At 42.7% G+C, this 72,089-nt stretch overlaps 2 protein-coding genes across 5 annotated transcripts; one reads left to right on the forward strand and one right to left on the reverse strand.

Annotated features, from left to right (window-relative positions):
- Window positions 1–39,080: 39,080 nt before the first annotated feature.
- Window positions 39,081–58,201, forward strand: LOC119647082 (tubulin polyglutamylase TTLL4-like). Of its 4 annotated transcripts, none has more exons than XM_038047842.1 (13): window positions 39,081–39,142; window positions 39,227–39,626; window positions 39,782–39,919; window positions 39,980–40,181; window positions 45,214–45,657; window positions 45,909–46,262; window positions 46,340–46,526; window positions 51,261–51,431; window positions 51,490–51,614; window positions 51,708–52,147; window positions 52,213–52,377; window positions 57,646–57,927; window positions 57,985–58,201. In XM_038047842.1, the coding sequence occupies exons 2-13, from the start codon at window positions 39,426–39,428 to the stop codon at window positions 58,027–58,029; spliced, it is 2,754 nt and encodes a 917-aa protein (XP_037903770.1). In that variant the 5' UTR covers window positions 39,081–39,142; window positions 39,227–39,425; the 3' UTR covers window positions 58,030–58,201. The 4 variants fall into 4 exon arrangements, with proteins under 4 accessions (XP_037903770.1, XP_037903769.1, XP_037903771.1 ...); XM_038047841.1 differs by having other exon boundaries at window positions 39,980–40,177; window positions 45,183–45,657; XM_038047843.1 differs by lacking the exons at window positions 39,782–39,919; window positions 39,980–40,181 and having other exon boundaries at window positions 45,183–45,657.
- Window positions 58,202–70,364: 12,163 nt separating this feature from the next.
- On the reverse strand, window positions 70,365–70,819 carry LOC119661359 (28S ribosomal protein S21, mitochondrial). Its single transcript, XM_038070668.1, has 2 exons — window positions 70,602–70,819; window positions 70,365–70,550 (listed from the first exon to the last, which is right to left on the reverse strand). Exons 1-2 carry the CDS (start codon window positions 70,746–70,748, stop codon window positions 70,434–70,436), a joined length of 264 nt encoding a protein of 87 aa, XP_037926596.1. The 5' UTR covers window positions 70,749–70,819; the 3' UTR covers window positions 70,365–70,433.
- Between the last annotated feature and the right edge of the window lie 1,270 nt (window positions 70,820–72,089).

Raw genomic sequence — 72,089 nt, forward strand, 5'->3', positions numbered from 1 at the left:
GACTTGGAGGCTATGTAGAGTCCTTGAAAGGGATAGGTCGGCCATGTTGTACTCTCTTAGAAAAGCGGGCGGAACTTTCACAAACTCGAGAGTTGAGTCTATGAAGACTCTATTGGAAGAGCACCATCCGGGACAACATAAGTAGAATGAGGGAAATTGGCGGTTTCTGCAAACCCTTCAACACGAAAATGTTACAAGTCAAGGTGAAGCCGTTGTTACTAATGAGAAAGTGCGAGTAGCCATACTGCCCTTTGAGCATTTCAAAACACCTGGCTTAGATTCCATCTATTCAGCGATGCTAACTGAAGAGCAACCACTAAGCAAAATTTTTCTAGCATGTCTTGCTTTGGGCTACGTGCATACCTCTTGGGATGGAGTTAATGTAATCTTTATACCGAAGCTGGGAAAAGATAACTATTCAAACTCCAGTTAGGTAATACTGTCATCGTTCTTGCTAAAATGTTTGGAGACGCTGGTTGAGCGTCACATTCGTGGGAATATGTTGGAAAATTTCAGGCATGAAAGGGTTGTTTCATTAGCGGGTTTGTTGTGTTGGAAGAAACGGATTTAAAGGAGCTCTTGACTGGCCTCCAACTCGCTCATCAAGGGTCTTCTTTACTTTTGAGCACGCTGCAAATCAAGGGCGTTTTTAGGGTATCCGAAATGTTTCTGAAATCGACGTTTGAACTATTGCTGTCGTTTTATTACAAATGCTGCGAATCGGCAAGCCCCACTCAACGATATGTTGTTTAGGCGGTCGAGAAATGACAACACGGCGATCCATTTGACTGCTTTTGACGACAGTCGCGAAAGCATAACCAGCACCACACTACTAGTCTACTATGCGAAGGCGAGCTTTCAGGGTTGTTCATCGCCATTCGCACACTGGAGCTCGTGCGACCCTTCGCCCAATTTCGAGGAGATTCATATGGTCTAGGATGCTAGTATGTGTGGTGCCAGCGTTCCAACATTGGAAAGCGCATTAAAGCCGACATCCAATAGCGTCGGGTGTCCAACAAAAGGTTCCAATAGGTCCATACTGATATCTTCAGGCTGCTTACGCTGTGGAGTGGTTTTTAGTGTTACCTCATCATACTTGACAGGTTCTCACGTTGAATTGAGGTTTGCATATGCACTACTCAACTTGGATTTCTCCCTATGGTGAGAAGAGCACTGTCTACACCAACCGAGGTACACAATTTGAATCCACCTTATTCAGCTCGCTAACGAATCTAACTGGCTCTACACGTACTCATTCTCACACATCTCAATCTGAGAGTTTGAACTTCCACTTCAAAGCTACAAAAACATCTCAACGACATGGTGTACGAATTACAAATCTTGGAACAAAAGTGTCTACCCTATATAAATAAATAATATAATTATTAAATCAAAAAATAAAATTATTAAATAATAAGAAAACTCACGATTGCACACTCAAAGCTCTGCGTGATTACCGGGTAGATTCCTACAAATGAAAATTCAGTTCACATGAAAATATCTTGAACTTCAGATTGGAATTGAGAAAATTGTTGCCAACTTTGCTATACACTTTGCATAATCCCAAAAGTGCCAAGTGCAAAGTCCCGTAAGTAAAGAGCTGATAAGTATTTCCGGATTGTATTGTAGACAAAAAGCAAAATCTGATTTCCCACAGAATGGGCATAATGTAGCGATAGATTGAGAACTTTGATGAACTACTGACCAACCAGAGCATCGGCGAGTTGGAGGTCCTGCCAACTGAAGACGGCAGAAAATACTGCCACCAGCAAGTAAAGAAGAAACAGTCCGAGGAATTCATCGGCTTAAAAATCATAAGTCGCCAGGAGCCGATTGAATTACAGCCGAATCGGTTAAATATGGAGGCAACCAATTACACCAAATGGTTAATCAACTTGTGCTCAAGGTGTGGGGCAGCGAATCAATGTCTGACGACTGGCAACGGGGCATTATCTCTCTCATACATGAAAAGGGAGATATGACGCAGTGCAGCAATTATAAAGGCATCACGTTGGTGAGTACTATCTATAAGATATTCTTCGCTATCTTGTTAAGTCTGATAGCCCCATATGCCCAGAACATCATTAGCTCATACCAAAGAGGCTTCACTCCAGGCAAATCAGCAACAGATCAGATTTTCTCTCTGCGGCAAGGGATGGAAAAACTGTTGGAATATGGACATCAGTTCCATCATCTCTTCATCGGTATATAGCCGCCTATGATAGTATAGCCAGGGTAAAACTGTGCACGACCATGAGACGAGGCCAGATGAAAGTAGCAGGATCACTCTGAAGACCATTCGACATCAACAACGGTCTACGACAAGGTATGCCCTATCATGTATCCTCTTTAACCTGGCCCTCGAGAAAGTGATCCGTGACGCGCAGGTAAATACAAGAAGTACGATCCTTTTCAACTCCACCCAATTACTGGCCTATGCTGACGATATCGATATCATGGGAAGAACCACCCGAGATGTACAAACTGCCTTCATCAAGATTGAGCAACCGGCAATCAGCGCGAGATCTTGGGCTGCACATCAATGAAGGCAAGGCAAAGTATATGGTGGCAATGTCGGCACCGAAATCCAACCAACCAACAACATCAAACCGCACTGGTCGAACGGGAAGAATAAAGATAGGAGACTACAACTTTGAGACCGTTGATAATTTCTTCTATCTAAAGTCGAAAATCAAAGTCGATAACAGCTACGATGACGAAATCCGCGCACGGTTGTTGTCAGCCAACAGGGCGTATTTCAGCTTACAAAAACTGTTCCGCTCGAAACGTCTCACCATAGGGTCAAAGCTCTTACTGTACAAGACAATGATCTTGCCAGTCCTCATGTATTCCTCGGAGGCTTGGGTTGTTAGCAAGAAGAATTGCGAAGTCTTGGCCGCGTTCGAGAGAAGAGTCATCTGAAGAATTTTCGGCCTCCTACATGAGGATGGACGATTCCGTAACCTACATAACGACGAAATCTATGAGCGATACCATTACCGTCCGGTCGTGGATAAAATTCGGCTCAATAGGTTACGGTGGGCGGGTCATTTAATCCGTATAGATGCGGATGATCCACCCCGGAAAGTCTATAAGGTCAATATCTATGGTAGAAAAAGAAGACGAGGCAGACCCTACCTAAGATGGAGCGATGGCGTAGGTCTATTATCTAAATAATAGGAATGTTCACAGGAAGAATTCGTTATTTATATCACAAGTCCTTTTATTTTTCATACCGCTAGATAGCAACCAACGTGAAATCCACTGTTTCTTTTTCCTCTAGGTGACTGGCCAAAGTTAAAATCCAAAGGACACAATCACTCCCTGGCTATCACTCCTTAAATAAGCCGTTCTACTTTTAACTTGCTACAGGTCTTGTTATTGTCAACGTCAGCACACATTTCTGCGGTATCGTTTTCGTCGCAGATTCTAGTATCTTTTACATTTATAAGCACCTGATTCAAGCATTGACATTAAATTTATTTGATTTCCTTTGCTCTTATTTCAATCCCCGAAATTTCCATGGGAAATAAAATCCCGGTTTCAACTTGAATTCAAACAACGCAACATTCCCGAACTTCCTTAAATACATAGAATCCTTCTTCCATCTCCTCAAACCACGTTCTTCTCCTTTATAGCCGGAATAAGTGATTCTATATCCACGAAGGCGGACTATTAAAAGAACTTTTATAACCTGACGACCCCTTGTCGGACAAAATATGAAACACTGCCATATTGCCTAAATTATTTTCTCAGAAACGAATAATATTATATAATTAACGCCAGAATTCACACGTTTGTGAGCTGTTCCATCCAATTTCCCCACGGACAACAATCTCAACATCTCGCGCTCGTTAGATGTCTCTCAGATCATCCGGTCCTACTAAACCTGGCCTTGAACTTCGAAGTTCATACCGGCTCAGTGACAACAACAACACCTCATGCCCCGTTCAGAACCTATGTTGGAACGTTGCGTTGGGAAAACAACCATGTTAATAGATTTACTCAAATGAGGGAAATGCACATTTATACGTTGTTCTCCCGCCCCTCCTGGCTTTTTATTAAATAAACAAGTCGGAATACCGGAAACACGGCGCTTCAGATAAAAGGTTTTGTATTCATCTTATGTGAGCAAGTCTCTGTTCACGTTTTTCCATTTGTACGTAGCTACGAATGCAAAATATTCCGTCGTATATTGGGAAAAAGAATATGCGTATGTACATACAAACTAAAGACATAAATATTGTTCGGAAAATTGATCTAAGGCATATTCCGCATTTCCATTTTACTCTGTTAAAATGGCGCCACTCATTGTATGTAAAGGGAGACGCAGACCACATATACTCACCCAATTTCGTAACAATCTGGCCAACAATTTCGGAGGTAATCGGATGTGACAGAAGACAAAGACAGACAGACAGACGGATAGACGGACAGACGGACGGGCGGACAGACAAACAAATGGACAGACGGGCAGACGCACAGACTGGCAGACGGGCAGATGGGCAGACGGGCAGACGGGAAGACGGGAAGACGGGCAGACGGACAGACGGGAAGACGGGCAGACGGACAGACGGACAGACGGACAGACGGACAGACGGACAGACGGACAGACAGACAAGCGGACAGACCGACAGACCGACAGACCGACAGACGGACAGACGGACAGACGGACAGACGGACAGACGGACAGACGGACAGACGGACAGACGGACAGACGGACAGGCGGACAAACGGATAAACGGACAGACGGAGAGCCGAATGATGATGATAATTCGCCATATTGCCCACAGTGTGCAAACATTCCAGAGGACGCAGAACACGCCTTTTTTTACTGCCCCAAATTCGAATCCCAAAGGGCTACATTAGAAGCTACAACCGGGGAGCACTTTACACCCGAAAATATCATGGAACTTATGGTGAAAGCCAAGGGGATATGGACCGAAGTTGAAAAAGTGATTACAGCCATCGGAAAGAAGCTTAGGGAGGAGGAAGTCATCCGAAAGAATGAACGCGAGAGGAACACGAATGTTGACATGAGCGCAGAATAAATTCTGATCCAGCCCCGCGAGGAGAGTGGAAGGAGAAGGAGATGGTTTTAGTGGTTAAGAGTCCCACATAACCGTGTGGCAGGAGCCCGCGGTAGCTTTTGAAACTTTCCACCTTTCATCGGGGGAAAAAAAAAGACGGAGAGATGGACAGACGGACAGACGGACGGGCGAACAGACGGACAGACGAACCGACCGATATTGAACCGATTTTAATAAAGTATAATACAAAACCTTAAAAAACATACTTAATTTAAGAGAAGCTAAAGTTACATGTTTAAGTTGAAAATTGAAATTGGATTGTAGGGATGGCAATGGTTAAATTGAAAGTAGTGAATTGGGAAAGACTATGGAGTACTAGGACGGGAGAAAACGAAAGAAAATTGCATATTATTAAAGGCATTGCCCTGTCAGATTGTCCCTAGGGAAGGCAAAGAAAATGTTGTCAATATCGCAAGACTTACTCCTCTTCAGACACGCATTGATTTGCGGTCACCAAAAGGGCCTCGTCCTGACAAACACAGCGGTATTGGTTTTTACTGAGTGCGGGCTCAGATTTCTTACCAGCGAATGTGAGGCCTATCTAAGATCTCTGCCATTATTAACGGTTATTGCGCCAGAGTTGTAGAGCAAAACTCTACGCTTGAACCCACAAGGAGCTTTGCCGGCGATATAAATGCAACCGCAACCACCATGAAAGTGCCACAAGGGGGCTAACCACAAACAACCAGGACCAGAGCACATCCTCCGAAATTCCCTGAGAAGGCCATCCCTGTTTCCATGGTAGTAGATAACTTCTGTTGAGACTTCTTTGCAAAAGTTACTTCTAATGAATCACTTGCAGACTCGGGTTTCCTCACCCTTCTTAGATGGGTGGGACTTCCCAATGAAAACGCAACGGCAATTGGTTCACTTCTTCCAGTGGATGGGCAAAATGCTAGAAAGTAGGCAAACAGAAGTACAAATTCTATTGACATGAATACTACTCAAGGGGCGGGGTACTATCGCCGCTTATGTGGAGTATGGTAGTGGACGAACTCCTGAACGTACTAACAAATATTGCAATTTAGGTCCAGGGATGCGGAGTGTGATGAAACCTCTATACATGTCCTGGGACAGTGTCCGCCACTTGCGTAAAGTAGGTCGAGGCATCTTGGAGAACACTGAATACCAGATGCAAAGTTGAAAGATCTGGAAGTAGGGAATATACTAAAGCTCCTGACGGTTATAGCCTTGCTTGAGATACTATGAATAATAGGTACACTATACCCAGCAAAAGGGGCAGAATAGTTCTTTAAGGACGCCGTGTGACTTTCCCTTAATAGAATAATAATAATACACCTAACAGAACCATGAGGAGATATTGGTCCAGAGAGGAAAAGATTTGTAGATGTGTATGATTGGACATTTTGTAACAACATCAAGACACCCAAATTGTAGCTTCGATTTTGCCAAAATGTTTTATTTGCAATATTTAATTAAATTTTGGTTCTAAACTCCACGAATGAACATGTAAGTCGCTTCCCTCAGAAATGATGACAACATCAAAACCAATTGACCAACTCACACAAAATAATATGTTTAGATACCATGTGCGTGATCTTTTGATGCCAAACATCCGTTTTAAAAAGTTTTCTGATTCGTTTTCCACTGAAAAATTCACGAAACTGTACGCATATTTATGTGAGCATTTCTAATTGCTTCCCTCCTATTCCAATTGTAGTTGAAGAATCAATTTATAATAAGGACAAAAGTTTGAATATAAAAGTTTGTTCTTTTTTAATCAGAGGAAATTCCAGAGAGCCATGCCGTCTGCGACTTACGGGCCCAAAGGACATCACCATAATAGTTACTATAATGACATGTTATTGTCTTATCTTTCGTACTCTTGTTCATATTCATGCTTTAAAATATTTACGAATTTCTGACTAAATTAGTTGCTTTCTCTGGTCTTCGCTTTCACATGTAATAAGTTAGGCCTGTAATTTATCCTTTGTGGAATAGTTGATGACCTATTAGGTGAGGGTCGCCTTCAATTGGGCTGCAGTACATTTTCCTGTAAAAGGTATATTGGACATACTGTTTATCAAATGGATCTAAACCATGGAATGCCAGCAGGCCATTCTTAAATTTTAAAGGGTGTACGCTTGAAAACCTTTCTTATCTACTACGCGATTTAATTAAATCCAAAATAAATAAGATATTAGAATACCCCTTAAACATAAGACTAAGTAGGTGCTTTTCCTCTACCTCGATTGCATCCTCTTCGTCTTTTCCTGATATTTCAAAACGCCGATGACCAGGTCAGGCTAACAATATGGGAACATTATTATTTCTGGTTTGCGATCAGATGGTCAAATTCTCATCGCGCATACACACAAGTCATGTGATTAAATACACTGCAGCTTTGAGCATTGTCCTTTGTGTATATGCTCCTTATATAATTTGTTGGTTATACAAAATTAAATGTTGTTGTCCACTTCAATTTCCAACATTGGTTACAGTTAATTATTCAAAAAAGGATGTGCAAGTCACTGGAATAAACGAAAAGAAAAAGGACGAACCACAAAGAAAACCACAATGAGGACAATTAATCGATAGGTGAGATTAGGTAAAGAGGGAAAGCTAACATTGTTACAAGATATTAGGTGTTAATAATATATTGGCTGTTAACGGAGTAACAGTTACACTCTATACATACTAGACACGATAAGTAGCCTCAAGGATGAATAATAGATGAGAATCGACTTTTGGAAATTTCTTATGTCTTTGAAAGTTTTATCAAAAATTGGTTTATTTCTCCTTTTAGTCGAATGTATACGCCGCATACGCCGCAGTTGAACTACACTGTTCAGGCAGGTTTACGCCAGAGAAAGTCGACACATTTTGCCAGTTGAAACAGCCCAACTGACTCATATGTACATCCCTTCTTATATTCGACCAACTAAATATTTGAATGTTATATTTTAGATAGTTTTATAGTCAATGAGCGTTGGAAAAATAACAATTTTTCACCTCAACAAAAAGAATTTCTTTATCTGCTTAACCAATGGTAAATCTTAGCTTCCCTTTTTAAAATGTTTAATAATAGCATAACATGGATATAATTACAACAATCTGAGATGCAGATCTTCTATGTAGACACAGATGTCGTAGCTCATTTTGCTCTGAATTCTCAGCCCTCGATTAGAGTAATCTGACCCATGTTTGCAACGGAATCAACCGAAATGGCTGTTACCAGGAAGCCTCATATAAAATATACGAATACAATGGAACCTGAGGTGGTTCTCTGAGAGTAAATACTCCAGAAGAATTCCTTGAAGATGTACTTTCGGCCCGATCGTTTTTGTTTGGCCCATTGGGGAATCTCACGGATTACACCCACATCACAGGCAGAACTCTTTATGGTTTTAATGCATACATTGGGGTTACAATTTGCGACGGTTGGTTGGGGCAATGGTGTTAGATAGGCCGCGTGTTCACTGCCATACTTACTTAGTTTGAAAACGAACAACTCATGGCGGAGCTCTGATTGTGCCTCTCAAACCAAATAGTGCCCGGAAAGACCATTGATCGCGCTACAGGTACCCGCGTTAAAGCGCCCCCCCCCCTCACACTTTATCTCTCTACATCTGAATAGTAGGAGTGGTGGCATTGTGTCAGTAAAACGTTTTCTGCAAACTCAAATCATGAGGTTGACGTCCCCACAAAAATAAATATAAAATTGACTCAAATGCATAGTTTTCTTATAAAAAAAATGTAGTAAATTAATTGCTCCAGTTCAGCTCCTTCATTGTTGCTTACCATGTGACATGTTTGCGCACCATATCATTGGATTGTTCTACAGGATAATAACGCTTTTGCCGAGGTTGATTGCAATGATCAGAGAAAGTCAATCAAAAATAATGCCTTCGAATTTAAAATCATAGTGGTAAAAGCTTTTGCCATAAGTAGCCGCATTTCGGGCTTTATTACTTTAGTGCCACTCTTTGCTGCTCATACGAAAGTGGACGTACGCACGTTCAAAAAGGGGCAAATTAAGATTTTTGTACGGCAGTGTGTGAAAAAGCCAGGACCCTCAAAAACCACCAGGACTCCAGAGAACGTCAAGAAGGTACGGAATCTAGTTTCGCAGTCCCCTAAGCGATCAGCACGCAGACATTCACGGTAAGACGAATTCTTCATGAAGACCTAAAATTTCATCCATACAAACTGGTAGCGGTGCTAAAACTTAATACACGCGATTGTTATTCTGCAGAAAGGCTTGCGAAACTTTTGTCGAAAACCTGCCCATAACACGCTTGTGATGAGGCATATTTCCATCTGTCATAAACAAAACATACGGCATTGGAGTGGCACGAACCCCCAATAACTTGCATGCGAAACGTATGACTGTTTGCTGTGCATTTTCGGGAGCGGCATTGTTGGACCCTGGTTTCATGAAGAAAACCTCAAGGCAATTACTGTTACTTCCAACCGTTATATTCAGATAATTGAAAAATTGTTCCTTCCCAAACTTGTAGAAATTAATCTGAGGGATGTGTGGTTCCAACAAGACGGCGCCACAGCTCACATGGCACGAGCATCAATAACTCTCTTCCGCGAACATTTTCCTGAACGTCTTTTATGGGAATATCTCAAATCCTTGGTTTATATTAATCATCTAAAAACCTTGGGCATGCAGAAGACCAATATTTATGCTGCTATTGCTAACATCGACACAGGCGCACTGGACAAAGTGGAACAAAACTTTCGATTTCGACTTTCTCAATGTATTGACCAGAGCGGAGGTCCTTCACGATATTATTTTCAAAAAGTAATTTAAAAAACTTTAAATGTATCTCTACGTAAAAGTAGAAAGATTAAAATAACATATACAATAATTATTGTTTTATGATCTTTTCAAATAAGGAAGTTCCCGCGCCGCACCCTCTATAATCAAAACTAGCTCTTTCAGCAAAATCAGTATATGGCTGAGAAATTCTGAACGCTGCTCAGAAAGTGAACTCAAAAATAATAATAAATTTCCAAATTGATGATTTCCGAATCCTGAAAACCGAGGAAACCATGGCACTCCCTCTGTCTCTTTCAACTTGCATTGAATCCGCATTATATATGCGCGTCAGAGCATATAGCATATAAGCGAACCTCCTACAAGACATACTGATTGTTTGAGCATTGCATGTGGTGTGATGTGCAGTTCTCCAAACTAGCAGTCCTAGAACAGTATAGAGCTCACGACTCTAATTATAAGTAGCCTTCTGATACATTGCGGTCCTGAACATTTGACATCATCATAGCCAATGCCATGCTGATATTGGGCGTCTTAATGTGAAAATATTGTAAATGCTGCTTAAAGTTCAACCTCGCATTTATCGTTATCATCATCAACGGCGCAACAACCGGTATCCGGTCTAGACCTGCCTTAGTAAGGAACTCCAGACATCCCGGTTTTGCGCCGAGGTGCACCAATTCGATATCCCTAAGAGTTGTCTGGCGTCCTGACCTAGACCATTGCTCCATCTCAGGCAGGGCCTGCCTCGTCTTCTTTTTCTACCATAGATATTGCCCCAATAGACTTTCCGGGCTGGATCATCCTCATCCATACGGATTAAGTGACCCGCCCACCCTAACCTATCGAGCCGGATTTTATCCACAACCTGACGGTCATGGTATCGCTCATAGATTTCGTTGCTATGAAAGCTACGGAATCGTCCATCCTCAGGTAGGAGGCCAACATTTCGTCGGAGGATGCTTCTCTCGAATGCGGCAATAGTTCGCGGTTTTTTTGTTAAGAACTCAAGCCGCTGAGGACTACATAAGACTTCAACTATAATTAATATAACACAATACATTAAATTAAAAAATAACATGTAAATTGTTGGAAAATGGTTGAAAATCCGACAAAGTTCACCGTGTCTTGTTAACGAAAAGAAAAGTAAAAAGGAATATCCTAACCTAATTCTGTACTTTGTATTTAAAAAAAAAAACTAGTTCTGATCTTATAGCTAATTTGATTAGAGTCAGTGTTTCTTAGAACTGTGTATATAAATTTAAACTTAAATCTGATAAACTCTGAGGGTTGATACAAAAAAAAAATATTCATCTTAAAGCTAATAAATTGAATAATATATGTATTTAAAGATAGTTTAATTTTGTCTTTCTTTCTTTCTTTTAATGAATGAACAGCGAAATGAACACCAACAATATAATGGAATATCCAATTTATAATGACCGGAGGTGAAAGCAACACCCGTATAATATTTACATTATTTACATAGTCTCACCATGAGACAAATTACAGAACTGAGCACCAGGATTTCTCCTTTTCATCCCGCACAACATCAATTGTTCTCGCTCTGGAGTATCTTCAGTCGACTCCCGGAGCCCCTGCAGTCAAGTTCTGGGGGTATTCTATTTTTTTGTCGGCGACTCGCCTATATATATGATACATAACCGGATCACCGGCAGAATCAAGAATTTGACCATTCCTGTCAAGAAACGCTTCGGGAGGAATGAAGCCTGTCGTGAGAGTTTTCTCGAAATACCCACCACTTGGGTAGAACGACTGCGAAACCCAAGGGCACTCACCATGGGAAACAGATGGCACTATATGATTCCGAATCAATCTAACGATAACTGTGTCGATTTCTGGCGCAGCAGTAGCTGCATACATCACCTCATTAATTACATAATATTCATAATTTTACGAAGCAGTCCTATTAGACCTCCTGCAAGCGCACAGACATTTCCTTTCAAAGATCCTTTATTTCTTCATTTGGCTAGCTCTCAAGTTAAACCAAATGGGGCACCCGTAGGTGAGTACTGGTCTAACCAGGGCAAGGTAGCAAATTATTTTAACCTTTCGGCTAAGATATGGAGTATAGAAGAGCCTTTGAAGAGACATGAGTGCCCTGCGAGCACTTTCTAGAGATGTTCGTCAAGACGCACACCTAGATATTTAACGCCCTTCTTATGATAGTGCGCTCAAAATCATTCTGGTTCGCGATAATGGAAGGAACTTCGAATCAGAATTGTTTCACACTTTCGCGGGTTGATTTTCATCCCCCAGCTGTTCGTAAAGAACTGAATGTCATTGAACATCTTCTGAAGTTTTACTTGCACCTCAGTTGCCTTCTTATGCGCCGTGTAGGCTATGAAATCCTCAGCGAAGGCAACCAACAACTTTTTGGGAGATTTATTAAACTCAAATAAGCTAAGTATCATAATTCACCCGCAAACACTTCAAAAATTGTAGGCGCAGTCACTGTTTCTTCCTGTAATCCATTCAGAACACATTAACAGTGAGATTTGTGTCGATCGCTACCTGACTGCAGAAACAACGGAGGACTGCCCCTAAGGAGGTGTGCTTTCTCCACTTCTGTGGAGTATGCTGATCGACTCACTACTATGCGAACTGCAAAATTTGCCAATACACGCTCAAACTTATGCTGATGACGTGGCTGTGCTTGCTGTTGATCGGGATCTTGTAACGGTATGTAGGAATATATAACGTGCCGTTGATTTGATAGACAGCTGGTGCCTCAGACATGCTCTGTCAGTTAATCCAAATAAAACCACAGTTGTTTTATTCACAAAAAGGAGAAAACTGAATGGACTTTGTCTCCCTGAGATGAGGGGTACTACCCTTCAACTCTCCGAAGAAGTGAAATATCTGGGAGTCACTCTAGATAAAAAACTTCTCTGGAACAAACATGTAGAGATATAGATGAAACGAGCTCTCACAGCTTATGGGCTGTGCAGACGGACCTTTGCCCCGACATGGGGACTCAGGCCTCATGTGGTAATGTGGATATACGTTGCCAACATTAGGCCGATGTTCGTGTATGCATCCGTAGTGTAGTGGTTAAGGAGAGACAAAAAGGTTTTCGCCGTAAACTGGCCGCACTGCAAATAACTGTGTGTCTGGGTATCACTGGTGCTATGAGCACGAAATCCGGCGCAGCTCTGAATGCACTACTCAATTTGCAGCCCCTGGATATATTGTATTTATTGAAAGTACTGCAACGAGAGCAGCTCGTAGACTAATTCGATTAGATCTATGGGGAAATAACGGATGTAGGGGGCACAGAGCATTGGAAAAGCTACTGGGAGGACTGAATCCAGTTCTTACAACGCCTTCCGATTCTCGTGTCCCCATACATCTGTTTGATAGAAGATATGAAGTTACCCTGAAGCGTAGAGCGGACTGGGAAGACCCAGAGGAATGCGTGGTGGGATATACGGAAATCTTCGACACCGATGGCTCAGAAACAGAAGAAATGAAATCTCGGATGCTTTAGCGAAAGAGGGGTCAATCTCCCCTATGCCAGGGTGCCAGCAATTGGAATATCAGTAGCATTGGCTAAGTCTGTTTTCAAAAACTGGCAACAAGTTTCCCACAATGACAGGTGGCAGAGCCTAAATGCTGCTCGACACAACAAACTTTTTCTGCCAGAACCGAACATGCGTACCGCAAAGTTTATCCTGTCGAAAAGTAGTAGGAGTTGCAAGTATATTGTCGGCATTCTGACAGGCCATAATTCACTAGCTGGGCATATGCTCAGAAAAGGAATTACTCAAGATGATACGTGTCCCTCCTGTAATGAGGAAGCGGAATCCACGGAGCATTTCCTATGTGAATGCCCCGCCTATGGACGCATCAGGGATCAGATCTTTGGTGCCGATGTTCTCCAGTTGCGACGGGCATCACATCCACCAACAGAAATCCTGCGATACGTTAACGAATCCGGAATATTCCATTAGACTGGAGTGCCGAGTTCAATGGGCCAACACGGCCTGAGTGCTCAGAAGCTGTAGCTTCTCCCCACCATACACACACACTTGACACCAAATTTGGTGGAAAAGTGGGATCTTTTTTTTTGTTTTAAGGAGGTGGAAATCTTCAAAAGACTCTGGCCGAGCACGCCAGAGTGTGGGATTTTTACCCATTAAAACCACCCCTACCCCGGGGGAACCACCTTTAGGTATTACATCACGGGGCGGAGTTAGCTTACTTCGGCTAGGTCTCCTTCCGTCTTCCCGCGGGGTTCGTAACCGCGCCTTCCTCACTTCTTCTGCTTTTCGCAGTTTCTCCTGGATTACTGGGTTCATGAAATTAATCGCATCCCAGCCTTCCTGGCAAGCTACCATTCTCTGGACGAAATTTTCCAGTGATAGCACTTCACCTAGAGTTTCCTCTAGGTTTCTCCTTTCTTCCACGAACCTAGGACACTGGAAGAAAACTTGCGCTGGGTCCTCTGGGACCTCGTCGCCGTTTGGACAATTAGGTGAGGTGTCCAATTTAAACCTGTACAGGTATTGACGGTATCCTTCATGGCCGGTGAGAAACTAAGTGAGATTATAATTGATCTCCCAATGCTTTCTCTCCAGACACTCCCTGATGGAAGGGATCAACCGGTAGGTCAAACGACCTTTTCTGACTGCTACCATCGTTGTTACCATCTACTTATGGAACTCTCTCTTTCGGCTTTTTTCACCTGCGATAAGGGAGAGATAGACGTGGTGTTATAAATGTTCATCATTTCGGTTGCCAGGATGTCAAGCGGCCACATTCCCGAGATGACGAACGCTGCATCGTCTGGGACGGCTTTGAACTTGCAGCGCGGTTCTCCAAACTGGGACTGCATACAGCGTGATAGAACTCACCACCCTGAGCAGCCTGCAAGTATGCCGCGGTCCTACTACGTTCGGCATCATCCTTGCGAGAGCCATACTCGTGGTGGATGCTTTTTTGCAAGTATGCTCTATGTGTTGCTTGAAATTGAGTTTTCCGTCTATCATCACCCCCAAGTATTTTATGGCCGGCTTGGAAGTGATGATACTATTCCTGATTCTAACGCAGGCGTAATTTCTTTTGCGGCGCTTAGTGATGGGGACCGCCTCCGTCTTTTCCTCAGCGAGTGTCAGTCCAGCACTCTCTATCCAAACCTTAACAATACTAATTCGCTTGAGTACAACTCAGCATCTTCGACATGCTTTGGGACCACAAGCAGTGCTATATCATCATCATAACCCACCACAGTGGCCTTCTCCGGAACCGGAAGGTTAAGCACATCATTATACATGATGTTCCACAGTAGTGGGCCCAGCACAAAGCCCTGTGGGACACCCGCGGAGACAACGTACTCCTTGGGTCCATCATCGGTATTATACCAGAGTGTTCGCTCATGCAAATAGCTATCTATAATAGCGGAAAGGTAGGTGGGAACACCAATCGTTGCCAGAGACTTTCGTATAAGGTTCCAATTGGCCGAGTTGAATGCATTCCTCACATCCAGGGTCACCACCACACAATATTTGCTGGTACAACCCCTTCCGTGAATTGCATTTTCGGCCAAGCCAGTAACCATTTTGATGGCATCAATGGTTGATCTGGCTTTACGGAACCCATACTGCCTATCTGAAAGGCCGCTTGGCTCTCGACGACTAGGAGTAGTCTATTATAAATAACCCATTCCAAAATTTTCCCTATAGTGTCTAGAAGACATATGAGTCTATAGGAGGACGGTTCCCCTGGCGGTTTACCAGCCTTATGCAACAGCACCAGCTTATGCCGCTTCCACGGTGCTGGAAAGATACCCTCGGGCATACATGTTTCGAATAGCTCCGCGAACATATCCGATCTACATTTGACGGCAAGTTTGAAGGCCTTGTTCGGTATGCCGTCCAGACTCGGGGCTTTGCTGTCGCCTATTCGATTGCAGATCTCCAGCAGCTCGTCCCTGGTGACTGGTGGAATCGGCGTCACATTCAGGGGACGCTAGAAAATGTTAGTACCCCGCTCTTGTTGGGGAAATAACCCCTAGATTATTTTCAACAAGAGCATAGGGCACGTGTTCTGCAGAGATGATCGACCTCTGAATCGCCCTGTCACGATTTTATAGGCGCTACCCCACGGATTTATGTCCGCTTCCGAACAGAGCTCTTTCAAACATTCCCTCTTACTCCGCTGGATGGCGTGCTTGAGGTTCTTGCGAGCTTCCCTATAGGCATGCTCCTTTTGCCCTTGATCGATCCTACCTATTGCCTTCTGAGCCGTTCGTCTGGCTTTGCGGCAAATCGATCGAAGGTTGGCAAGTTCACTATTCTACCAATAATTGGGTCTTCTGGTGGAGAATGAGCATCTCCTAGGCATCGACGCGTCACATGCCTTAGAGATGCTTTGTGTAACATGGAGAGCTCTATCCGTGGAGGTGCCTGCTTTGCTAGGCAGGTCTAGCCACACTTCCATGAATGTTTGCTCAACCATCGCGTTTGCAAACCATCTTGGTGTTCTTTTGGATTTCGGCTTCCTGGGTGCGGGTATCCTGCCTTGTGGCTTCGTCCTCAGTTCAAAGGTGATTGCCTGGTGGTCGCTGTACGTGAAGTCCTGGCTAACTTTCCAGGACATGTCACGTGCCAGCGCAGGGCTGACAAAAGTCAGATCTACAATTGAACCAGTTCCCCCTTTCCGATAAGTGCTTACATCGCCTTCGTTGGCCAGAACTACATCTAACTGGGCAAATGCTTTTAATAAGCGCCGCCCCCTTGCGTTAGTCTCTTTACTGCCCCACTCGATAGCCCACGCATTAAAGTCACCGGCTATCACCCTTGGACCGCGTCCCCTTGCGTCGTGAACAAGATCGTCTAACAGTTCTTCAAACTCAGGAAGTGTGAGGCTCGGTGGAGCGTAGCAACTGTATATGAATACACCGCTTATTTTTGCCCACACAAAGCCACTAGCTGTCTGACGCATGCTATATTGTATGGCTTGGCGACCGCACGCCTATATCGCCGCTCTACCAGTCGAATCTGTGACCCATACACCTCCGTAGAGATTTCTGTACGGTTCACTAATGACCTCCATCGCGGATTCGTAAGTGGTCTGCGCAAGCAAATCTTGTGCGACCCTGCAATGATTAAGGAAAGGTGGGAACTGTGAACGCTCACGCATACAGTGAGTTACATCCAGTTACGTTGAATTTATGGGGAGATCCCCATACATGCAAAAGGGGGGTGTAAATTTTTTTTTCATCAAATATAGTCATGTGTCAAATGAAAAGTCTCAGTTAGTACTAAACTCAATAAAAACTATTGTATGCATCGGAAAATATTTATTTATTTTTTATAATGTAGGTACATGTCTAAAGTTTTTATTTACATTGTTTTGAAGATCTAATCTGTTAGGTGACGTCCCCCATTCTCCATACATTGCGTAAGCCGATTTCTGGCGTTTGTCATGACTCTTGTTAGCATAGCAGGTGTTATGTTGGCAATTTCTTCTTGGATGTTGGTCTTCAAATCTTGTAGTGTTCTTGGACGGTTCACATAAACACGGGATTTCAAAAAACCCCATTGAAAAAAATCGCAAGGGGACAGATTGGGAGAGCGTGCCGACCATTCCAAATCGCCTCTAATTGAGATAAGGCGCTCTGGAAAGTGTTCCCTCAAAACAGCCATCGATGCTCTTGAAGTGTGTGCTGTTGCACCGTCTTGTTGAAACTAAGTGTCACTCAAATCCAAATGTTCTAGCCGTGGGAAAAAATAATACTGTAGCATGTTTACATACCGGTCCGAATTCACTGTCACTGTAACCTCATTTTCCTCAAAAAACCAGGGAGCAATAATTCCAGCTGAGGAAATTGCACACCACACTGTGACTTTGGGTGAATGCAAAGGCTTTTGATGCAATTCTCGAGGGTTGGTGTCAGCCCAGTAGCGCATGTTTTGTTTGTTAACTGACCCACACAAATAAAAATGGGCTTCATCGCTAAAAAAAACAATAGCACCCTCGCGAACGACATCAAGAAGAAGCTCACACGCGTTTATCCGAGAATTGAAGTCACGTTCTGAAAGTTCCTGCACTATCGCCATCTTATAGGGATAAAAATGAAGATCATCATGAAGAATTCTTCACACAGAACGATCGGATAGTCCAAGGGCAGATGCGTGTTTGCGCGCAGAACGCCGTGGCGATCGCAACATTGACGCTCTCACTGCTTCAATCTTCTCAGGTGATCTAACGGGCCAATGAACTCCAGTTCTTCCTTTTGTCGCACTTGCAGTTTGTCTGAATGTAGCCAACGGGGCTAAATTAAAGCGATTCCGAAATGCACGCTGTGTTGCAATAACCGAACATCCGCTTGAAAAGTAAACCTCAACGGCAAAGGCACGCTCCTCACTATTCCAACCCATGATGACGACTGAACCATGTCGGGACAAAACTTTACAGTATCCCCTCTTGAACGAGACCACTAGCACTCCGCTATGACATCAACTAACTGAGTGGCGCGCATTTTAAAAAAGGAAGTTATGCTGCCGCACCCTGTACTTTCCAAAGCTGGTCTTAGTTTTGACATTTGTTGGAAAGGCGGGGAGTGCGAGGGGTTGAAAGTGATCGTTTATTTAATGAGGCCATTCTAAGAAACTGCTCAACCGAAAAGTCGGAAAAAATTAAGGGGCTGCCACTTTATGGCCATACCGATATCCTTTCAAATTAAGTTAATCATAGTGTATTACTATAATTTTCAGTAATTGGCTGGAGAACCCCTCTTATGTTCATTCTAGCAATTTAGGCTATAATATAGAGCTTGATCCTACCAAGTTTGGTGGAAATCACACTATTACTAACAAAGTTACAATAGGCAAAGTTGTCACTTCTTTCGAAATACAAAATATTGAATGTCAATATCACCCGAAAGTGGATATTCTCAATGGGACAAATTCACAATCAAATGCCTTTATAAAAGAAATACTCAAAACCTTTCACACCTGAAGCGTCCAGCTTCCGGTTTCCCGACTTGTTTTGTTAGAATATAAGATTGTTTTTTATTCATTTTTCTCAATCTACATTATTGCTGTTCGATATTTGTTCTAAATAAAAATGATTTTGAAAACTAAAAACAAAAATAAACTTAATGCTAGAAATGTTTTCATTGAAATTTATCCTTTACCTCAGAATACAACGTAAGCTAGCCTTTTAATAATCAGAAATTCCAAACTCTGGGAAAGAATTTTGTTTTTTGTTTTTGTTTTTTAGTCAATAAAATTCGATTACATATTGTTAGTTCTGCAAAAAGTGGAAGATAAAAGACAAGAGAAAAAAATAAAGTTACAAAAAGAAACTTTCGACAAAACACTGGAATATGAACGAATGAAATGGAAAGTATTGACCACAGGCAGTTTCCGGGAAAACCCAATTTCTCTTTGGATATGATATTAACATCATTTTATCCTAATTACTCGATTAGTTGCATATAAATTAGGCAGAAGAAAAGTATTTCGACTTACGCCTTGTCGCTTCTCCTAGTCGATCCCATCACCATCTATGCGTAATTTACGAAAGCGCAAACAACTTATTTGTACAGTAAATGCAAGGCCACCCAGAAAAAAAGCTTCTTCTTCATACGGGTAGAAGGAGCCTAGGAAAATAAATTTCTTTTGTTCAACTTACATTCTCGAACCATCGTCATCATATTTCCAAAAAGAATCTTTTCAAACACTTTTGTTCAAAATTATTAATTAGAAGTCCTCAAAAAATTAGCTGATAAGCAAATACACACATCTTGATCAAGGTGTGTGTCAATACTAAATCATGCACGAATCGGTTGAGAATATCGCATGAGACTTGCATGAGATATGAATCATTGCCGTAGCCATCGGGAATGCGCTTGGGGAGTCGAATCTCCACCCTTGATTACCACTATGTTTCTACATTGAACAGAAATATTACTTTATTTTCATAATTTTTCAAGAAAATATTTTTTATTGGAATAATGCCAACGTGGTTGACTTGGTTACCTGTAATTTATAGTTATGGAGAGCAAACGGTATCTGCAGAAATGTTTATGATGGACCCCCACAACGCCCATCCGTTAATCATTAAAAAGCCATCATCATATAAATAAGTTATAGCTGTTGTCACTGAAAACATAAATCCTGAGAGCTCCTGATATTTTCACCTTCACAACAAAAGTATATTTCCCACGTCACTTTCCCTGAGTCATTAGTTGGGCTGATATTTTAATGATTTCACGATGTTTCAAATTCATGTCATCTCCCGTCGTCAGATCCTCATCTTACATGGGCTTTCCGGTCAATTAAGATCCAAGAGAAATTCCTAGGAAAAGAATATGTTGATGCTTTCACGGCCCACCATGTCTAAAAATAGCAACCCCGAAACAGGTGGATGCACAAATTTCGGTGGTGAAATGATACAGATTCGCGAAACTGCAATTCCAGACGCTAATAAGATACGAGTACAATTCATGCTCATTGTCAGATACGAAATTTCGTTTGTAAAGTTATTTTTAGAACTGGCGAATTCCACATTCGTAATGATCAAGGAGACAATGTCTGTGGAATGCTCGAACGATGATATTCAATTTGGGGTATTTAAGACGAGTGTGGTGCGCTTACATTCACGTTTGGCGTCTTTTCCGAAGTCATTTTCCGATGAATGTCAGAACATATAGGGATGGAGATGAAGCATCAACAAATGATCTTCACAACCACCTGAAGAACGTTATCATTGATACGGCCACAAACATACTTGGCCCCAGCTGCAAAAGGAGTCGGAACGGCTGGTTTGATGATGTGAGCTAGCAACGGAACGGAAGAATGCTAAATACCGAGTAATGTTGCATTCTCAAAGAACGCGGGCTCGCGCAGAAGCTTATCACGAACTCCGTCGAGCAGAAAAGCGACTTCACTGACGGAAAAAGGAAGCCTGGGAGAACCAACAAGTCTGTGAACTAGAAAAGTACAGGGAGCAACCGCACCAGGCGCGCAAGTTTTACCAACAAGTCAGCAGGATGAAGCCTTATACACCTCGATGCTCATCCTGCCAAGACAAAGAGGGAAATCTGATTTCCGACAGAATGGGCATGTTGGAGGGATGGCTTGAGTACTTTGATGAGATACTCCACAACCAGAACATCGGTGAGTTGGAGGTCCCACCAACTGAAGACGACGGACAAATACTGCCACCACCAAGTTTAGAAGAAACAGTCGGTGGAATTCATCGGCTAAAAAATCATAAGTCGCCTGGGGCCGATAGATTTACAGCCGAATTGGTTAAATATGGAGGCGACCAGTTACACCAAGTGGTTCATCAACTTGTGCTCAAGCTATGGGACAGCGAATCAATGCTTGACGATTGGTAACGAGGCATTATCTGTCTCATACATAAAAAGGGAGATCTCACACATTGCGGCAATTACAGAGGTATCACGTTGCTGAGTACCATCTATAAGATATTCTCCACTATCTTGCTAGGTCGGATAGCCCCATACGCCCAGAACGTCATTGGCCCATACCAAAGAGGCTTCATTCCAGGCAAATCAGCAACAGATCAGATTTTCTCTCTGCGGCAAGGGATGGAAAAACTGTTGGAATATGGACAACAGTTGTGCCATCTATTCATCAACTTTAAAGCCGCCTAGGATAGCATAGCCAGGGTAAAACTGTACACGGCCATGAGAGAAATCGGTATCCCGACGAAATTAATAAGACTGACTAGGCTGACCCTGACCAATGTGCGAGGCCAGATAAAAGCAGCAGGATCACTCTCAAGACCATCCGACATCAACAACGGTCTACGACAAGGGGATGCCCTATCATGCGTCGCCTTTAGCCTGGCCCTCGAGAAAGTGATCCGTGATGCTGAGGTAAATGCAACAGTTACGATTCTCTTTAAGTCCACCCAACTACTGGCCTATGCTGACGATATTGACATTATGGGAAGAACCACCCGAGACGTACAAACTGCCTTCATCTAAATTGAACAGGCGGCGCGAAATCTTGGGCTGTACATCAATGAAGGCAAGACAAAATATATGGTGGCAACGTCAGCACCGAAGACGAACCAACCAACAACATCAAACCGCACTGGTCAAACGGGAAGAATAAGGATAGGAGAATATAACTTTGAGAGCGTTGATAATTTCTCCTATCTAGGGTCGAAAATCACAACCAATAACAGCTACGATGATAAAATCCGCGCACGGTTGTTGTCAGCTAACAGAGCCTATTTCAGTTTACAAAAAATGTTCCGCTCGAAATGTCTCACCATAGGATCAAAGCTCTTACTGTACAAGACAATGATCTTGCCAGTTCTCATGTATTCCTCGGAGACTTGTGTTCTTCGCCGCGTTCGAGAGAAGAACCCTCAGAAGAATTTCTGGCCCCCTACATGAGGATGGACGATTCCGTAGCCTACATAACGACGAAATCTATGAGCGATACCATGACCGTCTGGTTGTAGATAAAATCCGGCTTAATAGGTTACGGTGGGCGGGTCACTTAATTCGTATGGATGAGGATGATCTAGCCCGGAAAGTCTATAGTAGGTAGGATCGTCCAAGCCTAAATGCTTGGAACATAGTGCCAGTATTAGGTAAAATCCGGCATCTGCCAAAATTGTGGGAACTCGGAAAAAATGCAAAATACTGATGTAGAAAACCCGAATTTCCTTAAGGCTCACTATTGGGCCCCGAAAGAACAAGGAGGTCCCAATAATAAGAGAGTAAAGAGCTCATAACGTAGATTCAGCGTGAATGTGTGTGTCCGGTTTAGAACTGTGTCAAATAGTAACTCGTCTCACCATGGTTTCGCATAGCCCATATGCTTATGTCTGGAATAAGCCTGTGTATTCACCGGCCATTCTCCGCTTGGTCTGATGGTGTTTGCCATGCAGCCAATGACCTCATACGCTCGCTTTGCTTGTTTAAGCTTGCTTCCTGATTAACGTCGACTAGAATATCTACTGGGATCGTCCCTACAATTACGCATAATAATAATAATCGTTGGCGCAACAATCCATATTGGATCAGAGCCTCGAAGTGTGCTAGAGCACTTCATTCAAGACCGTAATGGTACACTATAGTATATTGTAGGAGACAATGTGGTCAGCATTGCGCTCGCCCGAGATTATTACCCTTATTTGACTCAGGTACTCATTCACAGCTGAGTCGACTGGTATCCGACGTCAAATCACGATACAAATCCCACTGCCACCAGTGATATTTGAACCGCAACCTTCCGTGCGACAGCCTTGCGCTCTAACCACTCAGCTATCCGGACACAATTACGCATGCTGCCTCATAAGGTGTTGTTCGGAGCGTTGCAATGCAAATTTCAACAATTTTCTGTTTCAACCGCTTTGTAAGGAGGCTTTTGTATTCTCCACTCTGCGGGAAAGGACCCTTCTTTTAGGTGGCCTGTAAATACCTGTGCGAATATGCTTGATTCTCAATGTCAGTTTCAACACTTTGTTGAAGATTCGATCAATGCCGGAGGCTGCAGTATCCCGAACTCTTTTCACTGCGTCCAATACTTCGTCTGTAGTTATCGGAGGGATGTCTTCGGCGTTCAGTGGTATCATTGGGAAGATCGTTTTCGGATATTGGGGAAACAATGTCGAAACTATCTCCCACAATAATCTAGGGAACATAATAGGAGGGGACCTTGTGCCTTTTATTGCCGATATAACCGACTTGTACGCTCCTCCCAATGGATCGGAGTCTGTTTCATCACAGAATCGCTTGAAGCAATAATTTTCACTTTTCATGATGGCCCACCGCAACCTTTTGCGTGCCTGTTTATATTCGAGGTACCTTTGTTCATATTCTGGCTTATTTTTTGGCCTTCAGGCATTCCGTACGACACTCGCTATTTCAGTGTTCCACCAGTAGTTAGGGTTGCGTTTCAAAGAGTCGGTACGCTTTGGCATGAAAGTGCCATGTGCTCGGCATTTCTGTTGGTACAGCTGCGATGCTTTTTCTATGGCCATTCCAGTAAACTCGGTGTTCCACTGCAATACCTCCAGAAATGTATTCTCATCAAGTGCTCTTCATGACCGGCCCCTTTCTGGTTTCTTCAGGTGAGGATTTATTGTTCTGGGTCCCTTACCAACAGTAATATATATCGCCTATTAGTCGCGATACATGTATTCTTTGCTAATATACCAGTGTAGAAGCTTGACTAGCGAATCACTTACAAAAGTTAGATTCACGATTGAGCCTAGCTCTCCACGCCTAAAAGTGTTTACGCTCCCCATATTGGACAGAGTGATGTTTAGGCAGAAGAAAACTTCGAATAGGATTCTTCCCCTTTTATTTGTTTCCCGGCTTCTCCACTACACTGCCCAAGCGTTTGGCGTCTCTCGCTAGTCTATGTAGCATGCTGCAATACTGTGATATTGCCATATTTGGAGTGGCACAATAGCTGTAAATATAGAAGTCATCAATCTTCATCATCATCAACGGTCAAAGTCTGCCTTAATAAGGAACTCCTGACATCCCGGTTTTGCGCCAAGGTGCACCAATTCAATATCCCTAAAAGCTGTCTGGCGTTCTGGCCTACACATCGCTCCATCTCAGACAGGGTCTGCCTCGTCTTCTTTTTCTACCATAGATATTGCCCTTATAGACTTTTCTGGTGGGGTCATCCTCATCCATACGGATTAAGTGACCCGCCCACTGCAACCTAATCGCTAATAGATTTCGTCATTATGTAGGCGAATCGTCCATCCTCATATAGAGGGCCAAAAATTCTTTGGAGGATTCTTCTTTTGTACGCGGCCAAGAGTTCGCAATGTTTCTTGCTAAGAACCCAACTCTCCGATGAATACATGACGACTGGCAAGATCATTGTCTTGTACAGTAAGAGCTTTGATCCTATGGTGAGATGTTTTGAGTGGAACAGTTTTTGTAAGCTGAAATATGCTCTGTTGGTTGATAACAACCGTACGCGGATTTCATCATCGTAGTTGTTATCGGTTATGATTTTCGACCGTAGATAGGAGAAATGATGAACGGTCTCAAAGTTGTTGTCTCCTATGTTTATTATTCCCGTTTGACCAGTGCGGTTTGATGTCATCGATCTTAACCGTCACAAAATGGTGCTCGCGATGCTTCATTGTTTGCAGACAATAGCAATATCGACTTCCTCTCAATACACTTTCTGTGCTAGCAGGCCCTGTGTGTGATTTAGATTCAGCTGGATGACCCTCATTTACATAGGGTACCTCAAGTGTTCGTGTAGGCTGGACAACTGGTGCTTCCGGTATGTATTTGCAATCGCATGGGTAATGATTTCCCTGCATGGAGGGCTGTAAGGGTTCTTACTGCAGTCCTTCGCTAAATGATTTTCTCCTCCACATCTTCGACACAGTTTGGATTTATCAGTGGTGTTAGTTCAATCCTTCGTCATGTGTCCGAATCCGAGGCATTTGAAACACCTTTTTAGTGAAATTTGTTCACGTAGCCTGTACACGACCCAACTGATGCGGAATTCACCCGCAGACAGTGTTTTTGGTAGCTGAAGTAACAGACATAGCTAGGGTCGCTGTCTATGTTCCACCGTATGCTCTTCTTAGGCTCTTGATGTCCGATTACTGCACGTCCTTCAGTTTCAATTGGTTTTTGAGCGCTGAAGAAATTCCCTCCTTCGTAGTGACCTCTTCGAAATCTTTATACTCTATCGTAACTACTGGCTGACTTACGCGGACGGTCGCTTCTGTCCGGCTGTCTTTCTGCCTGTCACACCCAATTTATCCCGAAACTGCCGGACCGATTGTTAAGAAATTTGGTGGGAACATGGTGTCCGTGTGTAACCTTACATTCATCGCCATTTTATGTTGAGTTTCAAGGGGGCTTCCCATATATGCGAAAGGGGGGTGCAACATTTTTTTCACAGAATGTCTGCAGTACTACAGCCCAAATCAACCCATTAACGGAAGAGGAAAGCTCGCCAGAAGCAAGGTTCATCAATTAAGTTGGGGGGCTTTAGGCTGCATCCTGTCCGTCAGAACCCATACCCAACACCATTACTAGGAAGAGTGGAAAGAAGTGGGCGAAACGGAAGCTGGACGCTTCAAGTATGAAGTGTATTTATTATATTTAGGTGAACATTTGTTCTATTTTTACCCTAGCACGTAATGCATGTTATATGTCAGAATATTCACTCTAGCGTGATACTGACGTTCAAAGTCTTAGGCTGACCTTAGACGATCAGTATTTCGTCAGTCTGACGTCAGTTTGAATGTCGAAAATTATGGCAAACTGATCGTCTATTTATGGAATGACTGATGGACTAGTGAAAATTTAAATTTTTTAATAAAATCTTTCAAACTGGCTCGGCTGATGATAAGTTGCCACTGGGGTGTTAATCGAAACATGACTTCTAAATTATTCGGATCTTTAAAAACACGCAACAAAAGTGTTTTTTTTTTGTCGTTTTCTTTATACTTCCGTCCGGCCTTAGAATCCCCACTGCAGCGACAACTTTGACCAACTTTAACTTTGGGTGATTTCCACCAAACTTGGTAGGATCATGTTTTATGTAACAACCTATATTACTGTAAAATTTCATAATTCTAAGATGAACTTAAGCGGGCTTTTACAGTCAACGACTATCGGTTATAGTAATATACTATTATTAACTTTACCGGTATGGAAGATATTTCGGAGTCTAGGCACTGTACAATGGCAACTTCGTGACTTTTTTCAGATTTTTTGGTTGGGTAGGTTTTGAGAATGGGTCCGCAGAAGAAATGACCACTTTTCAGCCCCCGTTCTCCCCCCTTTTGTCTGAAAAGCCAGAACTGAAGCTGGCATTGGAAAGTACTAGTGAAAAACACATTTGGTGAAAAAAATGTGCACCCACCTTATGCATACATGACCCCCTCCCCCTTAAATAGACATGGAGAGATGTAACTCACTGCATGCATGAGCGTTCGTAGTTCCCACTTTCTTTACAAATTTGGTGACAGTCAGTACTACCGTGTCTAAGAAAAGTACGTGTGGCAGACAGACAAATAAGCAGTTAATAAACCCAATTTAATAAAGTTTTGTTTTACACAAAACCGTAAAAAGAGAAGCTACTGGTCTAATGCCGATATGAAAAATGAAGCAGATCCAACATCCTGAACCTAGTAAATCACCCAGCACAATAGGCGTGGGTATGAGGGGATGAACATGACTGCGCTGTGGTAATCTTCAGAGAAATTGGACACAAGGAAGCGATCTTCGGCGGTAGTTTAGGACAAATTGATAATCCAGGTGTGGGTATCACCTGGACCCGATAGACTCTTCGATCAGCGGTTATATGCGCATGAAGTTCAGTGTGCAAAGTTTTGCTTTGCTCCGCACTGGGTCTTACTTTCACCCTTTTTGCGAGGACTACCACAGGATAGCGGGAGAGGTTTTAATGGTGTTGGTCCTTCCCATAGCGATGCGAACACTGATGCGGGAAAGAGGAGGACGCGTGCGCAATAGTAACTTCATTTCCTCCAAGGATGTGCCTTGCCCTCTTCTAAAAAATCATGCGGGGGTTATTTCCTCAGCAAGACAAAGCTATGACACTTTCCAGAGATCTCTTAATGTGACGCCAACTTCGGCAGGAACCCCCGCTCAAACTTTTAACGTCCAATATACTAGTGGCAGCCCTTTTTTCGATTTAGTACATAAGTCAACCATATAGGTTGTGACACCCTCATCTATTCGTGAACATGTTGAAGAAAGAAGTATGTTGAGTTTATGACCAAATTTTAGCCGCTAGGAAAGTCTTGCTCTCTAAGTTGGGGCTTAAGAATACACTCAAACTTTTCCTTGCGTGTAAGAGGCGACTAAAAGGGATAGAAATTTGTGGACTAGCAGCCTGCAAATTTCGAAATTCTATTGTTAAGATACGCACTGGCCTCACGCTAACGTTATCGAAAAAGAACTAAGGTTGATTTCCGATATGTGCGCATGCTCCTCGACAATGGTAGCGAGGGTTTGCAGATTGCTCGCTTGCTCCAACTCGAGCGGGAATTCCAACGATATAGACGTGATATTCAGGGCCTAAGCGAAATAAGATGATGGGAGTTTGGAGGGTACTCCACCCCTTCTTGCGGTAATGTCCTTTATCGATGAGTATTGGTTCGCCATCAAATATGCTCTCTTCCCGAGTGCTACATGCTTTGTGATGACAAGTGTACCGCACCTGAACTCCGATACCGAGCTAGATTTCGAGAAGTTCAGTGCAGTGTGCCCCGTAACAAAAAAGGAATTTACTATTACGCTGGTCAGGGAAGTGGAAGATGTCGCAGAAGGTAACGATTTCAGAAGTATGATACCGCATCATGAACTTGCATTTGCTCGCAAATCTTTCCATGGTCCTGTGAAGAACACGAATGATCAGCTTCTCATTCACAATGACGAGCAACTGAAATGGTGAAAGAGCACATCACCATGGCTCTTAACCGTACCATATCCAGTGAGGTTACTCCTCCTGTGGATGAAATGGCTAGGGCCCGTAGCATCCGAAGAAGAGACATTTCGGCCTTCAATGCAATCAAATGAAGTAAAGCCACTGGACTTGACGGTCTCCCAGCAGAGCTTATTATCTCTGCACCTGGATTTACTGCAGACCTGCTACTTCCACTTGTACGGAAATCTTGGGAATCGGAGACCTTTCCAGTATTCCATTTGAGGGGATGGGTATCTGCGGGCTCCCTGCCGTCCCAAAGAAAATTACTAAAACACACCTAGAATGCATTGAAGAATATCTCAAAAGCTTGATCGACAGAGAGCAGGCTGATTTCCACTTAACACCCCACCATTCATTCTGGAACAGGATGCGGAGTTTAGATCTTTACTTCATCAGCTCTTTATAGATTTCGAGTTGCTTTAGACAGCGTTAACAGAGAGTCTATTGGGCATGCTCTACGCAGAAGGGGTCTTTCGGAGAAACTAATAACTATTATCAGAGCAACATATAATGGCGCGAAATGCCAAAACGCCAAGAAAAGCAGGGTTCTTAGTCTGACGGGTCATCCTACTCTCCATATCTGCATTAATTGGCAGAGCATGGAGGGCGTCGATCAATTAGTACATCTTGGGAACGTAGTTTTTGCCGAAGGGGGCACTAAACTGGATGCTGTCTGACTCTATAACAGTGTTAGATAAACTTCCGCTGCCTTCTATAATGCAATGCACTTATCTCAACAACAAGTTTAAGTTGAGACTGTTCTGTGCTAGTATTCTTTCTGTATTGCTATATGGGAATAGGGCATGGAAAATGACCCCTACTGTTACTCATAGACTTCAAGCCTTCGTCAACACATGCCTGCGTTGCATCACCGGTGTACGCTGGCCTGATTCTATAACAAACGAAGAATTTGGTTGGCGCATAGACCTGGCACCCGTACGCGATGGGATCGGAAGGCGAACCTAGTAGACACCCAACACTAAAGAAGAGAACAAGTTGTTCCCGAAATATCGATAGTTTTAAAATAAAAACTGCCATTAGCGACGGAGGCGTTTTTTTGTTCCAATTATTTATACAATTTGATGGTGTGCAATTTCATTATATCAAATCCGCTTTGGTTATTTCATTCTTGTCCTTAGTTGGGGCATGACAATTAGTCAGTCACACATTGAGGAAATCGATTCAATGTCTGTCTGTCTGTCACACGCATTTTCCCCAAAACAGCTAAGCCGATCCAAATGAAATTTGGTGGACAGATGGGACCTATGAAATCCCACGCATACAACGAGTGGCATAAATTTAGGTGAAGTTTAAAGGGGCTCCCCATATATGCAAAGGGGGATTAAAAAAATTTTTTTACCGGATATAGTTGTGTTGGGTATCAAATGAAAGGTCTCGATTTGTACTTTCCGATGAAGCGTCAAGCTTCCGGTTTCTCGACTTGTTTATATATGATGTAGAATACATTCTTGGCATTTGCTAATAATATTAAAATCAGAGTGTGAAGCGTATGAGGTTGATTATTATCAATACAGGGGTTTCCATCAAATGATTTATTTAAATCGCTTTCTAAAAATAGAGAGAAATGGATTTTTAACTATATGACACGGCGTTGTCGTGCACTTTTTCTTTTTCTTCAGCCTTTGTCCTGTTCACAAACGGGGTCGGTTCGTCGTGATCAGTTTCGTCATTTTATTTTATCAAATGCCTGATCAGGATGTAATCGCGAGACCTTTAAATCCCCATCCAGCTATCAAGCCACCAATGTTTCGGCCGTCTTTTTGGTTGCTTACTATTGATGTCTATGTTCAGACCAATATTGGTAAGTGAATTCTCATTAACGTGGATAACGTGACCACACCATCGAAAACGCCTCTGTCGCAGTTTTTCCACGATCAGTGCAAACCCATATCTCATTTCAGACGTGATCAAAAACGTGTCACGCCACCAATGCAATACAACATCTTCGTCCCCATTATCGCAAGACGCCGTTCATTGTCTTTTATAGTCGTCCAACACTCAGAACTATAGAGAGGGGCAGACGGACTATATTGCAGTAAATTTTAGATTTGGGACGTGCGCTGATACGTCGAGCATAAAGAAGACCAGTTGTGGAATGCTACTTCATCCAGGTTGCGTTAATGCGTCAGGCAATTTCATTACGCAGTTCTCCATTGGCTGATAGAACTGAACAATTTAAATATCTCGGCTCAATGCTATCAGCCAATGGAGAACTGCGTTATGCTCCTCACATAGGGAAACACAAAACCATTTATACCTGAAGCGTCAAGCTTCCGGTTTCTCGACTTGTTTTTACTTGTAAGGACAATATTCAATCGCATATGATTTATCATGCATCCAAACTATTCTGTTTCTTGGACCAACCGAATATTGGGATGATGACCCGAGACTGAAGTTCTGTTAAAGTACTTTTTCTGTTGACCGTTTGAAATTTTCAAGATACAACAGAATATTTAATTTTTCTTTCCCGATATGCTTGCTGATTCTAATTGAGGTCGCATTTCTGGTTTCGAAACTGTAAATTTTTTTACGGCAAGAGGTAGCACTTCGCCTATTCCAGGGGAGGAGAAGTCTACTCTATTTTATAGTCTATATCTATAGAGAGAGTAGAGTAGAATGAAGAGAAAGATGAGAAGTATTCCTTTCAGTAGATCAGCATACAAATTATATATTACCTTCATAGATGATATGGTGCCCTCCTTAAAAAAATTCTAAACCAATTAGAAATGCATGATTGGGAAATTGATAAACTTGAATGAATGGGACGAAAAACGATATGAAGCCCCACTTTCTAAGCCTCGGAACAAATAAATCTAGTTGTCATTGAATTCAATAGTTCGTTTTCATGTTTAGAAATGCACAAAGCCGTGCTATCTTTCATTGAAATATTGTTTGAACTGTTTTTTCCCAAAATGTCAGTTGTTCTTCTAGCGGAAACCTTTTCTTCGTTTTAACCGTCTTCAGCATCTAAAAACTATTAAAGGATAAGAGTCAGAAAAAAATTTAATGGAAAGTATTTATATGAGTAGGACAAAGCCAGTTCATCCTATCTAACATTTCTAGTTAATTTTTAATGAAAGTTTGTATATTTCGGTTTCACGAAAAGTTAACGTAATTTCTGCCTTGGGGTGTTTGAAAGTAAAGACGCATCATCAAAGAGAAGTAAAAATCTAAAGGTAAGAATTAGTTTTTAGTAATTATAGCGAAGTGAACTTAGAAATTCGGATAAATGTTCAAGCTTAGAATTTACTAGAAACTTTGGGTAATGGACTCGAAGAGCCAAAAAAAATCCCAAAAAATGGATTAGGCCAGTAAAATTGTGCCACTAATACTAAAATCACTATTTACTACGCAAGCTCCCATCTCCTCTGATTAACGAATACCCGAACAACGTACTCATGCTTAACATCAAGAATAGATACACTCTGGATCCCTTCATCAAAACAGTTCCCGACGCGTGTACACTTGAACTTTACCAGAAAGTTAGGCCATTGCCCAACGGAAACGCCTTGTAAATTGTAAAATTCCAATGGGGCTTTTTCATCACAAATCCGCGTCATCTTTTAATCGAATTACAAACTTGGTCAATGGAAAGTTTGAATCCAATGCGAATACATTAAATTTAGAATTTTAAGAATATGAAAATGGAAAATCATCAGCATTCGTCGTAGCGTGAGTTTCAGTTTTGATTCTTGACCGTCGGTCAAACACTTCTTCTGCAAAGTTTGAAATTAATAGACGCGATATCTTTGGAAATTTGGTCCGGAAATTTTTTTGAATTGTGTTTTTCTCTTGACATTTTTTATTAAATTTTAATTCCGTGTAAGAATTTTATATAGAATATTTAAAATGAATTGATGAGTTTACATTATTTAAAAAAAATTATTGCTTAGTGACATTGTGTGATATTGAACGGTTGCTTGGAAAACCTGACGTTTTGGTATTGCTTTTGGCTTTCACCTTTGGGTTAGTTTAGGAAAGTTCAATGTTTGTGTTCTAAATGTCAAATAAAAATAAAGTAGAGTCAATTAATGGAAGATAATGGATAAATATATTATTTAACAGTGTAGAGATAAACCCAGTGAGCTATTGTTCTAGAAGGGGCATTACTTAAAATTCTGTGAGGCTAATGATCCGCCATCATGTCGGCGCTTATATGGCTAGACTGTCGGGCAGCTTGTTATGAAAATAAACTTGTCAATCTAATCCCTTTTCCAGAAAACCATAAGCTTTCTATCTATCTGGAGTCAGTTTAACTTTTCATCGACCAATCCCACCACATTAATAATGAATAATCTTCGTCAGTCTAGTTCACAACTGCATTGGTCTTTGCGTTTACTCTCACCTTGGATTTAGTCATATATATAAATATATATGGCTGCCCTCAAATCTTGGGGTATAACTCATCAACCACATTTACCCGCCATTGGTCGCGGTTACCTGAAATGCGCTTCACCTCCCCCACGACTTCCTGAGACGCTCGCACTCGTCTTCTACTGTTCTGCACCGAATGTTCTTCTGGCATGTGGATTCTATTGCATGGCGTAGCCCACAACGCAATTGTCGCTTCGTTTTAACGTGTAACCTATCCATTGCCACCTCCATCTTCCAATCGCAGTGCGTACGAGTGGGAGGCCTGTGCGCCCACCAAGTTCTTCGTTTGAGATACTGTGAGACTAGAACAGTCCGATGACACGACGCAGACAGGTATTGATGAAAGCTTGGAGCTTTTAGGTAACAGTAGATTTAACTTTCCATGTGCTACTCCCATGCAGCAACACAAAGATAACACTAGCCCATAAGTCTTAACTTAATCTTAGTGTTGAGATAATTGCATATCCAGATTTAAGACTGGGCAGCGATGTCGCGCTGTTTATGCCAGGGGCAAAGTTTGGTGCCGCCATTGGCAGAAACTACCCTTCTTAGATATACAAATAGAGCGTCGCCTTCGATGATCTGCCCATTAATGCAGATGGAGAGAGTCACCCGTTTGATGACCTTCAGATCCATGTCCCGGTGAGAGAGCAAACAGATGTTATAAGCGTAGTCGAGTTATTTGAGGAAAGATGTCATTACTCATTGAACTGGATAACATAGTGCACAATTTGGTCAAATTTGTAGAAAATCCAACCATTATTAACAAACTGATAGGGGGTGAAACGCGTCACGCCCGCCATAACTATCAGTGGACAATAGACTCTCCAACCCCTTCCATTCATCGATCTGTTGCCACGAATATGCGGTAAGCCAGATGTTATGACGCCCCTTCGGAACGTGGCCGACAACCTATCCAGCACCCGAGAGATGGGCATTTTTGATGGCGGCCCAATGCTCATGGATATTTTCAGGCGCATTACTCAGTAGATAAGCCGTCCAATCAGTAACATAGCTCCCGCTCTGTCGGGCGACAGCTGGGTCGTACAAGTGGTTGATGTTGAACCTAGAGGGTCGTAGCTCCCCAACCTTGCTAGAAGCTCCCAAGACAACAAGCAAGCGAATGTAAGTGACCAAATACCTGGTGGTGGTCCCTTTCGAGTCCGATATCACCGCCTCTCTTGCTAAGAAAACTTGTAAATCTACTGCTGATTGCGAAGTTTCAAGATAAAATGTCCTTATGGCAGAGTCTGCGCTTGAACAATGCGCCCTATATAATGTAGTAGTGGAAATTGAAGAAATCTACGAACCTCCCATCATTATCAATACGGTCGCCAAGACCGTGCTTCCCCATCACATGCCCGAGCAAGATGTTGTCAGATCCCATCCTGGCATTCAGATCACCCATGACTATCACAATTTCTCCTTCCCCTTCCCCTAAACCGCGTTTAATTGCTAGTAGAATATATCCTTTTCCAGTATACCGGAAGTCTCTGTTGGTGCGCAACATTAGATATGTAATTGTGATGCTCCTTAACCTGGATCGAAATTTTGCAGATAGAAGTCTATCAGACGCCGGCACCCAGGTCAAGAAACGAGCTAGCCGTCAAATGCAACCCAACACCGAATTCGCATCTGATACCACTTAGCTTTCCAGAATTCTAAAGCACATCTTACAACAAGCAGGGAAGACTTCGAGTGTATTGTTAAGCTCCAACTCACAGCTCGCCAATAAATCACGACTTTTAGATATTTGGGCACTGGTTGTGAATATATAGTTGGTTTCTGCTCTACAGCTGCAAGACGAGCGTCCTCAATCCAGGGCCTAGTTTTTCATATCGCCTTGTTTGTGAGGGTCCGATCTGTTTGATGATTTGTGCTACGATAATCATTCCGATATCATCTGTAAAGCGAGTAACGATCAACGCTTTGGAAGCTGTAGCGTTAAAATGCTGGAATATATTATTATCCACACGATCGAACCACGGGATGATCTATGTGGAACGTTACAAGTTGCTCGATATGTCCTTGGTCCTTCCATTGCTTTTTTTGGATTTTCGTTATCGGACTGATCATAATCACAGTAGATCTCACCTTCTGCAATCCCAAGTGCTTATCTGAGAGATCGACCTTCTTTTCCGCGATCGGCATAACACTATTGTTTAACATATTATCATCATCAACGGCGCAACAACCGGTATCCAGTCTAGGCCTGCTTTAATAAGGAACTCCAGACATCCCGGATTTGCGCCGAGTTCCACCAATTCGATATCCCTAAAAGCTGTCTGGCGTCCTGAGCTACGCCATCGCTCCATCTTAGGCAGGGTCTGCCTCGTCTTCTTTTTCAACCATAGATATTGCGCTTATAGACTTTCCGGGTGGGATCATCCTCATCCACACGGATTAAGTGACCCACCCACCGTAACCTATTGAGCCGGATTTTATCCACAACCCGACGGTCATGATATTGCTCATAGATTTCGTCGTTATGTAGGCTAGGGAATCGTCCATCCTCATGTATGGGCCAAACATTCTCCGGAGGCTTCTTCTCTCGAACGCAATTCGCAATTCTTCTTGCTAAGAACCCAAGTGGAAAATGGCAGAGAATATAATGATTTCAGAAGTGTGATATGAACTTGCATTTGCTCGCAAATCTTTCGATGGTCTTGTGAAGGACGCCAATGGTCAGCTTTTCATTCACAGTGGCGAGCATCTGAGACGGTGAAAGAACCGTATCATATCCAGTGAGGTTCCTCCTCTTGTAGATGAAATGGCTAGTGTCTGTAGTATCCGAAGAACCCCACCACCACAACACCACGTCGAGGCCCGAAGGTCTCTTCTCGCTTGAGCATAACCACAACCACCATGGAACTCCCACTAGGGGGGCCAACCGCAAATAATCGAGCTGTCCTCACATACAACAGGAGTTCACCCGAAGTATGTGAGTCCAGGAGCTTTCCCGGTTCCCATGGTACCAGTATACCCCTGGTAAGGTTTTGTGACCAATTTGCGACTTCAGATGAGTCTCCGTGCAGACTCGGGCCTGATCGCCCTAATTAGGCCTTTGGATCATTCGCCTACTGAATTACGGCCGGCAAACCAAAGTGATTACAGCGTCTCCCGGTGCCACCACTATGGAGGTTCTCCTCGACCACTTGGTTTTGATTTAGCCGATAGGATTGCCGCCCCATCTTCCTCACCGCCACCTCTGAGCACCAAGTTGCGCTGACAGTTGGAACTGCACCAAATGTCGCCAATGATTGTGGAAGTGGATGATGAGCAAATTCTTCAATTGAAATCTGCTTGAAATATTCTCGCCATCTATCCGTTGCGGCTCGACGATTGGTAAGCAAATGACCGTTCTTGTCATTAACGCAACAGAAGTGTTCGACATCCTGTGAACGTTCGTTACGGCTTTTAGCAAGTCGAAACAGATCTCTCTCGCCATCTCGAGTGTCCAGTTTATCGTAAAGATTTTTGTAACAGTTCGCTCGGGTGACACCGTCCGCTTTATTGAAGCAAATATGGCATGGCATTCTTATAAATTTGCCAATTAGCAGGCGTTTTATCGTCGAGAAATTTCTGGTAAAGGCGTTTCTTTTCACGGACCTTCATTTAAACATCATCATTCCAAAGCCAAGTATCTCGGTGTATGTACCGCTTACCCGGCTTGGTGACCCCGAGGGTTGCAGAGGCCGCTTTCTAGATCGTTTCTTTCATTTGGTTCCACGATTCTTCCACATTCGTAATGGTCAGTAATCATGTGAGTGAGATCGTTTCTTCTTGCTTCTCACCAAATTGCCACCATTTAATGCGCCGCGGGCCAGTGTGTTCCTCACGCTGTTTTATCTGTGGCTTAATTGGCAGGCGACAATCAACGGCGGCCGATGTTGAGGTGCGATGGTCTCATAGGGTACGACTTTGCAATCAGTGACAGTGGTAAAATGTTGGTGTCTTATGAGAATATAGTTGATTTGCGTTTTACTGTTCCCAGTATAAAATGTAGGAAGATGAGACAATCGTTTGATGAACCATATATTCATAAGTACGCGGTCATGGATGTCCGCAAAATCGATTATACGCTCGCTACCCTCATTGCGCGCTCCAAACCCCTTTTTCCTATGGCACCTGCTACCGTCTACCTTTTCACCCACATGACCATTAAGGTCGTCGGCAATGATAATATAGTCGTCAGCAGGGACGTGACAAATCTTTTCAACAAGAAGTTGTCACAAGGTATCTTTCTCGGCATCAGGTCGACCTGTCTGTTACCAAATAGAGAAGTTTATAGCCATTTTTACTGCGTTTGCGTTCAATGTCGCAGCTTTTGGCACCAGACCATCGAGTTTCTTGCAGAGCGCAGATATCAATGCGCGTTTTCCGAAGGGCTCTTGCAAGTTCCTCGATCTTTCCAGTTACAGTACCAACATTCTGCGTGCAGACACGTATTTGTTTTGTTCGTTTTGTTCGGACTAACTTACTTACGTCCAGACGCCGTCGTTGCGTCAAGAACCTTGTCCATTTCTCGGCAGGACCGGAGCCGGTCCTACCGCTTCGACTGAGGTGTACGCTTGGGATTCAATCCAATCATCATATTTGTAACAACAATGTATGAATTTTCTTGGTCGGCCTGTCGCGGGACCTGTCAGGCCACTGTTAGCGATGAAAGGACCTCCAAATATGGAGAGTGATCTGATTATTTTTATCTGGCTTAGTCAGATCACGCTTGTCAGTCTTATTAACTTTATAGGAATACTAGATTCCCCAGGGTGTTCTGTAAAGTCTTACCCTAACTATGCTCTTCTAGGAGGCTTGGAAGACGATGAAAATATAATTCAATTGACGGCCATATTTCAGCACTTATACTTTCAATTGTCACAAAGAAAAAATCTGATCTGTTGCTGTTTGAGCCACTTGGTATGAACCGCTAATGATCTGAATGGATGGGCGAAGATTGCGGAGAATATCTTGTAGATGGTACTTAGTGATGTGATGCTTCTGCAACTGTTATACTGAGTGATCTTCTTTCTTATATGTGGGGCAAATATTGTCCTTTTGCTAATCATCAAGCATTGATCGCGTGGTGTAGCTCTCAGTCACCTATATAGTTAACAGCTGAAATTCCAACAACTTCCCATGACTTATAATTTGAAGTCGATGAGCAGCTTTATTTTTTCTTTTACGCTTGGTATTGGTTGTTTCAGTTGTTGAGCAATTCATTAAAATACTCAATCCATCGCTCCTTGATGACTTATTGGTAAAACTTATTGACGATTGTAAGCTGTCCCCTTCCCCAGGTTTCCTTTTTTTTCGAAATCACTTTTCCACTTAGTGTCTTCAGGCGTGGCAAACCAGCTTCAAACTTTTTTGTCGGCAGTTTATCATTAAAATAGAACTCCTGGTCCAGCAATCACCGCGAGTCGATTTGGTAGCAGAACTATTATATTAGTGTTTTCCAGGCTCCAAGGAGTTATACTACTCTTTGCCAGAATTTGAAAGCTTTACTTTCATTCGAATGGTGCAATCATCTTCCAACTTTGTTTCTACGACAACTGCTAGTACTCAACTAAATGTTGTATTCTGAATTGAACTTATTGAACAATTGAATGTTATACCAGCTTCATTCCGGTACACGCAGTAAGCAAGAAAGACTTCTGTCCTAAAATAGTATTGATCGTTTGCACGATAATCCAGTTGGATCAGGCCTTGAAGCGTGTTAAAGCACTTTATCACTCAGATACTCATTCACAATCAGATCTTCCATGTCATGGTAGAACGTTTTCTTTTGAATAAGCACTTTCTTCCTTTCTTTCAAAAGTATCAAATCCATCAACTTTAGAATGCTCGTGGCACGTTCACCACCATGTGCGCAGATTTTTGAGTCACGTTTTAACAATATGAAAATTCCATATTTCAATCAAGCCAGCAACTATAATAACTATAAATTCAGAGTCCTGGCATGCTTTCTCGATTCGGCTTTCGATGCTTTCATGTCACTCTATAATTTAAAGCATGTTTTTGGGATTCAGATATATTGAAAGATTCTCTGCAGACCTAGGTCCACATAAAATTCTTAATTTTTCTGAGTAGAATCGACACTAATTTTAGATTACTATAAAATCTTTGAATTTTATAAAATAAACTGTTTGCCAAAGACATTCTTTTTCTCCATTAAAATTTTATTGAAATCCGTGCACGGGTCTAGTGGGCCGAGAGTTTTATTTCAATGGCGGAAGAATATATTTTGGGTAGCGAGTTACAAATTGCAATATCAGAAATCCAACTTGGGAAAACATCGATTTCATTTGGGGAATTATCGCAGAGATTGATTCCATTTCACCGAGAGGACAGTGTTATTATTCAGATATGCAGATATGTAGTTTGGATAATATTGGCTTAAGTGCTAACTCCCAAGTTAGAATGCCAGTTTTAGTTGTTGACAGGTTGATTTCCGTTGATTTGCAACTTATAATTTTTATGTAAGTGAATAAACTTTGCTATTTTCTGGTATTATTTTCTCATTTCAGATCTAAGCCCATTTGAAATCTTTGTGTGATCAGTGAATTTCAAATTTCACAATTTTATACCCAAGAAAAGGTCACCATATTTGGAATATTTGGGGCAAATTATCAAAGTAAAATTGACACGTATCCGAACTAATAAAACCGGGAAAGACGTTTCCCTTATTTGACGATTCGTTATTAGAAAAATCTTTTAGTAGATACGATGACTAACCGTGGCCCAGAAATTCTTGATTTTCGAGAATCTTGGCTTCGAGAAATAGCAGCGTATCAAGATCACGTAAAAGCCCATCAAATGTTTTCACAACTGCATCAAAATAATGTGAAAAATCCAATTGGATCTCATTTCCGACCAAAAATCAAAGACGCTGCTCAGGTGACCAACATCAGCAAAGCAGAACGTGAGGTATGATGTAATTACTACGTTATTATTTTGAAGTGATTTGCCTTAATATACTCTTGGTAGCTTGTGTGCAGCAAACGAACTAATCAACTAATAAAGAGTCTAGTAATTATCGCTTCAATAATATATCATAATAACACCCCAAAATTACTCTATAGATAGTGCATGACAGGCCGCCTCAGTACATTGTCAACACTTACCATGCTCAACTCTTGAAGAAAGAAACTATGTCAAGACCTGGGTCACCAATAAGATTGAACGTGGAAACTCCTAAAGAGCCTACGCTAAGGGTTCAGGTATTCCAGCCAAACTTCAATATCTTTCGAATCTTCTAATAAATACAATTTCATCTAAAGTCCTCACTGAAAAGACATCCTTCGAAACAGAAGCGACCACCTGCACGGAATTCCAGAAGTAAAAATCCAAGCAAAGGAACAAACAAACCTGAAAACTACCATGCAAAGGTTCTGAAATCTCCCAAAAGACGAACCAAATTACGCAATAACTCAAGAGATACAAAGGCTGGGCATCATGAAAACCATGATGATAATGTCGTACGTATGTTAAATTCAATTTCCCCACCCTCTTCTCCATTTTCATGAAGAAAAAAGTTTGTAGCCGCCATTAAAAAGCTACCCTCTTTTTAGCTATTTTTAATTATGGCAAAAATATATTTTGGGAACATTGGTAATAGGCTTTTTACCCTTCTTCAGGACATGCTTACCTGCACTTTTTCAGACTTCCCTGTCTCTTCAATATTACCTCACTTTTCTGCCCGCTCAGGCATAATCCGAGCTTGCTCAATAGATTTTCAAATTTCCGAATTCTCAGTTACTTAATTAAATTTTGGTCTCGCCCTGGTCGCGTTTTCTCGCTGGATGAAGGGCTTTGTGTGTGTGTGGGTGTTTGAGGTCGGGGAGAGGCAGAGCCTCTGAACATTCAGACCTTAGTGGTCTATTGTACTCGATTCCCCCGTCTAACAAAATATCCCGGATTCGTTTATGTATCGCAGGATTTGGTAGGACCCCTTACCAAGTTTACGGTGTCCGGGCTGCATGGATCCGTTTTCACATACCGGCGTTAGACCAGTTGCATCCACATTACTTGCTTCCTTCCGTTTTTCCGGGTACAGGCGGAGGGAAAGGTTCTGACAGGCAAGTCTGCAGTCCCTTCTCCTTTGCTGCTAAAGTTTCCTTCTGCCGAGTTTTGCTCTCCCGTATTTTAGAAGAGTCAGGCAACAATGCCATCGACAGGCCGGCCGTAGTCAGATTTCCAGTTCCTCTCATTAACTAACTAACTAAGTACTATCCTTTTTGGCTGACCTCACCGTAGACACCGGGTGTAGGTTTTCCACTGAAGTCGACAGCATGTCTTCGACAGATTTCTCCGTGGAGGAAGATGAATTAGGTGAGGCCCCCAAAATTCGGGCCTGACCCGCGACCTAATTTCCCCAAGTTGCGGGTGGATTCGAAGTCTGTGACTTCTTACCACTTGGAAATTGACAATCCTTTGTTTCCATCTTCATGTGTTTTTGGACATCCTTAGTGTAGTAGTAGACTAGCACAAACTCCCCCACCACGACAAGGTGGTGTCCGAGGGAAGCTTTAGTCGAGCCAAGGAGGCCCATTTGACCGTGCCCCCGACGTTGAGGCTGTAATAATGTCGGTCTGGTTCGAGGACTTCAAAGGGGCCCTCATAAGGTGGGTGCAGCGGCTTCTGAGGAGCGTCTGCCCTGATTAAGGCAGGCTTACAAGATTCGAGATCCCTGGACACGTTAGCCACCGTTTTCGCGTGGTTGGTAGGTGGTGGCGGTTCCAGCTTTAGCATTCCGTCCTTGAGCAGACTCAACAGACCAGTAGCGTTGAGACCCGACCTGATGTCGAGAACAGGGTCGCTGGAGAGTCTCAGGTTCTCCCCGTATATCAGCTCCGCGGGACTTGCAGCAAATTCTTCGCGATTGGTTGTTCGGATCACAAGAAGAAAGACTGGCAGGACGTGTGACCAAGGGGAGTCATCTTGGGCCATTATAGCGGCCTTCAGTGTTCTGTAGCACTTTTCGAGCATTCCATGGGGGGTGGTAGGCGGTTGTCTGGTGACATTTTAAACCGAAGAGTTTGCCCAATTCTGAGTCCAGTCCAGAAGTCATGATAGCGAACTCGAAGAGTCCGAAAGGTGTGTATATCGCCGTTTTCAGAATGTCTTCGGAAGCTAAAGGAATCTGATGGAATGCCGTGACTAAGCCCAAGGCTGAGAAAATATGGCACTTTATGATAGAGTGCACAAAATCGTGGATGAGTGGGATGGGATAACGCTCGGTAATCGTCTGTAGTTGCCACAAGCTCTCCATTCGCCATTGGATTTAGGGACCATGTGGAGTGGCAAAGACTACAGTTGGAGCTAGTAGTGTTATATGGTGATACAGTTTGTAGTCTTTTAAGTGAATGTTCGATGGTACCAGCATGCCCGGTACTTGCCGAAGGTCCACATGATCTGTAAATCGAGCGCCAACTTCGGGAGGCGGATCTAGACGTTGATCTAGTTCTACTCCCCGAACGAAAAGCATCGACCACTTCAGCCAACTCAGAGACGGTGGCTGTTAATGCTGCCACCATCTGCTGCAGCTGAGCCGCCTGGCCTAAGTTGTCGTGAGACACCTCACCAACCATAAGTCGCAGGTGGACCTCATGAATTTTGTCCGTGGTGACGCCTAACGTATCCAGAGACACCGAATCCGCCCATGCCAAGATGGCAAGTATGCTCTCCGGAAGCCTTTGCAGCCACAAAGGGTGTAGCAGCTAGGCGCCGACTTTGTTACCACCAACTGCTTCATTTCACGCACCAGTTGGCTTAGCGCATGGTCAAAAGTTGTTTCTCGATGTCATGGCCGCCATGACTCACGCTAGCGTGTGTCCGACATGCAAGCTGATCGTTTCGCTACAATAACAGCGTCGCACCATCAGAAACCATCTTGTTGATGCTGCACCGGCTATCGCCCAACCTTCTTTCCGGCCGCGGAGTTTTTTTATCAAATTACGAGAAAATTTCTCTCCCGCCCACCTACCTGGACGATAAATATAAACTTTACTCTGAGAGGTTGAGATACAAGCACAAAATTCAAATAAAAGCCGAGCCGATGATAGGGAAAGTGGCCTGTTCTAATTCTTACACTTGGCTCCAAGCCGATTCTACCTGCTTTAGGATAGAGAGGCGTAGCAACTCCAGTTGGCCCTGAACCGATGGTACGTAGTTGCTGCGCCTTCATCCAATAGACTTCGTGTGCTTATCAGGCAGGGGGTTCTAAGACATTTCGTAGATAGATTTTGGCTCATTGCAGATTTAACAAATCTATATGTAACCAAAGGTTATGTTTGTGCATAATAGAAAGGATTAATAAAGAACTATCCTCTAGATAACGTTCTTCTTTTAATTTGGTTTAGGAGCAGTGGCAGTACGGGGTAAAACTCAGATAAGTCTGGGGTTTGGGTTTTTTTTTCGATGAGAGGGCCACGAGGCCGAGCACTGGTGGTTTGATATCAAAATTGTTAGAGGCAACCATGCTGAGACTATTCCGTTACCAGCACCTGGGTGCGGTCAGCTTACAATACAATACAAGTTAATGGCAAGAGGAGAAACGGCATAGTCGCCACTGCTTACTTATCCTCTGATTTTTTATGTCCTTCGGCGAACGAAGAAGTGAGGGATCTGATAGTGTGTGCAGAATCAATTAGCCTTGAACTCTTAATAGGTTGTGATATGAACGTTTAAGATTATCTGATGGAATCGAGAACTACAAAGATTCAAGAAAACAACTAGACGACTTTTGAATTGTGCCGAAACTTACTTCACAGCGTGAATATAAGAGCCTCGTAAAGCGTTCTAAGCGAGATTCCTTTAGGGCATACCATTAGAACCTGGAAGGAGAAAGGAAGACTTCGTAGCTGTGCAGAGTCCTTAAAAGGGATAAGTCGGCCAAATTGGATTATATTAGAACTAGATCAAACTTTCGCTAACTCCTGAGATGAGTCTCTATAGACTGTTTTGGAAGTACACCATCCAGGAGAACAGGTGACAGAAATGGGAGGGAGAGACATGGCGACTTCTGCAAAGCTTTCAACACGAATGTGTTGTAAGGTGAATAGTAAAATTACAAGGCCGGTTGTTACCAATAAAAAGGCTAATGTCCTTTAAACAGTTCAAAGCACCTAGCATGAATGGCATCTATCCAGCGCGAAATATTTTGCCAGGATGTTTTGATCTGGGCTACGTGCCTTTCTCTTGGCAGAAGGTTAAGTTAGCTTTCATTCTGAAGCCGGGGAAAGATGACTATTCAAATCCAAAGAACTTCAGCAAAATCAATTTAACAACATTTTCACTGAAATGTGGATATTGCTATGTTGCTATCATTAGGCTGTAGTATGGTAAGTTAAAGTGAATCAAAGGAGTGGTCACCGTAAACTAGCCACGCAGCAATGAACTGTGTGCCTGGGTATTATCGGTGCCACGAGCACAACATCCGACGCAGCTCTAAATATCTTACTGCATTTGCAGACCTTGGATTTGTTTATCCAGAGCACCGCAATGAAAGCAGCTCATAGTCTAATTCGCTTAGATTTATAGGGAAACAATGGACATTGGGGGGAGAGGGGAACTGAATGCAGCTTTCGCAATAACTTCCCATTCTCGGATTTGTATACATCTGTTTGGTTGAAAATATGAAGTTATCTTGAAACGTAGAGAAAACTGGTATGAACCAGAAGAATGACGTCTTCTACACCGATGGTTCAAAAACGGAATGGGGTTCTGGAGCAGGAGTCTACCTCTCGCTTTTCCCCCTGGGGAAATATGGAGCGGCTTTTCAGCCTTAAGTGTATGCAATCATAAGGGCGGCATCCTGGGTGATTGACGAGTGATAACCTAGCTGCGTTGACTGCATTGAGCAGTCCTTTGATCACTTCAAAAACCAACTGAACTTTGATTCTAAATTCAATATGGAACTACTCTGGGTTGCTGTGGTATATAGGCAAATGAAATCTCAGATGATTCAATTTCCCCCATTGCCTGAACCAGAATCAGCAAACTGAGGTTTGAATGCTCGGAGGCTTTGGTTCCCCCCCACCTCATGACGTCTGTATCAATTGCTAGCATTTCGAATTTTTTTATGTTTTTTAAATTAAATTTTTTTCAATTACATTCAAAGATATCAGAATATTTTTAATACCGCTTATCGCTTTCGTACCTGAGAATGTTAAAGTTATATCGGATTCGGAAGGAGCATTTTTGTTATCCTACTTAAACTTGACTATCTGACAAAATCTATGACTCGCATGCATGGTCATTCTGAGTCGTTCTGTAGTCACTTTCTGAAATACAATCGTTGATCAAATTTCAATCTCTTGGATAAGTAAATCGAAGCTAGTGCAGTGTTATTCGGAGCATCCAGCTTAGTAGCTTTTGTTACATACTAACATTTGTTTTTCACTAAAATGAGCCATTTTTCCCACGCTTAACCATTCACCATTTACTCAAAATTGAATTAGAAATTATTTCTCAATTCCAAAGAATCATCGTGACGCGAACTTTCAACCAACAGATATTCAAAACGATCTACTACTAGCAGCTCCACCCACCAAAGTCATTGTTAACCCCTACCATGCAAAGTTACTTCAATCACAAAAGGATCAGGCAAAAGCTGCAGCACAGAATTCAACAAAGATAACCATACCAGAGGCACATGCAATCCTGGAAAATATACACCGAACTTTGAATGGTGTAAGAACCGAAAAACCTCCTGACATACAACTGGACAAAATCCAAGAAATAATCACTGCCGACACAGGTTTGCCTGCAGTAGAGAATTTGAAAATTTCGCAACCGACACCACAGTCAACAACTACGCAACATCGTACGTCAGTTCCCCCAAACACTGCGAGCCAGTCAATCGGGGCAAATCATTCGGTTAGCCCAAGTGCGGACAATCAGTCGTCGCTTGATAACAAGGATAGCGATGACAGTACCTTGGAAAAAGAATTGGCAGGTGAGTACAGAGAACATGGATGACACTTTTGGATTAGCTGATTGATCAACAATTTTCCAAAAGAATGATATTCTTGCACAACTGTTTGCCTTGCGACTATATCTAGTTAGGACTTTCGTTAGTGGCTGTAGTATACCAAGCAATCAGAGAAACACCGATAAATCAATCCATTTTTAAGAAACAGTCTTCCTAACACAAGCTATTTTTTTACACTTTGGTCATTAATTAATCTGAATTTTCTTGTTCTCAAGATGTGATTGATGATGACACCCAATCTGATACATCAACGGACACTGAAGCTGAATACAAAGGACATATTTATTATTTAAGCGATACTGACGACGAGGCTACGCAAATCTCTTTGAACAGCGAGGAGGTGTCAGGGAAAGGTGCAGTCGATTCTGAAGGGTACTATACGCCAACGTCAGTGCTCATGCCTAGCCTCTTTCCTCACGTTGCACCATATGTGACATTCTCTTCACATATCGAGAAAGGACCTGGAATTCCTGCAGAATTGCAACGTGTACTTAAATGGAAAATGACTAGCGTAACGCCCAAAATTGTTCGGTATATTGTCGCCAACACGGGTGTTCGATTGTTGAAGAGTAAGTTATTGGAGCTCGTAATATCTACCCAAGTAGCTTCTATCTTCCGATTTCGTTTTTGTTATGTTTGTTGTTAGAAACTCACGATTGGATGGGAACTTGGGATAAGCACATGAAGAGCGTTGCGTTTAAGGATATTCGAACCTACCAGAAGTTCAATCACTTGCCGGGATCATTTAAAATAGGAAGGAAAGATAGTTTGTGGCGGAATTTAAAGCTGAAGATGAATCAATTCGGGAAAAAGGAATTTGGATTCATGCGGAAGTAAGTCTTGCTATTAGTTGAATTCAGAATTCCAGAACGCTTTTTAGATTAATAATAATAATAATAATCGTTGGCGCAACAATCCATATTGGATCAAGGCCTTGAAGTGTGTTAGAGCACTTCATTCAAGACCGTAACGGTACACTAGGAGGCAATGTGGTCAGCATTGCGCTTTTAGATTAATTTATATATAACATTAACTTATTATATTTAGTGACTGATAAAAATGAGTCTCCATATACAAACTTTTTATCAGAATTACAAAAAAAAACACTGTGAAAGATTCATTTAAGTACAACCCAAAGCCCGGAGCCGACCCAAAACAAGCCAAAAGCCAGCCCGATGCTTGTCGTCATTGTTAACAACTACCACCGCGACTTGTAATGCGATTATGCTTGGTAATGGGATGATGCTTAATAGTGCGATGATGCTAGGTAATGGAATGATGCTTGGTAATGCGATGATCCTAGGTAATGCGGAGATGCTCGGCAATGTTAGTTGATGTTGTGATGTTTGGATGCCGCTCGGTGATGGTAATGATGGAATATTATACTTTAAGGTGATATCTTTTTGTAATATCACATTACTTACCGATCTCTAATTTGCGATGATCACCTCCTAAAGCCGGCTCCACACGTTAGCCGCTTGCCGCAAACTACAAACCTTCACAAATCTTAATACGTTATGTGCTTAGACGCTGCTTCAGTTTTAGCAAAATTAAATTGAAGACGGCGAAGTTTGAGGTGTCGCAAGAATCTCAGAAGGATGGATTAAGCCCAAGCACATAAAAACGTTTACCGGTGAGTAGGACTGGCCGAAGTGAAAGAGGAAAGTTCGCGTTCAGCTTGATTATCATGAGGGAGCATTGAAAGCAATCGACGGTACGATGTTGAAGTTAGAATCTTTAGAAAAAGAAGCTACGTTGGACCAGAATTGGTGAATTGATGTCAACCGATGTTTATGGACCATTTGATGATGCTTTTGCATAATTGAATTTGCATGCTTTGCCCATATTCCAAAGAAGAAACGAAGAAAATGGACCAAAGAAATAGCCCCTCGGGATATTATGGGGATGGACATTACAAAATTCATATAAAGGGAAGTCTGAAAGTTATCTTGTCAAGAGGTGTGACATTTCAGGAGAAATCCGGAGATTTCTGGGACGAAGGTAAACTTCCACTGCCAAAAGGTAAAAAAGCGATTCCATTTAAATGGATTTACCGTGCAAAGACAAATCCTAATAAAGGTATAAAGCGAGATTGGTTGTTAAGTAATTCGGTCAACGTCGAGGAATTGATTTCAGTGCGACATTCAGCCCAGTTGCAAGAATGGCAACTATTTACTCAATTCTGAGCATAGCTGCAAATGAGCAAAAGCAAGCGAACAATTCGATGTATTAACGGTCTTCTTGTACAGCGGTACAGCGATGGGACGTTTTTATAGACTTAACCGGGCGCGGAGATACCGGAAAAAGCGTTATGAATTCAAAATCATCAAAAGTCAAACTAGGCAAGGCAGATCTATGCTTCTACACTCGAGAAAGGAATAGTTCATCCTCTTACCGTGTGCAGCATCTCGTAGTTATCTATGGTGATGTTATGGTTCCTGCTGCCGTATGCTTGGCTACCGACGATTTTATTTCGCTCGCTGCTCATCCTTTCTTCAATGCAACCCGCACTTCCCCTACATGTTCTCTGATCCTGGTTGTCTTTTAGTTTGTCCAACGTAGTCCTGGTCGCATTCCGAACAATCGATTTTCTAGATCCCACTGCTCTCACTCTTTTGCGGGCAGCCTTTCGGGGAACCCAATTTTTGCCTTAGCTGTCCTGCTTGTAGGTACCAACCACCAGGTTTATTTTCTCCATTAATTTTTAAACGTTTCTGGTTGCCCTTGAGTAGATGCAGGGGAATCTATTTCTGTCCTCTGAGATTTATTGTTGTTGTAAGGTTAGATGCGTTAGTTCCCTTCCCTTCAGTTGCCTCTCTTTTCATCTCATGAAATGCTTCACTGTTATCTCCTTGTATTCGCTCATCTCATCGGTGCTGAAGATGTATTCTTTCCCCTCGGGGGCCATTTTTTGATTCAATAAATGGTTAGCGGTTATCAGGATGGTTCGTTGGGTGTGGGTGGTTTTTCCGTAAAACTGCACCTTCTCGTTCCAGTTTATTATGTTGATATTCCAAAAAGGCAGGCTGTAGTCCACTTCCGTCTCTATTGTGAAGGCTATTTTTTGTGGTTGCTGCTGAGACTTACCAACACGGAGGTTGCGTTTTGTCTTCTGACCACGACAACGATAATCATCCACATATCTTACCCAAAAAGGAAGGACTATTCTCTCTTTTTCCATTCGGTCTTCCAACTTGTTTGTGAAAACAAAACGTATTTGAATCGAGTCGATGTCTATTTGTCCATCTGTCTGTCTTTTTTTTCGGCGTTCGAAGGCGGAAAGGTTCAAAACCTACTGCTGGCTCCTGCCATGCAGTTATGTGAGACTTCCACTAACTAAAACCACCACCTTTTCATTCCAATCTGCCAACGGAACTCCTATAAAGTATTGCGTCGCGGGGCTGGATCAACTTTTAACTGCGGCTCTTTATGATTCTACGTTAACTCGTACCTTAATTTCCCATGGCTTCGTTCAAACTATCTCCGAATATCCGGAATAATGCGGTATGCCCAACGGCCAATTTGTGATTCGTCCCATCTTTTGTCAGTCTTCGCTAGATTTTCACCGTATCAGCTGTTGTAAAAAATCGCTAGACTGACTAACTGCATACGTTTTGTCGTTTCATTCATGGGAGCCATTCCTGCCAGTACTTATGCTGCTTCTCCTGATGTTATCCGATACGACCTCGTCTGCCCTGTCTGTCACACCCGATTTATTCGGAAACGGCTTAAACCGATAGTCACGAAAGTTAGTGAGAATGTGTGGTCTGTGGATCCCTTTACATACAGCAAGTGGCGCCATTTTGTGATGAATTGGGGTATGAAATGAAAGAACTCAATTAGTACTTCTGAAACTAGTTCTATATTTATTCTCGGGTGAAGCGTAGGGGAGTGAGAGCTCAAAATATGACCCTCAAAAAGTGTAACAGATGTCGTTTCCAGGACCTATCCAACCGAAAAATCTGAAAAAATCACAATTTGCCAATACCACAACAAAGCGTTCTCATGGGGGATCGAAAAAAAACATTTCGTTTTAGTTTTTTTAATCATTTATATATCAATATCAATTACTCGTGCATAATTCAGAGAAATATATTTGTACATTGAACAAGATTCAAGATAGTTAGTATATCATATATATGCATGCACGAAGTAAATCGGAAATAGGTATACGATCAATTTATGTACACGCATAATTAAGTATAGTATTCGGTAATAGGTAATGTTGTTTGTTTAGGGTGAGTATATTATCTACGTCTATAATATGTACGTATATCTTGTAAAAATATGAAGGAACATTTTGGATTTTTAGCCACATACGAATGGAAAAATGTGCGTAAAAAGTTTCTCACGTAAGATGAACACAAAACCTTCATACCTGAAGTGCCAGCTTCCGGTATTCCGCCTTGTTTCACGAAGATTTCGTTAAGTAGTGGTAGGATGAGGTTACCCAGTTTATGTATTGGCGAACCTCCTTCCTTCAGGTGAAACTTCTCTCTTCAGAAGGTCTTCTGTCAGTAAGCAGAGCCCCTCCTTTACAGGGATGCTAGGGAACAAAGCTTTCACATTGAAGGAACCTATCATAGCATTTAGTCGTTTGCTATTTCGTTCAGGTTTTCCTGATCCATTCGATGAACTCTTTCCTGTCTTACACCGCGTGTTTATTTTTGAAAATTTTTTCGCTACATCGGTAGCATCATGGACAAGGGGATAGTTTATCATTGCAGTTCACGCCGAGGAGTCGTGGAGTGCTACAGTGATGCGGATTTTGGAGGTTAAACGAAAACTGGAAGATCAACTTCAGGAGTAGTTGGCAACTACACAGGAGACGTCTTTTCTTGGCTAAGTCGGACGTAAGCGATAGTGATGCAGAGATTATAGCAGACAAGCAAGTAATCTGGTTTAGCAGGTTAATTGGAGAACTTGTAAAATTGTAGCATGTCCCAGTTCTTCAAGTTGACAAATCAGTGGATCGCAGGCTTGTTCAGACACTGAATTCCACCGCAGAATTAAACACTGTTTCCGAGCAAGTTGTTATTAGAGTTTACCTTGGCATTCAAATCATCCTGTCTAGCCTGCACTGCTGGAACTTCCGCAGAAATTGGAGCCAGTAAACATTTTGGGAAGTCTCGATATCGTCTTTGCCCAATCGTAAATCATTGTCGAAAGTAAAAGGCTGTAGGCTAAAAGTTAGTTAATTTATACTATAACGTCTTTTCTGCTCGCGGGCGGAGTTGGGACCGTCTACAGCGGAGTTTTCACAAAGCTGTAATTTAAAGAACAGTGTCTCGATCCTTAAAGGGCTTACTCACTTACTGATAGCCCACCATCACTTTATATTAAAGTGAGTGTGATATTCAGTAATCAAACAGGTATAGTCCCTGATCACTGATAAATATGAACTTGAATTTACGACCGACATATGCCAGCTCCAGTAAACTCAATTCTTCCCGATTGTTTCTTCATCTCACTGCTTATGATTGATTGATTTAAGGTATCTGAAATACAAAAAATCACAACGATGCCCCTAAATTTAATATTTCGTTTGTTCAATTTGTCATTAACAGAACATACGTCATTCCCGAGGACTTACCACGACTGAAGCGTTCATGGTTTAAGTATCACAAACAGAAAACTAAGTGGATAGTTAAGCCACCAGCCAGTGCTCGAGGTTTTGGTGTGAAATTGATTAGTAAATGGGCGGAAATTCCACAAAATAACACAACCCTCATTCAAAAGTATAGACCTTATGTGTTTGCGATTAGTGTACTATTGGTAACAAACTACTTTTTCCAGATATATTGAGAAACCTCTGCTTATTAATGGCAACAAATTCGATTTGAGGCTGTATGTGTTGATTACGTCGGTGGATCCGCTAAGGATTTTCATTCATAACGAAGGACTAGTACGATTTGCGTCAGGTAAGATATTCAGTTTGTTAGATTCTTATCTTGAACCCTCTACTCCAATTTATCCCGAACCCATTATATATTAAAAGTTTCATCATTTTTCAGTTCAGTACAGCGACAAGATGGAATCAATTCATGATCGCTGTATGCATCTGACGAACTACAGTATAAACAAATTATCACAGAACTACGTGAAAAATGAAGAAATCAACGCATGCAGTGGGCATAAGTGGACGTTAAAGTCCTTATGGTCTTATTTCCATTCGAGGAATATTGATGCAAAGCGCGTGTGGGCTAAGATACGAAATTTAGTAGTTCGTACTATACTCGTAGGCGAGAATGGAATTAGTCATATCATTCGTCATACCCTAGCTAGTAAATATAGTTGTTATGAATTGTTTGGTTTCGACGTGCTTCTTGATGAAAATTTAGTACCGTGGCTGCTCGAAGTGAACATTTCGCCATCCTTACACATTGAATTGCCTTTGGACCAGCACGTAAAGGGGCCTTTAGTCCAGTCAGTTTTGAATATCGCATCTTTTCAGGTACCATAATAACATTGAGTTTTCGTTTTTTAACAGGTTCTAAGATATTTTCAACTCTCCTCCAGGTGCCGCCAAAACTAACCAAACAACAGCAAAAAGATATTTTAGTACAGTACAATTTATCCAGTCCACTCTGTCATGACAAACGGCTGTACGTGACCGCATTATCAAATGAAGAAACCACAAAACATAAGCGTTTTACGGATAAGTCAATCGATTGCCGAGAAGATGTAAGATTCACGCCTTAAAAGTTCAACTTTAGTTAATTCAAGATTAGGGAAAATCAATTTCCCCGTACCTATTGTCGCAAATGTTGTTTGCTTTAACATCAAAGTCCGCATTTTATATATGTATGGTTGTCACTCACCCCTTGGTGGGGTATAGCACACACCTAGGCGACATTCCTCGCGGCTACCTGAAATGCCTTTCAGTCCCCCCCCCCCCTACGACTTATCGAGACCCTCATACTCGACCTACAAACTCGGGCCAAATTCCCTTGGGTTGAGAACTCGTCGGCCATCTTGGAAGAGTGGCTGCCTGCGTCGATCAAGTTCTTCGTATGATTTAGTGTCAGGCCAGCGCACTCCGAAGCTACGATGCAGACAGGTAGTGACGAAAGCTTAGAGATTCGGGTAACAGTGGAGTTCATTTTCCATGTGTTACTCCCATATAGCAACACAAAAATAACACTAGCATAGACCAATCTCAACTTGATCTTGTGTTAATATAACTGCATTTCCAGATTTTAAATAGGGCAGCGACATAACGCTGTTTATGCGTCGGGCAACATCCAGTTTGGTGCCCCCGTCGGCAGAAACCAGATTTCCTAGATATACGATGAAACTTTCTTGATGTTCTTTAATGCGTTATAGGATTATTTTAGCTATTGTCTTTACGACCCCAAGGAGCACGCAAATACCCCTCCAATAATCACACTTAAAATGAGTCCCTTCCTTTGGGATCTTGAGGATCATCTTCTTTTTCACTCTATGGGAATGGTCTCGGATTCCCAACATTTCCGTACGAGTAGAAGTAGCAGATCTGCAGTAACTGGAGGTGCAGCGATAAGTAAGTAGTTTGAGTACATTGATGGCCGAAATTATTTCACTTCTGCTTGGAGGAACGATTCGTATCCGCATGTTACGTTGACTAGCCATTTCATCCGAAAGAGGAGGAACGTCACTGGAAGTAATACGGCTTAGAACCATGATGGAGTGTTCTTTCCACCTCTTCAGTTGTTCATCATCGTGGATGAAAAGTCGACCGTGGACGTTGTCTACAGGATTATCGAAAGATTAGCGGCTAAATGCAAGCTCTTTTGTGATATAAGTTTACTGTTCTGAAATCATTGCGATCTGCCGCCTCTTCTGCTTTCTTGACCAACGCAATAACCAATTCTCTCTTCTGATGGCGTACTCTATACTGAACTTTTTGGGATTTCGCTCAGTATCGGAGTTTGAGCGCGCTACCACCCTCACGGACAAAATGTCGTTCATCCCCTTCCGTGCATCAATCTACTTCCACGATTCCACAGTCAGCCAGAGCCCGTGACTCCCCTTCGGGACTTGCCTGTTTAGCGCACGAGAAAGGAATATTTTTTATGTCTGCCCAATGCTCATATTCTCAATCGAGCGACAGCTGGGTCGTACATGTGCTCGACGTTGAACTTAGAGGGTCTAGCTCCCCAATCCTGTTAGAAGTGGCGATCGCAACACGCAAGCGAACGTATGCGACCAATACACAGTCATACCTTTCGAGCCCGATGTCAACGGTTCTCATTTTACGCAACTCCTAAATCTATTACTGATCGGGAAATGGTAGATCTGATTGCATGTACGGCGTCGTTCAGTTGAAACCCAACTGACCCTATGACAGGCTCTGTGCTCGAATAATTTGCTACCAATGATGAAGCCGCGGAAGATGCAGAAATCGGCGAACCTCCCACTGATACCGTAGCGGTCGTTAAGAACGTGCTTTCCCATCACATGTCAGATCAAGGTGTTGTCAGATCCCATCTTGGCATTCAGATCATTCAGATCACAATGCCACCTTTAGGAAGCCCTAAACTACGTTTAATTGTTCGTAGATTGGATCTTTTTCCACTATATCGGAAGCCGCCCTCGGTTCTTAGCATTGTACAATTACGTTGCTTTTTAAGCTGGACCGGAAGCTTGCAGTTAGAATTCTGTCAGAAACTGGCTCTTAGGTCAAGAGAGAGCGCTTTTTGGGAGCCGACAGCAGACTCACATCTGCTGCTACTTGACTTTGCAGGAGTACTCTTCAGAGTCCCACCATTTTATTTTGCTTAGGCCCAGAATGCTCAGCTTACATTGCTGGAATTCCCGCTGAAGTTTTTTAGAGCGAGCGCTCTGCGAACCCTCGTTACCATTATGGAGGAGGGTGCGTACATTCCAGAAACCAATCATAGCCCTTTTCCGACAATTCCTTTCCGAGGCGATGCTAACGTTTCGGTAGCAGTAAAGTTTCAAAATTTGCAGATTGCTAGCCCACAAATTTCTATCCCTTTTAGTTGTCTCTTACGACAAGCAGGTAGTAGTGTCCAGGTGCTATTAAGAATTGGAATCTCAATTGAATATATAGACAGAATGGAGATAGGAATCACAACAACCATCTATTACTGTAAGTGCTGTAGCTTATTTTTCACTGTAATATCTCTAACGATTTTAGTCATTCGCTATTCTTGAGTGCAATAAGTCTCCTGGAAACCCCATTGTATGGGACAATCTAAAGACTCACGCCTTCCCAGGGGTCGCTAGTAGTAGCGGTGCATATATGGTTCCCATTCACCTCTTGGTGGGGTATATCGCGTTGACCACATCTAGGCGCCACTCTCGCAGTTGCCTGAAATAACCTTCAGCTCCCCCCGCTGGTACTCCTCCTCTCCTGTTCTGTGGCAAGTTTCCTTGGGAGTACTCACTCGTTGGCCATCTTGGGAGAATGGATTCCAATGCACGGCGTAGCCCGCAATGCAATTGTTGCCCCTTTTTAAAGTGTTACCTATCCACTGCTACTTCCGTCTTCTGATCAGAGTGCCTACGAGTGGCAGCCCTGTGCTGCGATCATGATACGACGCAGGCAGGTGTTGATGAAAGCTTGGAGATTCGGGTAACAGTGGAGTTCATTTTCCATATACTATTCCCATATAGCAACACAGAGACAAGACTAGCACAGAATAATCTCAACTTGATCTTAGTGTTGAGATAACTGCATTTATAGATTTTAGACAGAGCAGCGAAAGCGAATGTAGCGCCGTTAATGAGCGGGCAACATCAACCAGTGAGAGCGTAGTCGATGTGTTTGAGGAAACATACCATTGTCCATTGAGCTCCTCCTCTACGCCTTCCAGACAGGACACCATGAAGAACGTCACCGATAATAACAAGAAATAATATCGATGACAGAACGCAACTCTGGTGGATTCCGCTTTAGACCTCAAAATCTTCTTGGAGCTTACGTCACTTTTGCACGTGGTCGTCATCAAATGTCCCTCTGATATTAGCTATTAGCTTCTCCGGAATGCTCCTCCTACATAAAGCACACCAGATAAACTCCCTGTTCACGCCATCGAAAGCTTTCTCGAAATCGATGAAGATCAAGTGCAGCCAAAGTTTAAACTCTGCGCACTGTTCCAAAATTATCGGTAGGGTGTTGATGTGGTCAACATGGGAGGGGGATCTTGTCCATTATCCTCTTCTTCCATTCTCTGGAAAGGTCTAGGCTTCTCAAGATTTCCGAACGAGTGGAAGCAGCAGATCTACAGTAACTGGAGATGTAGCGATGAATAACTCTGTGGGGAGACCATCACGCCCAGCGGCATCACTCCGGTTGAGTACATTGCTGGCCAAATTGATTTCTCTTCTGCTTGGAGTTACACTCCTTGTCCGCATGTGACGGTGTCAAGCCATTTCATCCACAAGAGGAAGAATCTCACCGGAAATTATACAGTTAAGAACCATGGTAAAGGGTTATTTTTCACCTTTCCTCCTCTTGTTATGCACATCCAGAAGATAACTCCTAAATGTACTGGTGATCGTGAATTGGGCAATCTGATTGCTTGTACGGCGTCGGTCAGTTGAATCCTAACTGACTTTATGGCAGGATCTGTGCTCGAACAATCTGCCACTAATAACGAGCCGGTGGAAGTTCCAATGCATATGCATCCCATCATTACCGTTATGGTTGCCAAGGCCGTGTTTCCCCATTACATGTCCGAGGAAGGTGTTGTCAAATCCCACCTTGGCATTCAGATCACCTATCACGATCACAATGTCACCTTAAGCAAGAATGTAGCGGTTAGAATTCTATCAGAAACCGGCTTCCAAGTTAAGATAACGCGCCTAAGGGTAGAAGCCAAAAGCATCCGGACACCGGATTCGCGACAGCGACCCCTTTTGGAAGCCTCTTACGATGAACAGGGAAGACTTCTCTAACTCACAGAGCCAACTATTTGGGCCCAGCGGTATATGAACTGAAAGAATCCTTGTAGAATGGATTCCTGGTATGCTATGATGTAATATTTACGGGTCACCTGGAGAGAACTATGCAGGAAATGCCCCTCCCCCCCCCCCCCCCCCACTCTGCGCTCCGTTGTTATCTTGGTGATGCTTGGATTCTTTGGTTTCTACTTCTGACCCGAAGTTTCTGCTGGCGTTATTCGCGTCTACGAGCACCACCCGTAAATGACTCTTGGTTATACCACTGAAGTGCAATGCAGGTTCTGTTGGAACGCCGTTGTTGTTTTGCTCTCCGGAAAAGCTGCTCTTTTTGCTTTCCTGCTCGACTTTACAAAGTTTCGATGCATCTAAAGGTGGCAGGTTCCATCTTCTACTGGTTTTCCAAGAGTTTTTACTATTTTTAGTAAATCATCATCAACCGCACAACAAGGGGTTTCGGTCTTGTCTTGTCTTGTCCTGAGGTTCACCAATTCGATATATCCAAAAACTGTCTGGCTTTCTGGCCTACGCTATCGCTTCATTTGAGGCAGGGTCCGCCTCGTCTTCGTCCTGATATTTGGTGGGCTCTTTTTCGTTCCACTCATTAACAGTATCGGCCTTTTTATTATTCGCAATCTTCGATGAAGAATATGGATGGCCTTCTGATACAGGCTCTTAAGCATGACTCTAGCTACTGAGAGGAGGACTTGCTGTGTGCAGTACTAAAATTTCGAGTTTTCTGTGCAAATGTACTGCATCCTAAGACAAGAAACCTTCACTACCTGAAGCGTCGCTCTCCGATTAACTTCTATTTAAACCAGTCGTAGGGGCAAAAAAGTCGTTGCTTTAGATGAGCTTCTCTATTAAATTTAAACTTAAATTTAACCTTATAAAAAAAATTGGACAAAACCACTTAAAACAGAAAATTACACTATGAAGACCCTCTTTGACGTTATTTCTTATTGAAGTATTGAATTACTAAACCTGCTACGCTCTTTCCAACAAACCCAAAAATATTCCAGTCATATTCCTCTTATTTTGCAGTATTTAGACGCTATCCTTGAGAACCTTACTCCCGACGACGTTCGTTGTCTTCTTATAGCAGAAGATGAATTGGCTCGTAGTGCTCCGATGGAAAGGATATTTCCAACAATGAATTCTCACAAGTTCTTAAAGTTTTGGGAAACGCCGCGTTACTACAATCGCCTCTTGGATGCTTGGGAATGGCGGTATTCATCCAACCGCGCTGAAGGTATTAAATGTCTGAGAAGATTATGTGGTAAAGGTGTGCATTTGAAAGTAACGTCGTCTGCGTTGTTCACTCCGGTGAGTATCTACACTATGCTTGAAAAACGTGCTAACTCTGCAACTTATCCATTTCAGGAAGTACTTGATGATAGTGATGAAGAAGATAAAAATTTAGATTGAACATTTTCGTGTCAATCACAGTAAAGTTTAAAAAATTTGGTGTGAACGCGGCAAGTTTGTTAATTTTTCCAATTTCGTTTTTGTGAGGAACGTATAAATTTATAACCGCATTGCAAAAAATTCAAATGAGTAAAAAATTAATAAATCTTTTTTGGTAAAGTTTGAATTGTGCGAATATCTTTTTCAAAGCTTTTATTTCAGGAATATTTTAAAATGCCTTACACCTAGCCTGGAGGAAAACCCCTCCACAATTAAATCAGCGAAAGGAAGAAGCAACATGTCAGAAAACACTGCAATCCTATTTTCTCTAAGCCGGCGATCGCCTGCTCTCATCCAAATACTTAGTATTGGCGTTTTAACTCCATTTAAACTCTCGTAAAAAAATTCTGACCAAGCTCCTTTTCTCAAAATTCTCAATATTAACGGAAATGCAAGCGATTGAACTTTTACAAAAGATTCCTCCAATTTCCGACCATTTTCCCGGTACCTAGACCTCCAACCAAGAAGACTATCCAGATAAGTGAAACTAGCCAAAAAATCGAGAAACCGGAAGCTGGACGCTTCAGGTATGAAAGGTTTTGTATATTTCTTTTGTAAAGAGATTTGAGTGTGCATTTGTCCCATTAGCATGTAGTACGTATTATTATATTATATATTATATAATATCCACTTTCAAGTGATAGACATTCAAAGTCTTGAATTTGCACAGAAGCAACAGCTTTGACCTATTATAACTTTGTTAGTAATAGTGTGATTTTCACCAAATTTGCTAGGATTTCGGCGCAGCAGGATTTAGCAACATTCGAAATAAAATTATTTCGAATGTTGTTAATGCGACAGACAGATGCCACCACCGGTGCTCTTCGTGGCGTATTCAAACTCGCCACGAGAGGGGAAATCTAACGGTGGAAAAATCCATTTTCGCTAAACTTCACTTAGTGGCCAACCGTCGGCCGTGTACTGGTCGCCTTAATTATAAATTCAATTCAATTCAATTGTTTGCTCTTTACTCTATATTGAAATATTGTGTGGGCATATGGGTCCACCGGAGTTTGTCGCAGCACATTTGAAAAATACCAGTTCAGGATCATGCTCTATGCTGTAGCCTACATTACTGCAGTCTGATTCCTGGGAGAAACTAAGGGGGGTTTTGGTGCCAATTACTAATAATTATAGTAACGTACTATTATTTGCTTTATTTGAACAGGTATCGGTATGGAGGGTATTTTGGGGCCTAGGCACCATACAGTGGCAGCCTCTTTACTTTTTTCAGATTTTTCAGTTAAGTAGTTTCTGAGAATGTGTCCGTTAAAGAAATGCTCACTTTGAACCCCGCGCACTCCCCACCTTTCCAACAAATGTCAAAACTCAAACTGGCTGAAAAGTACTGAGACCTCTAATTTAATACCCCACATGACTATATTTGATAAAAAGAAAATTTACACCCCCCTTTTGCATGTATGGGGACCCCCCCCCCCCCCCCTCCTTAAATTCGATGTAAAAGAATGTAACTCACTATATGCGTGCGGGTTCACAGTTCCCACCTTTCTAGCAAATTTGGTGTGAAACGTTACAACGGTCTCCGAGAAAAAATGCATGTGACGGGCAGAAAGACTGACAGACATACAGAGACGCAAGGGGACGAGGTCGAAAGGTGATAGCCGGTGACTTTAATGCGTGGGCTATCGGGTGGGGCAGCAAAGAGACTTAGAACGTATTACAAGCAATCGCCCGTTTCGGCGAAAGAAGGTTGTGTAAACACTTATCGGAAAGGAGTAACTGGTTCAATTGTAGACCACCAGGCAATCACCTTTGAACTAAGGACGAAGCCACGAAGCAGAAGACCCGCATGCCGGAAGCGGAACCTGGCAAGTTAGCGAGGACTTCACGTAGAGGGACCACCAGACAACCACCTTTGAACTAAGGACGGAGCCACAAGGCAGGAGACCCGCATGCTGGAAGCCGAAATCCAAAAGAACACCAGGATGGTCTAGCAAAGTAGGCACCTCCACGGATAGAGCTTTCCATGTCACACAAAGCGTCTCTAAAGTGTGTGACGCGTCGATGTCTAGGAGATGCTAATTCCCCACTAGAAGACCCAATTATTGGTGGAATAATGAACTTGCAGTCCTCGATCGATTTGCCGCAGAGCCAGATGGACGGCTCAGAGGGCAATAGGTAGGATCGATCAAAGGCAAAAGGAGTATGCTTACAGGGAAACTCGCAAGAACCTCAAGCTAGCCATCCAGCGGAGTAAGAGGGAATGTCTTAAGGAGCTCTGTTTGGAAGCGGACATAAATTCGTGGGGTAGCGCCTATAAAATCGTGATAGGACGATTCAGAGGTCGATCATTTCCACAGATCACGTGCACTATGATCTTGAAATAATCCAGGAGTTATTTCCCCAGCTAAGAGGGGGGTACTGACATCTTCCAGCACCCCCTGAATGTGACGCCCATTCCACCAGTCACCAGAGACGAGCTGCTGGAGATCTTCAGTCGAATAGGCGGCAGCAAAGCCCTGGGTCTTGACGGCATACTGAGTAAGGCCCTCAAACTTGCCGTCAAACCCTCAGGGGAATCGTCCTCCTATAGACCCATATGTCTGTTGGAACGGATTATTTATAATAGATTACTCCTAGTCGTCGAACGCCAAGGGGGCCTTTCGGATAGGCAGTATGGGTTCCGTAAAGCCTACCTATTGATGCCATCAGAATGGTTACTGGCTTGGCCGAAAATGCAATTCTTCGAAAGGGGTTGTACCAGCAAATATTGTGTGGTGTTGACCTTAGATGTGAGGAATGCATTCAACTCGGTCAATTGGAACCTTATACGAAAGTCTCTGGCAACGATTAGTGCTCCCACCTATCTCGCCGCTATTATCGGTAGCTACTTGCAAGAGACACTCTGGTATAATGCCGATGATGGACCCAAGGAGTACATTGTCTCCGTGAGTGTCCCACAGGGCTCTGTACTGGGCCCACTACTATGGAACATCATGTATGATGATGAACTTAACCTTCCGATTCCGGAGGAGTCCACGGTGGTGGGTTACGCCGATGATATACGGCTGGTTGTAGTCACAAAGCATCTCACTGATGCTGAGTTCTACTCAAGCGAAGCAACCAGTGTTGTTAAGGCTTGGTTAAAGAGTGCTGGACTGGCACTCGCTGAGGAAAAAACGGAGGCGGTCCTCATCACTAAGCGCCGCAAAAGAAATTACGCCTGCATTAGAATCGAGAATCGTATCATCACTTCCAAGCCGGCCATCAAATACTTGGGGTTGATGACAGACGGAGGACTCAATTTTAAGCAGCGCATTGAGTATACTTGTAATAGAGGATCCACCACGAGTGTGGCTCTCGCAAAGATGATGCCGAACGTAGGAGGACCGCGGCATACTTGCAGGATGCTCATAGCCAGGGTGGCGAGTTCTATCTTGCTGTATTCAGTCCCAGTTTGCGCTGCAGGTTTTAGGCAATACACATAAACTGAGTACGGTTTACAGAAGAAGGGTTAAGGGTGTGTTCTGCCTTCAGGAAAGTCTCAGACGACGCAGCGTTCGTCATCTCGGAAATAATACCGATTGACATTCTGACAACCGAAATGATGAACATTTATAACACCAGGTGCATATCTCCCTTATCGCAAAAAGCGAAAAAAAACGAAAGGGAGAGATCCATAAGCATATGGCAACAGCGATGGGACCAGTCAGAAAAGGATCGTTGGACTTACTCCCTTCCATCGGGGAGTGGCTGGAGAGAAAGCAGTGGGAAATCAATTATAATCTCACCCAGTTTCTCACCGGCCATGGAGGATACCGTCAATACCTGTACAGGTTTAATTTAGACACCTCGCCTAAATGTCTAAACTGCGACCTTTTCTTCCAGTGTCCTAGGTTCGTTGAAGAAAGGAGGAACCTAGTGGAAACTCTAGGTGAGGTGCTATCATCGGAAAATGTTGTCCGGAGAATGGTAGTCTGTCAGGAAGACTGGGATGCGATCAATTCCATGATCGCAGTAATCCAGGATAAACTGCGAAACGCAAAAGAAATGAGGAAGGCGCAGTTATGAACCCCCCGGGTAGACGGAAAGAGACCTAGCTAAAGTAAGCTAACTCCGCCCCGTGATGTAATACCTAAAGGTGGTTCCTCGGGGTAGAGGGGAGTCGGGGTGGTTTTAGTGGGTAAAAATCCCACACTCTGGCGTGCGCGCCTAGGCCAGTCTTTTGAAGATTTACACCTCTTTAAAAAAAAAGACAGACAGACAGACAGTAAACCGATTTTAATAAGGTTTTGATTTTACACTTATTAAAGTCATAAATATAGCCCATCCGCTGGTGCTATACTTTATATGAGCACGACGTTATATACGCCTTAGAGTGCAATCAATTCATATTTATTAACACTAGTTAAATTTCCACTAAATTTCCCATTTTGTTTTGCTTGACATAAAATCGTATCGGACCTTGGAATAGGGCATTTCAGACTCTTCAACGTGCTGTTGATATTTCCTGATGCAAGAGATTGAAAGAAAGAAGACAAATTTTGACGCTAATAGTAGTAGAATTCATATCAATAATGGTGTATGTTTGTATGTCTGAGGTGCGGGAAAGGCAAAGGCTCTTAGCACTCAGACCTTAGCGGCAGATTTTTCAGTTCGGATGGTAGCATACTCCATAGAAGTGGAAGTACCACACCTCCCTGATGGCAGCGTTTCGTATCTTCAGTTGTTAGGTAGCGATCAACACCCACTTCATCAAACAGCAGTCTCTGCGTTAGCATGGCGTAAGTCCACTTTTTTAGAGTTTCGTCAATATCATGCTCTCTGGCGGCATTAACAGGCCTTTGGAAGGGTGCATAGTCAAAAGCCCCTTCAATGTCCACGAACAACCCCATCGCGTACTCGAATTTCAGAATCGCGTCCTCTATCTCTGTAACCACAGAATGAAAAGCAGACTCACGGGACTTCCCACGTTGGTTAGCATGTTGGTTTTCATTTAGTGGGTGCGACCTTAGCGCCTTCTCGCGAATGTGACGCTCAACCAGATTCGCCAGACATTTCATCGAAAATGATGAAAAGCTGTTTTGCCGGAAGTTCTTTAGATTTAAATAGTCACCTTTGCCAGGTTTCGAAATGAAGACTACCTTGACCTTTTGCCAAGAGGAAAGCCCGTAGCCGAGAGCAAGACATCCTGTAAAAATATTCTTCAGAAGTGCTCTATACCCCCTTTAGCATTGCTGGGTAGATGCCATCCATGCTAGGTGCTTTGATGTGTTTAAATGATAATATAGCAGCTCTCGCCTTTTGGTAACAACCGCTTTCGCATTGTCCCAATTCCCCTTGCAACACCTTCTTGTTGAAAGATTGGCAGAGACCACCAATTCTCTTCTGCCTATTCTAAACATATGTCCAGCCAGTGAATTATGGCCAGTCAGGATGACCACAATACTTCTGCAAGTCTTCCTGCTTTTCGACAAGATAAACTTTGCAGCACGTTTCTTTGGTTCGGACAGGAAAAGTTTGGTCTGTCTAGCAGCATTAAGGCTTTGCCACCTGTCATTATGGGAAGCTTGTTGCCAGTTTTTGATAGCAGCATCAGCCAAAGCTACCGACACCCCAATTACTGGTTCCGGTCCACCACGATGACCAGGTACTCAGAGTAAATCCACCGTATTGAATCTAGAAACAGAATCCAATCGATTTCTAAATTCCTAAACGATTTTTGAACGCCTGCCCTTCAGCCGCTCGTCAATCATGCATATACTTCAGCCGTTGCATATTGTCCCATATTCGAGAGGTAGATTTCTGCTCCAGAGCCATTTTCTGTCTTTGAACCATCGGTGTAGAAGACGTCAGCATATCCTGACACGCATTCTTCTGGTTCGCCCAGTTTTCTCTCCGTTTTAAGATTAAATCGTATCTTCTACCAAACAGATGTATGAGAATCTGAGAATCGGAAATTAGATTCAGTTCTCCCAATGACCCTTCCAATGCTCTGCTGACTACGCCGTAAACACCGGGTGTAGGTTTTCCACTGAAGTGGAGAGCCTATCTTCCACAGATTTCTCCGAGGGGAACATGAATTTGGTGAGGTCTCCAAAATCCATGCCTCGACCACGACCTGATTTATCAAAGTCGCGGGTGGATTCGAAGTCTATGACTTCTTACCACTTGGAGAGTTAAACGCTTTGTTTCCATCTTCATATGTTTTTGGTCACCCTTAGTGTAGTAGTAGATCATCACAAGCTCCAACACCACGACAAAGTGCATCATCATCAACGGTGCAACACCTGGTATTTGGTCTAGGTAGGACTGCCTTAGTAAGGAACTCCAGACTTCCCGGTTTTGCGCCGTAGTCCACCAATTTGATATCCCTAAAAGTTGTCTGCCGTCTTCACCTTCCAGGTTGGATCATCCTAATCTATACGGATTAAGTGACCCGCCTACCGCAACCTGTTGAGCCGGATATTATCCGCAATCAGACAGTCGTGGTATTGTCCATATATTTCGTAGTTATGTAGGCTACGGAATCATCCATTTTCATGTAGACGGCCAAAAATTCTTCGGAGGATTCTTCTTTCAAACGCGGTCAAGCTAAGCTAAGAACCTAGGTCTTCGGGAAATACATAAAGACTGGCAAGCTCATAGTCTTGTACAGTAATAGTTTTGAACAGATTGTGAGAGGTTTTGAGCGAAACAGTTTTTGTAAGCTGAAATAGACTTTGTTGGCAGCCAACAACCGTGCGCGGTAGACTGTACATCTCGGGCTACTCAATAATGTCAATATCGTCAGCGTAGGCCAGTAGTTGGATGGAATTGAAGACGATGGTGCCTCGCTCATTAACTTCTTCTTTGGGAATTACTTTCTGCAAGGCCAGGTTGATGAGGACGCATGATAGGGCATCCCCTTGTCTTAGACCGTTGTTAATGTTGAAAGGTCTCGAGAGTGATCCTGATGCTTTTATCTAGCTTCGCACATTGATCAGGCTCAGGCTAGTTAGTTTTATCAATTTCGTCAGCATACCGAATTCACTCATGGCCGTGTACCGCTTTACCCAGGCTATGCGGCTCCTAAGCTCGGTGGTGGCAGTATTTGTACGTCGTCTTCAGTTGGCGGACCTCCAACTCGCCGTAGTGTTTAGTTCTTCAACAGTTCAGCAAAATATTCAAGCTACTCTCTTTGTCTCGTCAGGATGAACTCAAGATGTATAAGGCTTCATCCTGCTGATTTGTTGGTGAAAGTTCCGCGCCTGGTGTGGTTACTCTCTGTACTTATCGAGTTCCTAGATCTATTGGTTCTCCTTGGGTTCCCCTTTTCCGTCTGTGAAATCGTTTGTCCGCTCGACGGAGTTCGTGATAAGTTTCCGCGCGAGTTATGTTATCCGAAACCCCACATTCCACACAAAATATGGACGACATCTGTCCCAGCAACGTGACTAGGGAGCCCAGTTTCACAGCAGACTGGTCTTTGCTTAACTTGCAAATTTAGATCATGAGAATAAATTTCGAATTCTTAATTTTGGAATCTTCAGAAACAATTTTATGCTACCTTGCACTTTTGCGCAACGGTGCAATTCAATTTTATAATTATGTTTAAGTTAGTCCTTAGACCGATCTCGAGGGAGAAAGTTGCTTTATAAATAAAATTTCTAAGAAATTAAAACCGTTCTTTTATATATACTCGGGAAGTTCAATTATATTTTGTTTTGTGATAATTAAATCACAATCATTTAACTCGCGTTCTTTGAGAATGCAACATTACTCGGTACGGAGCATTCTTCCAGCCGTTTCGACTTTTCTTGCGGCTGGGGCCAAGTACTTCCAAAACCATTTCGTGCGATACTGCTGACTGAATAATCCGCAGTCCGTTATCATCGGTATCCCTACGTAACCTATGAGAATCGGCGTATCGGTTGAATACAGGCTCCACCCGTACTTGACTGTTAAAATGTCCAAATACGATTCTGATATCATACTTGGAACAGGCTCCCTCGTGGAAGGTATCTTTCTCTGACTTTGAAATGTCCTCTGTAGGGACGTGAACGTTAATGAGGTTTGTGTTTGTAAATTTGCCTGGCCAACCCAGAGTGCATAGTCTTTTGCTTATATTTTTCCAGCCGATAACAGCAGGATTAATTTTTCGGCTCACTAAGAAACCTATTCCGAGCACATAGTTTACTGGATGGCCGCTATAATATATGGTGTATGTCCCTGTCCAGCGCATATTTTGCAACGCCGTTACATCAGTACGTTATTTCGTTTTCGTTGCCAGGTTCGCCGTTTCAAAGTCCATCCTGCCTGAGGCTTCGTAACACCGATTTTCCATGTAGGATTGTCAGCCCTACCTAGTCCCCAACCTGGAGGACCGGTTGGTACAATTTGTCTCGTTTTCAGGGGCGAGAGACTCGCTTTCATCCTTTTCCGTCTGCAGTTTTTCATTAGGATAGAACTCCCAGTAATCACCACGTGGAGGTGAAGATAGGGTTCATCGTGCGTACCAACACCGTTTTGGTCTGGGACTTATACTACCCTTTGACGACTAGAAAACTTTCTGGTGCTAAATGTTTTCTTATGCATTTAATTGAAGTAATAAAAACTTGTGGTTTCTTTTTCGTTGGTGTGGATATTTATTCTTGCAAATACCGATATTTCGGGAACCACTTGTTCCCTTCATCAGTGCTGCTAGCATGATTTCACTCAGATATGGATTTAATTTACAATTGAATGAAAAGCAAAAAAAAGCAATTATAAATCCCATATGGCCCCTATCAAAGTACTACAAATTGCAAAAAGCGGTTAAGTCGATCACGGATCATGTACATCAAGCCAATCCGTAGATACAAAAACGGTTGGCAACGCATTAGAATGATTTATAGTTTAGGTTGTGTGTCTCCAATTAGTAACGAGTGTATAGTAATTTGTAATTCTCTCATGAAAAGTACTAATTTGATGTATTATAACTTTTGATTTTAATACGATTACCATGAAACATGCCAGTATTATGCGATATATAATCAGTTATGTTACCGCAAAATTGTGTGTATCTATAATAAACTTGAGTAGGGTTTTCAAATAAATTTCTAAAATATAGTTAAATGCTACTATTAACTTTATTTCACCACATATCGGAATGGGACGTATTTTGAGGCCTACATTTTTTATAGATTCTGAGAACAAGTCCTGTTTCACTTTCTGAGGCACACATTCACATCACCAAATTTCAAGCAATACCTAGCTATCTCGGAGTAAATCTCGTGTGACAGACGGACAGACAAATAAATAGACAGACAGACAGAGCGAGCAGCCATCTCTAAAAGTAAAACTGAACACTTGAAGAGGTTCCGCAAGGAAACCGATTCCGATCTATGGGAAGGTGCATACAAGACAGTCATGGCATCAATCAAGGTAAACGCTCGCCACTGATCACCAACCCTGATTCGGTGCGGGATGTTATTAGTACCCTCTTTCCAAAAGTTGCCAATGAATCAAACGTGTCCACGGATTCCGAAAGACAAGATCTACTTAATGCGATCAGTATGGTGACGAAAATTGCTGAGGAAATAGTAGAGGCCAACATACCTTGCTGTTGACGTGACGAATGCCTTCGATATTGAAAAATGCAACAAAATAATTGCGAGTTTTGCCAAATTGGGCGCTTCCCGGTGCGCATAGTCATAGAATTTCTCCGGGAGAGGCAATTATGTTACATTCGGACGATGGACTTAAGACAGAGAGACAACTTGCGGCCTTCTAAAAGGCTCGGCCCTATCCTGAGGATAATAATATATGATGGAATTTTAACATTGTAACTGCCCAAAGGAGTGACAATCACTGGCTTCGCAGACGACATCGGACTGATTATCGTGGCACAAGATATTGGGGGTATCGAGGTCCGCACAAACGAGGCAATGAAATGAAATAAGGTCCTGGCTACAAGACGCTGGTTTGACGGTCGCAGAGCATAGACCCGAAATAGTTTTGATCACCAATCGAAGGATAAAGATTAGAACATATAATACATTCGTAACCAAAGTTTAAATATCTAGGAGCCATGTTGGATCAAAGAACAACCAAGGCTTCCGAGGTTGCCACATTTTTTGGCAAGAATGTTACCAAATGTAGGTGGCCCCAGGCAAAGCCGTGGGCTCGCTATCTCGAGAGTTGTCAGCTCTATTTTGTTCTATGCAGCTCCAGTCTTGGCATCGGCACTAAAGCTTGAAGTAAATAGAAGAAAAATCGCAGTTCCATATCGATTGAGTGCATTGCGAATATGACCTTACAAAGCTTGCCGTAGACGAAGTAGCGTCTGTGATAGTAGGCATCGTCCGCATCGGCATCTTGGCGAACGAAGGTCGACGCCTCTATGACCCATCATATGCAATCGGCCAGTTTTGTACCTATCATCGGGAATTAGCACGAAGTGAATCAATTTTGGAGTGGCAGAAAAGAAGGAATAATTTAACAAAAGGAACGCTGGGCTCATTGGATTAGTTCAGATGTCTCAAAGTGGATCAAACGAAGGTGAACGGTGAAGTTAGCTACGATCTGATTCAATTCCTAAGCGAGGACGGAGGGTACCGTGCATACCTTTATCGTTTAGTTTAGCCTCCCGCGTATAGTCTTCCTGCCTCCAACTTATATAGCAAAAGTCTAATTACCCTCAAAACCAGCGATCAGGAATAAAGTTCGTTTTCTCGAAATTCTCAATATTAACACAGACATGAGTGCTGAAAGTTTTTCAGAAGATTCCCCGGCTTTCCTGCTAGTTTCCCGGCACGACCCTCCACCTATATATCATTTGAAAAATCTATTTCACCTCTATACTAGTTATTACGAATGAAGCTCCTTTTCTAGTGTGGCGGGGCCAATTACTTCTAGACGCTTGTCTGAAATTATAACTTTTAATAATCTTTCTACCTAGCTGATCTACTCCCTAAAAGCTAGCTGGAGGGTTAGGTAGAGCAGTCACTCTGCAGAAGAAAGTCTACTCACAGCTCCCACTTCGTGGACACTTAAATGAGAGGCAGGATCGATATTGGATTTAAATAAACATATCACATGTATAAACACGGCTTTCATTCAACTTCTGCTATCTACCTAAGCTAGCAATTCTCAAAGTGGTGACCCCGAATTTAAAAAAAGAAAATTGCCGGGTTGAAGACAAAAGTCAAATCAGTGACATCGAGAATGCCGAGAACACGCAACGCCCCTCCATACAAGAGTATGACTTCCGCCGCGATAAACTAGGCACCAAATCTTCCAGACTTCAACCCCCATGACCTGGAGATATAGTTTAAAATCGTGGAGGGAAGCTTTCTAAGTATAACATAAGAGACCCACAACAATAATATATGGAAGTCATAGTGGCACTGCCATCGCCATATGTTACGGAAGTCCGCGACATAATTACTTAGTCCATGACAGACGGCTTATATAACCGCTAACGCAATAAATAATAAAGTTGTTGTATACCAGGAGGAGCAAATGAGACAGATCATGGAGGACACATATATGGGTGACGACAAACCCTCCCAGTTCCTGTGCTGCCTGCAGTGTCCCGATGGCATTATAGCTCTGGAGCCGCTAATGAGAATTCTATGGTTCAGACGTCTGCCATCTGCTATCCAACCGATTATGACGACCATGAATAACGAGGATACAAGCATTTAAAGCTTTTCGAAAGATTTCACCACTTTACGACCATTTGCCAGCCGCCTACACTCCCCCACCTATACACCGTTTCAAACGTTGAATTCTCCTCTATACACGTGATGAATTAAGCTCCTTTTCTCGAAATTTTCATTACTAAGGGAGATGCAAGTGTTTAGCGATTTTCGAAAGATTCCCCACTTTGCGGCCATTTTCCAGCCAGCTAGACCCCTCAACTTATATAATATTTCGAAGGCTTAATTCTCCTTCATACAAGCGATCACGAATTAAGCTTCTAATTCTCTTCTAAACTGCCGCTCCCGAATGACACTCCTCCTCCGGTATAAGCGTAGGTATCGCATCTTCGGCGGAGCGGGGTTTTCCTCCGCATCTTGGCGTTCTGAAAAATAGAAAATATGGAAAGGTACGAATGATCACATTCTCTTTGTAATTTTCGCTAATCCCAGCGAAGAAGTAGTTGCACTCATGAAAATCTCGCGGGATTAGAGTGCGGAAACGAGTGTAGAAACCGGAACGCTCGCCCGGAGATCGCAGACGTTGCGGGAGGGGAAAAGGCTGAAGCACAATTCTTTTAGAGCGGGTGGACTCGTAGACTCTAGCGGAGAGAATAACTTGTGGATGTTAATTTGACCCCGTATAGAGGGAGGGCAGTAATCACGAGTGCGTTAGTTAAACACAATTACTTTATTAACATCCTTAGGATAACATCATTATTTCTACGGCGAAGTCAGGCTTTAGTTGCAACCCGGAAACGGTTCGACTCGATTTTTCCTGAGAATGAATTGGATTTTCCGGTCCATATCCTCGTTGTATATTGACTTGCACTTTTCAAAGTTTACACGGCGGCGGACCTAGAATTATTCACGTTTATTACAAAGTTAAGGACTTTGTGTCGGTCGAACCTGGAATGGCTTTTCATAGTAGCGAGTCCTCCGGAACTGATCGAAGATTTCCTCCTTTCCTAGGATTCGATTCAATACACGGCAGGCTTCTTCGACGTTATTGTTTTGTACGAACACTGTTCGAGCGATGAACTTAATGTGTTTCATTTTCTAATGCGGCCGCGGGGGAATAACACCGGACGAAGTTATGGATATGTGATGACAGTTACATAACCTAAAAATATTCTGACATTATGTGTCTTCTTCACGGTGGAATCTTTCCTTGCTGTTTGGCACCATTGGGAAGGGTTAAGAGGCTAGCGTGGTGAGTAATTTTGAAAATGTCGAATTATTGAGGTGCAGTGACAGTTATATCTAAGATTATTTGAAATTAACTCAGCTCGGTACCTTAAAGAATCCTCTACACTTCTGAAATACAGTGGACGGGGTCTATTCTCTTTACAGTGGAAATCTTTATTTTGCGTTGGCAGCGAAGTATGCACTCCATTATTCTATTCTCGAACTTGGTTGTGATTGGCCCAGTTACTAAGTTAAAATGAGTTTTTAAAAGTACAGGCCCGTCTTTTACGATTTCAAATCCTCCATTCAACCATAACGTTAAGTTTAGAGACTGAAAAAAGTTAGTTGGCTACTTCGCCATAATGCAGACGCAAACTGCAGAAATCGCCGAGGACTGTGGCAATTTGAAAAAAACCCCACATCGGTAACATTCCACGGAAATGTAAAGATGTCGTGACATTCACGGGCGGACAGATTCGTTTTTAGAGAATTCGCAGAATATTGTGAGTAGCCAGAAGAAAATCGTTTATCTCTGAACAACTGAAAAAAGGCCTCCATTTATTAAATATCGTCTAGTAAAGTAAACACAACCTTTTTTGGCGTGATTGATATTTATGCGTGCCTTGAGCCTTACTTTGGTACATATAACAACCATTTCTCTTCGAGTAGGAGAAGGACCGCAAGTACACTTCCTACTCGCCACGAGAATGGTTATCATACAGATTCATAAACGACACATCTCCTGGAAAATGTATTTCCGAAAAACATTGTAGGGAGCTATGAACATAATTTCCACCAAAGTGATTCAATACCTTTCCAATTCGGTGGTAATCTTAGAGCTGTAATTGAATCATCATCATCAACGGCGCAACAACCGGTATCCGGTTTAGGCCTGCCTTAATAAGGAACTACAGACATCCCGGTTTTGCGCGAGGTCCACCAATTAGATATCCTTAAAAGTTGTTTGGCGTCGTGACCTACGCCATCGCTCCATCTGAGACAGGGTCTACCTCGTCTTCTTTTTCTACTATAGATATCGCCCTTATAGACTTTGCAGGGTGGATCATCCTCATCCATACGGATTAAGTGACCCGGCCACCGTAACCTGTCGAGCCGGATTTTATTCACAACCAGACGGTTATGGTATCGTTCATCGATTTCGTCGTTATGTAGGCTATGGTATCGTCCATCCTCATGTAGGGGGCAAAA

Source organism: Hermetia illucens, chromosome 1 (genome assembly GCF_905115235.1).
Source record: "Hermetia illucens chromosome 1, iHerIll2.2.curated.20191125, whole genome shotgun sequence".
NCBI lineage: Eukaryota > Metazoa > Arthropoda > Insecta > Diptera > Stratiomyidae > Hermetia > Hermetia illucens.

Excerpts from the sequence above, each read along its gene's own strand:
- LOC119647082 (XM_038047841.1), top strand. The coding sequence starts at position 39,426 with ATGACTAACCGTGGCCCAGAAATTCTTGATTTTCGAGAATCTTGGCTT. Across the intron at positions 40,178-45,182 it reads AAAACCATGATGATAATGTC|AATCATCGTGACGCGAACTT; the intron begins GTACGTATGTTA and ends TCAATTCCAAAG. Across the intron at positions 52,378-57,645 it reads CAATCGATTGCCGAGAAGAT|TATTTAGACGCTATCCTTGA; the intron begins GTAAGATTCACG and ends CTTATTTTGCAG.
- LOC119661359 (XM_038070668.1), bottom strand. The coding sequence starts at position 70,748 with ATGAAACACATTAAGTTCATCGCTCGAACAGTGTTCGTACAAAACAAT. Across the intron at positions 70,551-70,601 it reads ACTATGAAAAGCCATTCCAG|GTCCGCCGCCGTGTAAACTT; the intron begins GTTCGACCGACA and ends GAATAATTCTAG.